Below are 72,089 nucleotides of genomic sequence, written 5' to 3'. Positions count from 1 at the left end.
GTATCTAGTGTATGTAGTTAATGTCAGATGAGTAAATGATAAGTCTAGAAGAAGTTATGGAAGTTTTTGTGATGTCTATTCTAAGATAGAGTTTATAGAGGTATGTTTTATTAAATTTGCTAGATCTCCTAGGATGTGGACAATGTGGAAAAGACATGTTGGTGGTGATGTGGCTAAGTTAGCTCATCATAATATTATGTGTACATAAAGGTATTGAAGCTGCAATGTAGAATATTAATGTTATTACTAAGTGTAACATGTTCTTAATGTGGTCCTATAATGATTAATTGACAAGGTCTAACAACCAACTTAGGGAATTATTTTCTAAACTTGGTATAAAGGAAGGAAATTTTCCTTTATCATGGAGAAGTGATACATGACATGAAGAAGTGATTGTAAGTAGTAGGGAGAGTGGAATGCAAGTTGAGTAGAGTAGAGTGGAAGTGAAGGAAAATTCATTTATGGGGTTTTGCAAAGTGACCTAAGGTTTGATATTTGGATCTAAGGTTTTTGACCTAGTCTACAAACTCTAATAGTGATTAGTTTGGTTGACATAACAAAGGAAAGAATAAAATAAGATTAAATTGCATGTTTGAGCAGTGAGCTCTTCTTGTATTTGAAATTTCATGTTTGGGCAATGGGCTCTTCTTGCATAAATTGTACCATAACTCCTAATAGGGTTGGCACAACTCCTAATAGGGTTGAAATCTCCTAACAGGGATTCAAAGTTTCCTATAGGGACTCATATGTACTAAATTTTGTAATAGACTCTGAATAGGGTCCATCCTTTAACAATGAATATACACCATCTTGCAGATATCATTCTCACTAGGATTTTCCTTCTAATCAAGAGTTTCCATAGTTAACATAACTGGTGTAATTGTCTATGTGCTTATTATTATGGTTTCTATTTACTTTGGTGTAATGATTAAGTTTTTTTAAAGAATATAAATGTTTTAATTGTTGGATAATTGATTCACCCCATCCCCTCTTTGTTATCTTGATTAGAGCATCAAGTCCTTGAAGATAAAGTTTAACAACTTTGGGAGATCCATGGAAAGCATGTTCAAGAAAGATAGTCCTACATCTAATAGAAGAAATTTTGACACCTAGATGATGAAAATTCTTGTTGAGCTATCAGATTTGTGTAAAGAACAAAGCATTAAGTTTTTAGATCCAAAATCCTTCTATTGTATACAAGGGAAAAATAGAACAAGTGAAGATAGATCTAGAATAGAAGAAGACATAGAGATAAGGGAAGGTATTGATCTACTTAAAAAGAGAGAACCAAAAGGTATGAAATATTTTGTTTATTGGAAATTTAAAGAATTTGGTCATTTTTTGAGTAGATGTCATAGGAGATTGAGAAAAACTATAAATAATCTACTTTCTGATAAAGTTGAAGAATTTAGAGAAATTATGGAAAGATCCTTCAATGACTATGTTAATGATCTAGATTGGTTAATGAAGAGCAAGTAATAGAGGAAATAGTTTTCGAGACTATTATGGAAAGTGCTAATGTGAGAATTGATGAGAAATTAAAGATACAAGAAAGAATAGTTGATTACAATTCAAATGATGTTGTTGTTACTAAGCCAAGGAATGATGTTGTATTTCTTGATACTAACAGTGATTTGCATAATGAAGGAGAGCCGAGGTATGAATAAAGCTTAGCACTTTTAGTAGAGCCAAGAATTAAGATAACAACTCCTACTCTAGGAAAGAATATGATAAAGAATCACCCATCCAAGAAGATCATTAGAAGCAAAGACAAAGGTGTGATGAAAAGAAGTAGAGTCAATGAAGAAGTATAATTGATATCTCAAGTTGATCCTAAAAATGGAGACAAAGCATGTGAATATGATTATTGGAAACAAGCTATGAAAGAGGAATTGAATTAGATAGTAAAGAATGAGACATGGAAATTGGTCCCTAGACTAGAAGACAAGAATGTGATAGGAACTAAATGTCTATTTAGGAACAAAATGAATGAAAAAGGTGAAGTTGTAAGGAACAAGAAAAGATTGGTGTGTAAAGGTTACTCACATCAAGAAGGAATAGACTATGATGAGACCTATGCTCTAGTGGCTAGAATAGAAGCAGTAAGATTATGTTTAGCCTATGCAGAAAAGAAGAAATTCAAATTGTATCAGATGGATGTCGAGTCGCCATTTTTGAATGTAGAAATTGAAAAAAAAGTGTACATTGAGTAGCCTAAAGGTTGTCCTTTGATAGCCGATAAGGACATAGTATGCAAATTGAAGAAAGCATTGTATGGCTTGAAGTAAGCACCCAAAACCTAGTATGCAAGGTTGGAAAAACATTTGACAAATCTTAGATATAGCAAAGGTATGATAGTAATCTCTATTAGAAAGAATTGATGATGGTTTGATAATTTTGGTAATATTTTTTGATGATATCATAATTGGAGGAAATGATGATGAAAGTGACAAATTTGTTGAAGAGATGAAGAAATAATTTGAAATGAGTATGATAGGAGAAATGAAATATTTTCTAGGATTATAGATTGTACATAATAAAAAAGGAATTTTTATTTCTTATACTAAGTATTTGAAGAATTTACTGAAAATGTTTGGCTTGGAAACATGCAAACCCATTGGAACATCTATGGTAACTACTAGAAGTTATCTACAAAGGATGACACATCTACTATTGAGTAGAAGAAGTACAAATCTACCATTGGAGGATTGTAATATCTGACTCACATAACTTCAGATATAGAAAATGTTGTTGGAATTTTTGCAAGATTTCAAGCTAATCCTAGAGAAGCACATTATTTAGCATTTCAAAGTATATTTAGATATCTAAAAGGAACATCAGAGTTTAGATTGTGGTATGATAGATCTAATGATTTTTCTCTAAGTACCTATACTTGTGCTGATTGGGAAAGTTGTATGGATGAAAAAAAGAGCACAAGTCTTGGAGCCTTCTTTCTCGGAGGAAAAAAAAAATTTTGGCTAAGAAAGAAGTGGAATTGTACATCACAAAGTATAGTGGAAGTAAAATATGTTGCCGTAGAAAATAATTGCAATCAATTTGTTTGGATGAATGAGATGCTAAAGGATACAAGGATAGAAATTAGTAAACCTATTTCATACATTGTGACAACACAAGCATGGTAAATATGTCTAATAATCTAGTGTTACAGTCAAAGACTAAGCACATCTCTATTAAGTATCACATTTTGAGAGAAAAAGTTGCAGCAAAGGAAATCAAGTTGGAGTATGTGAGCACTAAAGAGTAGATTGTAGATATATTAACTAATCCTCTTCCCAAAGAGATTTTGATTATTTGCAAGGTATGTTAGGGGTTATGCTCATTCCTACATCAAAGTAGATGATGCTAGAGTGCATCAATCCAGTGTAACAAAGCACCATTATTGTCTAGACTGAATGATGATGCTTTTTGTATGGAGGAGTATCTATGATGGATAAAATCATCTAGGACTCTTGTTGGATGTTGTTTCGAATAGAATCTTTGGAAACTTGAGCTAAGTAAGAATCAATGATTGTTGAGTTTGATGGTTGTTGAAACCTTTGAAATTAATGTTAATGGCAAAGAAGTTTGGCATGAAAAGAATCATGAGAAGATCATGAGGAAGAACATCATGAGGAGAAGATAGTAAGAAAAAATACAACATGGAATGAAATTTTGATAGAAATAACATTGAGATATATCAATAGGGGAGAATGATTGATGAAGAGGATTTGAAAAGTAAGATTAACAATCTTGTTGGTATTCTTGGAATTAGATGTTTTTGATCCATCTTTCCATCAATTCCAAAGGGGGAGATTGGTTGAAGAATGATTGCTAATGATATCCCTATGGGGGAGTATTGTAGATATGTTAGTATGATGATATGTTACATTCATGGCCAAGTTTGTCATTAATGCCAACATAGTGATCTTCTGTCGTATCTAACAAAAGAACAACAAAAAGATCAATTTGTTATGAATGGCTAGTTGATTATTCTCACTATTTGAGGTTATGGGAGATACTTATAAGTATCTAGTATATGAAGTTAATGTTAGATGAAGAAATGGTAAGTCTGGAAGAAGTTATGAAATTTTTCATGATGTTTGTTCTGAGATAGAGTTTATAGAGGCATGTTTGTGTAAACTTCTTATATCTCCTAGTAGAGGTTTTATTCTAAGAACCAAGGTTGAGGATTTCAAGAAGACATGTTGGTGATGACATGGCTAAGTTCACTCATCATACTATTATGCATAAAAAAAAATATTCAAGTTGTAAGATGAATATTAATGTTATCCTAAGTGTAATATGTTCTTAATGTTGTCCTCTAATGATTATTTGAGAAAGTCTAATAGCCAACTCAGGGAATTGTTTTATGGACTTAGAAGAAATAATATTTTCCTTTACCATGCAGAAGAGATACATGACATAAAGAAGTGATTATAAGCAATCGATAGAGAAAAATGTGAAGTTGAGCAAAGTAGAGCGAAAGTGAAGGAAACTTCATTGTTGAGGTTTTATTGAGTGATCTAAGATTTGATATTTAGATCTAAGGTTTGTGACCTAGTCTACAAGGTCTGACAATAATTGGTTTGGTTGGTAAAATAAAGAAAAGAATAATATAATAGTAAATTGCATGTTTGAGCAGTGAGCTCTTCTTGTAGTTGTAATTGCATGTTTGGGCAGTGGGCTCTTCTTGCATACATTGTACCACAACTCCTACTAGGGCTAGAATCTCTTAACAAGTATTCAAAATCTCCAAATAAGGACTCATATGTACTGAATGTTGTAATAGACTCCTAACTATTAAAAGCTATAATTGTCATTGCACCAAAAGATCAACTTATTAATGCCCAATACAACTACTATACTTATAGAACACAAGAGATAGTTAAGCCATGTCATGAATCCCATAGGGGAAGGCTGGTGGTTAGTCCAACAATTCCCCCCTTAGTATTACCCTAGGAGATTTGAACCTATGACCAAGCTTTGATACCACTTGTTACAAGCTAGAATTGTTGTTACACCAATAGGTTGACTTTTCAATTCCTGATACAACACCTAGACTTATAAAACATAGGAGGTAGTTAAGCCATGCCACAAATTCTAAAGTTGAAGGCTAGCAGTTAGTCCAACACTAATAGGTCCATCCCCTAAAAAAGAATAGTTATATTAGTACATCATCTTGTGGGCATCATTTTCGCTGGGGTTTTCCCTTTGATCAAGGGTTTCCCTAGTTAACATATCTAGTGTAATTGTCTATGTGCATCTTATTATGCTTGTTTTTTACTTTAGTTGAATGGTTAAGTTTGTTTAAATAAGATAAATGTTTTAACTATTGGATAATTGATTTATCCCCCCAGTTATAGTGGTGGAATATTATTTTAACAAATACATAGGAGTCCCTCTTAGAAGACTTTGATTTTGTATTAGGAGATTCAAACCTTATTAGGAGTTGTACCATCCCTTTTAGGAGTTGATAGGACGTCAACTCTACCCATTATCCTAATTTTCTTAAGACTAAATTCAATAAATAATCTTAGCCTAGATAACATATCCAAGTTATTGAAGTGACTAAATAGAAACTCCTTTGAAAATAATATCTCTATAAATCTCATAGTACAACCTCAAAATCAATCTCTTTTATGATATTTGCAAAATTCAAAATCAAGCTCACATAAATAATAAACATCCACACTCGATACTGAACCATAAGGAAAACATCTTTCCTTTATAAAAAGTCCTAGAATAAGTATTGACTTGACCTTGAGGATTTCTTAGTTTACAATGAATAATATAAGACCACATTAAGATATTAAATTTACACATAACATTATAAATAACACTTCTCATAATCATATTAAGACAGTTAACTACCTAGGAACAACATGCTAAATATAGTTCATAACTCATCACAAAATGAACATATGATTCTTCCACATTAACAATAGAATCCTCAAAAAGTCTGCTACCATCAGCCAATCCCCTTTAATTATCATTAGCTTCACTGGAAAGATACAATACAATTACTAGAAACATTTTACCAGAAACTTTCTCTGAGAATAATCTTCACAAAATCTTTTGTAACTCATGCTAAACTTCATATCTCTTTCCAAAAATATATATAGAACATTAGAAAACATTCTTGAATAATCCTCTAAATGTGGACAATATAAATTTCTGACCACAAACCTTGCCAATTGAATATTTTAGTATAATTGTGACTAAACTATCCAAAAAATTGATATGCTAAAATAAATGACAAACACTATCAAGAATGAAACAAATAAGAACTCAATAATTTCTCTTTCATGTAGACAATCTTCCCCATATAGTCATTCCTCCAAAAACATCAAACATTCATACTAATATATTATCATAGGTATATAAATAAGAGGATGAAACATAATTAGTGGTTTAGAAAATGTATTTTATTGTTTTAGAAAAATATTGGTAGTGTCAAATTTGGGCTTTGTAAATTCACATTGGATGTTTCACAATTGTTTCTTATTTTCAAAATGTACCAAATCAATATATTGTTCAAATTTTGAAACCTTATATTTTCACTAATAAGTTACCACAACTATAAAGGAATTGGTAGAAAAATCCTCAACTCGTTAAAGATCATACTATAAAAGGATTTATTATAGTTATATTATTTTCTTGACTAATTTTTATTCTCAACATATTATTAATTTTTATCATTTAGATATGACACTTTGGTCAATTTAAGTTCTAACTTGTTTCACTAATTTTACATATCTCATTCAAATAATTTTGGTGTTTATTGTTTAGCACCAACACTTTTCCCTATTTATTATTTAGTATCCATTATGCTTTACACCACTACTCCATTGGTAATCCTATCTAATAAATTTAAGTTTTTTATGGTATAAACCCACCATGAAAATATACATTGTTTGTTTACAATAAACATCATTTACCACATAAGAATTGTTGGTATCTCTAACCATATTTTTTTCTATTAGTGTCAACCACTTAGTCATTTACAAGCCAGAGTTAGATGGTAATCATTATGACTAATATACACTATATAAGTTGATTCATGTACATAAGTGAGTATGTACCAAGCTCTATAGGAGCTGAGTAAGTGTATGGCCACATGTTATTTTCTATACAAGCCGATCTCATCAGTGACCAAGAAAATTCCATATATACTAGTTTTGAGTTATATAGTGTGTGTCATGCATGACACGTGTCAAGCATCAAAAGGGTAATATAGGATGAGAAACAACATTGTTGTGCATAAATAAATAGTAAAGAACAAGCAATGCAAAGTTGACAAAAAAGTCAAGAATGAAATGTATTTTGAGGCAAAATGAATATCAAGCTGACCTGGAAGGAATATTTAAGTTTTGAAGAGGATGCTATAGAACATTTTCACAACATGGATCACATATCACTATGTTGTGTTTTCAACAATCAAGATAAAGAGGCAAAACATAAAATCATCTAGAGAACATCTTATGAAACACTTTAAATAGTGATGACCTTAAACTAGATCATAAGAATGTAAAGGAAGAGTAAAGGTAGAAATGTGTATGCATGCAGACAATAAAAAATGAGAACATGAGAAGTTAGTGAACTGATTTTTTATCATCTAATTGAGCAAGTGACCTAGTCATGGCAATGAAATGAAAGGGAAAGAAAATATTATCAGATCAGGGGAGAGGATCAATTATAAAGGAGAAGACTCAAAATCAGCTTTAGAGAAAACTAAGAGTTAGGTATTGAATTGGTTTTAACTAACTTGAATTGGGGTAAATCTCTTAACAAAGTAGTCTTAACATATCTTGGGAAATCTCCAAGCAAATTCCTTACTTTGTTGTAAGTGTTAAAACCTCTAACAAGATGAGACCTAAAAATTACTTGAGTTATTAACATAGTAGAATCCTCACAAGGTGGAACATATCTTAGGATCAAACATTGTAACCTTAATTTGTTAACTTTATTATTGAAGTAGTGAATATTTGTGGGTGTCATCCCCACCCCAATTTTACCTTCACCTAGGAAGGTTTTTCGGTAAAAAAATTGTGTTATGTGTTTTAGTTTCATGCATGTGATTGATCATATTTATATGTTACAATACATTTACATAACCAATTTTACATGCCCAAATTATTAATAGATATGAATGAATTTGTGAAAACTATAGTGTTACACATTTTGATTTACTCCCTTCTTAATATATTTTTTATCCTATTTATTCCTTCATCAATAAACTATTAGTATCAAAGCATTTCTTCTATAAGAGAAGCTTAATAGCTTGGAGATGAAGGTATTCAAACTAGATAAGGTTATTGACAATCAGGTGATTGACATCCAACTCATACTGCATAAAATTGAGAAGGAAAGAAAGACCTAAAGGACTTCCTAAAAAGGAGAAAGGAAATTGTCATCTACATAAAAAGAATATCTATGAAGAAGTTGAGGTTGAAGGGCTATTTGAATCAATTGACCCAAATGATAAAGAATTTACTAATCTTCTTAACAAGAAAAAATCCCTAAATGAATAAATAAGAGGACTAAAATGAGAACATGAAATCTAATTAGTAAGACTATGTGAGGTAATTGAAAAAATAAAGAAATCTAATGAAGACAAGACTATGGCTGAAGAAGACAAAAAGGTAATTGCTACCAGACTTAAAGAAAGGATTTCAAATGTGTAGAAGATCACTAATACTCAAGTGGACATCATGAATCAACTAATACTTTCATATTAGATATTAAATCAAAAGGATGTGGAAATTGCAAATCTGAAATCATAGGACATACTAAAGAATGAATTGAGAAGTTAGATGGAATCTATAAAGAGACTTAACAAACCAAATGAGGCAATGAAATACTTTGAAGACCTTATGAAAACATCAAATTGTTCTAATGGGTTAGGGCATTCATGCACTCAAAAAAGAGAATCATCTAGGAATGTAGAACTGGTGAATGAAAAATTGAAGGATAGACCAACACTCTATAACTATGGAAACAATGGTCTTACTACAAATATTCGTCGAAGCAAAAACGGTATGCAAAATTCTAAACCTAGGTTTACTAGTTACTATTTTTTCTGCAAGAAATAAGGACATCAAATACAAGAGTGTAGGTCAAAACTAAGAAATATATCTACTAAACTTAGATTTGAAGGATATTACTATAACTATCACAAATATTGGCATAGAGCATATGAATGTAGATCAGAAAAAAAAAACCTACTAGACAAATTAGAGAAAGAATTATTCACTAAACAATGCATGTTCCAAATGTCACATGTTTTGACATCAAAGAGAGAATTGCAGGACTCAAATACATTCAACAGATTAGACAAATGATAAAGGGAAAAACAAAGTGGACATTGAGAAAATTAGGAACCATAAATGGAAAAGGAAAATAGAAGATGGAAATAGTGGAGCTAATGAAGAAGATGTCACTTAATCCAATCGAGAAGGTGATAGTTTCATCTCAAACTAAGAAAGAGAGGTATGTATGGAACTATATACTTCATTGATATATCATAAATTAGTTCCTTACATGTAAATGTTCCAAAATATCATATCTACATATGTGAAGATGCATAAGAATAGATTTTTGAAAAGTTTGCTGAGTGTCAAGAAAATTGTCAATGTTGCTCGAGCATTGAAACATAGACTGAGAATTTCATATAAGTACTTAATATTAATGAAGACCCTAAGTTGATGAAAAGAAGGTCTATAAAAAATTTTGAAGACATTATTTAATACATTGCATTCATATTTTTGAGAGCATAGAGAGATTTGGCAATTTTAGCAACCAACAAATATTTCAAGAGTAATTTGGTCAATAAGCTTGAATGAGTGGAGAATCTAGACTATGCCAAGTATTTAGAGAAGGAAGTACTTCAAACCCTAGCTATGAACATGGTAGTTTCATCAACTATTGGAATAAACTAAGAGGTTAGTAGAATCCAATTGGTGAAGAGTGATACCTATCCTCCACCTAAGTTTTTTTCTATTCTAGAGATTACTATGAAAGGAATCTCAATAGGTGTGTTATCTTTGATACCACCTAAATTCATTACGATCCATGATGTCAGAAGCTATTCTATGTACAAAATTAGAAATTTAGGAGACTATGAAATTAGGGAAGCTAATGAGAAGTTGTGAAATGAAAGTATTTTGAAGGAAAAACTTCAAACTAGTGAGAGAAAAGGTTAACTCACACCCTAGGATTCCTAAGAACTTTGAAAATTGAGTGGATTAAATATTTTTTGAGTAGGGTTCATGACATGAAGTATTGGCTACAAAATGGATTATTGGAGATCAAAAAGACAATGATACATAGGGTTATGGGTTATCCAACCCTCGAAAAAAAAGAAAACCATGCAATGTTTGAGTTGTGAAGAAATTAAGGCAAACATAGGAGCTACGTGGAATAGATGTGGTTTGTCCATTACAAACATTTATGATCCACTAATTGAATTTTTATTTAGAGTAATTGTCTATAAATTATTTGAATTAAGCAGAATGAATAGTGTGACTTGTATGCCCTTTGATCAAGTGTGGAAGATTGTGATGAAAGATCATGAGTATGATCTTGCCTAGCTATAGAAGTTACAACTTGTAGAGAATTTGTCATCAATAGGAAAAGTGAAAAATTTAATGTGTAAGTTTGGATCCTTTATCATTTTTTATTTTCTTTTATATCTAAAAGTATTATCATGGTATTAGTAGTGTTTTATGGGAGGAAGACAAACTAGTGACAAGACAAGTCAATGAGTATATTTCTCAATTCAATTTTTTTTTGAAAATGTAATGAATGCTTACTTTGATGAATTTAAGAAAAGGGTGAAAAGGAGAATGAGGATTCCTGAAGAATTGTTCAAAAAATATTACAGTGACATATATTTTCTTTTTGATATGGAGAACACTTTTGTATAAACTATGAATCCAAGGAAGGCTTGGTTAATTTTTTTAAATATGAGATAGATAGTGATCTTTTGAGTGAAAACATTGATGCACTAATAAAGGAAGAGATAGAGGCTGAGTATAAACCTTTTGGTAGATATGTGGAAGATAAAGCAAGAATAATTGTGGACATCAAGATAGCTTACAAGGAGAATAAAATGAAGAAAATAATTGAAAACCAAGAAGCTAGACTAGGTACCCTAGACAAAGGGAAAAAACCATTATAGTTGACACAATGTTTTGGTGAGGATGAAGAACAAGATAGTGGTGATGAGGAAGAATAAGAAGGAGAAGGAGAAAGGGAAAAGCCTTATTTATTGTCATGTGAACAACAAAGAAGGTTCAAGAAACAAAGAAGAAGTTAATGGTGACACCTCCACCCCAAAAAAGCCAAGGAAAAGGATAACTACTAATGTTGAGCATTCTGCAAAGTAGAAAGTAGAAGAGACTACCTATCCCAGTGCCCCTAGAACCAAAAGAAGGAGATTGGTTAGAGGACCACTATGAGACAATCAAGGACTATTGAAGAAGTAAGAAAAAGCTTAAGAAGATCTATAGGTTTGTCTAGTTTCAAATTTGTCAAGTATGATACACTAGATAATGATGATAGAAATAAAGTTGAGGATTACAAATCAAAAACTAGCTCCTAGTAAAATAGACAAGAAGATACCCAAGGATCTATATGATTGACTAGAGATAAGATGAAAACAAGTTGAAGTAGCAAAGAAATAGATAAGAACTAATTCATTATTTAGAGTTATACTTGATGTGTCTTATGAGCAACAGGAAACATTTTTGAAGTAGTAATGGAGAAGAATTTTTTCCAAATATAGAATACTTTTGATATTACAAAATAAATAGGAAGTTGTACAACAAAAAAAAGATTTTGTATGGAAGAGCATTTTTGGGTTATCTATGAAGAAATAAAAGATATGAACTACTAACATTCAACATGAATACATTAGTGGAGAAATATCAGGTGTGCCCAGTCTACTAGGTAGCATGTTTGCAATACATGCTGACACTCCGAACACTCCAAAGGCTGAGTAGTAAAAGCTCACAAATATAGAGGCACATAGTGAAGATAAACAAACAAGTGTAAATGATAAGATTTTTTTGGCACCTCATATTGAGGAAGTCAAAGAATCAAATAAAGATGAACTAAACACTACTAATGTTGTCTCAAGCATAGATGCACAAGCATGACCGAATGATGACACTTGTTCACCAACTCACAAGGTAGTGCTAAGAAAAAACACTCCATCACCTCGCATAAAGAGGAAAGAAATAAAATATGTTTCACAAGTTATTGAGGGTATTCTACATGAAATCATTGAGAAGCAACAATTGGATCTCTCAAATCTTACCTTGGAGAAAACTATTTTTCTACAAGAAGTTTTGATGAAGAAGAAAAGAAAAGAAGATCTCAAGAAAGAGCATAGGAAGAACTAGGTAATACATGATGTAAAGCATATTTTTGTTGATTTTTTTGACATTCAAAATTTTGAAGAAGATGCAGTAGTCATACACTAGCTTGTTAAAATAGATGATCATGTGAATGCTAGAAATATGGAGTCAAATCAAAGCTAATGGAATGGTCTACTAGAAGATTTAAAACCAAGGCTATGGACAATTTTTCCATAACCATTGTAGAGAAGAAAGTGTTACTATAGGAAAGAGTATAGGTTATGATTGATTCATCTCAAAAGGTAAAACATGTGTACACAATGTTGTCAGATATGCCAAGCTTTACTAACAATATTTAGGCACAAATAAATAATATTTATGTTCAGATGAAGAGATCCAACATCACTAGTTTTGAGTTAGTAGGATTAAGTAGTGATCACTACAATAATTTACTAAATTATCAAGGAACATTTCCTAAGCTTCAGGTAGCTGACAACAATATGAGATCCGATTTGATCTCTATTTAAGTGATAATGATACCTCATTCCAAGGTGATGTAGAGATAATTGAAAACAACATAGGATCTTACAATAGAAGATCACTATTTATAAGTTTTTGATAGTGTAATTGATCTGGCTACAAGAATTTAGCTACAAAATCAAATTTTGGAGGTAGCAAGAACCACATAGGATCATGAATTCACCATGATTACTAGAGTTCATAAGGAATTTATTAAAAAATATGGATTACTTCCACCCATTCAACCCCAATAGTAGTGATATATAGTGCTAAAAAAAAAATAGAGAAATATATTTGAATAAAGGTGAAATAGATTTGTTATTCATTTTTCCATTGTTTATTCATTAGAATAAGTAATAAGAATTAGGGTAGAGTTAATATTATCACATTGTACTATATAGATGTAAATATGCAAAAATAGTGTAAATATGATGAACTCTTTTTTGCACTAATGTCAAAGGGGGTGATTTTTGGTATCTCTATCCATTGTTGTCTATTTGTGTCAACCACTTAGTCATTTACAAGGTAGAGTCAAAAAGTCATCATTGAGACCAAGATACTCTATATAGGTCAATTCATGTACATAAGAAAATAGGTCCCGAGCTCTATGGGAGTGGATTGAGTGTATGGTCATATAGTATTTCCTATGTAAGAGCTAAGCTCATCAACGATTAACAAAATTCAAAGTATAAAAGTTATGAATTATATAGTGTGTGTTGAGCATTAGAAGGGTAATATAGGCCAAGAAACAACAATGTCAAGCATCAATAAATATTAAAGACTGAGCAATGTAGAGTTTACATAAATGTTAGGAATTGAAAAGAGTTTGAGGCAAAATGAATATTAGGCCAACTTGGAAGGAATATTTAAGTTTTGAAGAGATTGTTGCAAAACATTGAATACTTATAGAGGTTGTTACATAATATTTACTCGACATGGATAAAAAATACTTATGGTGTGTGTTCAATGACCAAGATGAAGAGGAAAAGAATGGAATCATCTATAAAATGGCTTAAAATACACTTTAAATAGTGATGATCTTAACCTAGATCATAAGGATATGAAGGAAGAGAAAATGTAGAGAGTGTATGCATGTGAATAATAAAAATTGAGAAAATTAGAAGTCAATGAAGGGCTATGTTATCATCTAATAAAGCAAGTGACCTAGTCATAACAATGAAGTGAAAGGGAAAAAAAGATTATATAAATTAGAGGAGAGAATAAATTAGCAAGGAGAAGACTCAAAATTAACTTGTAGAGAAACCTAGGAGTCCTGTACAAAATCAATTTTAACCAACTTGAATAAGGGTAAATCTCTTAACAGAGTAGTCTTAACAGATATTTGTAAATCTCCTAGCATAGTCCTTTCTTTGTTGTAAGTGTTAAATCCTCTCAAATGGTGAGAACTAATAGTCTCTTGAGCCTTTAAGAACAAAGAATCCTCATATGGTAGATAATATCTTATGATTGAGTATTGTAACCTTAAATGTGTTAACAATATTATATTAGTAGTGAATATTTGTGGGTGTCATCCCCACTCCAATTTTAACTTCACCTTGGAGGGTTACTGGGTAACACATATTGTGTTACATATTTTAATTGCATGCATGTGATTGATCAAATTTATATGTTATAATATATTTACATTATTACTTGGACAAATTATTAATAGATGTGAATAAATTGGTAAAAGTATAAAGTGTTAAAGTTTCTAATTCACCCCCTTTCAGTATCTAGTTTATACTATTTATTCCTCCATCAATATATTGAAATTAAGTTATTATTGCCATTAGTGACAACACTTATCTATATTAGTATAGCTACCAAGCTCAACAATTAGTTTCCTACACTCACCGAGCATTCTAGTGTTAACCAAGCTTCGAAGAGTTCAGCAGTTTACACCAAGTAGAATAGTGGCTACCGAGTGAATTTAGGCAATGTGAAGCTTTGTAGTGTCTACTGAGCTTCATAGTATCTATCGAGTAGTAAGTTTGTGCAATAGAAATTTAGTGTAAATTGAGCATTGGAAGAAGTAGTGTTTATTGAGTGAAGCAAGGTAAACCAAGTATGTAGTATCTACCAAGTGACACTACATCTACCAAGTCACCAGTGGTCACCGAGTTTAGAACTAATTCGAGTGATTAGTATGGACCGAACCTTCACTTATATTGAGTGCATGATGATGTTGTGTAATGCAATGGACATTGAGTATCAGAAGGTCACTAAGTCAGTCTAGTGAACTTGAGTTATTTACTATTGCGCAGACTTTGTAATGTATTGTTCATTTGTATTTTGGCTGACCTTGCAGTTTTGTAAATTAGAAAGGTATATATGTAAGATGTATTGTAAGAAATCATTTTATTGAAGTGTCATTATGTAATTTTGAGAAGTGCATGTGAAGAATTATCAATAGCAGTTTAAGGAATGCAACAAGGTCAATATAGAAGCAAAAAATTCATATCTATCACATTAGGTGATCAATGCATAAAGTATCTTATCAAAAATCAGTTGTAAGTAGATCAACCACTTCATCTTCAAAGGTGAATCAATTTCTAAATCCTTTAACAAGGTAGACTTAATAGTCTTTTTATAAATCTCTTAACTGAGTGCATACTTCATTGTATGTTTGTAAATCCTCTAACAAGGTGGACCTAGTAGTCTTTTATACTCCTAACAGGGCAGATCACTAGAAGTGGTAAATGTAAGGTTTAACATGCCAACTTTGTGCTACAGTAGTGAAGTTTTGTGGGTATCATCCCCACCCCAGTTCTACTTTCTATTTGGAAGGTTTTTGGGTCACCAAAACATTGTGTTCTTTTGTGTGATGAATGTTTTATCTTTTAGTACTAATGTATGCAGTAGTTTAGATAGATTTATGGTTAATTTAAAAGAAGAATTTTAAAGTTACTCATTCACCCCTCCCCTCTCAGTAACTTATCATATCTTGAATATTTCCAACAATTGGATCAGAACATTTTGGTTCTCAAGATAAAGGTTTGATAGCTTGAGCAAAGATCTAATGACAAATGGAGATATTAAGACTTGACAAGGCAATTGAAATGAAAAACTACATCTAGAAATGGCCATAACTCAAATCAAAGAAGCAAAGGAGCATCTTTCCCAATAATTGAAAAGAAGGAAGGAACTTGCAAGACAAATGGATGACCATCAGTATGTTGAAAAAAAGATTGAAGACCTTTTCCCATCAAGCAATTCAGATGAAGCTAATGAAGCAATCAAAGAACTCCTAGCAAAGAATGGCTCTCTACAAGAATAAGTAAGGAAACTCAAAAGAGAACAAGAAATTCAATCAATCAAGCTATGTGAGATTTTGGAACAAAGGAATAAGGAAAATGAAGATTTGGAGGTAAGAAACAATGAAGAAAAAGATCAATCCAATCAGCATGAAGACCTCATTGATCAAATCACTAGAGTAAATGAAGAAATCAAGATTCTCAAAGCATAGAATGAAAGAATAAGAAGTGATCTAAATTATGAAAAGGAAATTAATTAAATAATAATGAGAGAACTGAGATGTGATAAGAAATTTTTTGAAAAATTGGAGAATGGCCTAAATGCTGAAAAAAATCAACGAGAGAATGTTGAAATCACAAGAAGAATGGAATCAATTGAATCAATAAAATGAGTAGAATCTTCATAGGAAAAAAGGTAAAGTAGGACTTGGATACCATGAAGAACAAGATGAATCTTCCAAGAAAGGTGCAAAAAGAAATAAAAAACCCTCATGTAATCATTGTGGGAAAATTGGTCATACATCAAACAAATGTTGGAGCAATGGAAAAGAAAAATTCAATGGAAAGTGCTACAACTATAATTAGCATGGTCACAAAGCCAATGAATGCAAGGAGAAACCAAAATTTGAAGGTAAATGTCACAAATGCAAAAAGCATGGTCACAAGGCATCTCAATGTAGATCCAAATTATTCAATCTAGCTGAACAACTTGTAAAAGCGATATTTTGATGGGACTACAATACCTGGTGTAGATGTCATTATTGTGGAGAATATGGACACACTGACATAAAATATGCAAGGCATCACCTAAGAAAGAAGGATACTACTATAAGGTGTTAGCTAAGAAAGAAGGATACTATATAGCTAAAAATTGCATGAATATAAGCAAAGTTGAAGATGAAAAGAAAGAAAGGGCTAACAACATAAAGAGACAAATGAGGTAGCAATGGATTCCTAAATCTACAGAGGATACAAGCTCAAATCATGGTAGTGAAGTCACTCAAGAAGTGGGTGACTCCATCCCCTCAAACTAAATTCCTAAGAATGTGTTGGAGCTATACTTAGCAAGAAAATCATAAGCAGTTCCAAGAAATATGAGAAATGCAAATGATCCAATCAGTATTCTAGATACACAAGGGTCACAGCAAGGTTATTTTTCATTGAGTTGCATCAAACTCCACCAAGGAAAGTTGGTTGATGACCCTACCGAGCAAGGTCAAGAGTAAGAGAAATTTCATTCATTCACTAAGTTGATATTCTTGCTAAGTTAGGTCACTGGATGACTGTCTATCATGCACTATGTCATAATGGTGCTGAGCATTTATGAAATTTTCTCAAAAAAAGGGATAATTTTGACTTCATTTTTCACCTCATTCTTAGTATTCAAAGAGCAGAGTGATTTGAAAGAACATTGTAGTGTTTTTGAGTGATTTAGCAGTGAGATCTTCATGAATTTTATCATCTACCAAGAAGCAATGGCATCTACCAGTGGAAGCAACACTAAACCAAAGAAGGGTTCCAAAATTCTAGTTAAGGGTGTCGAATGGAAATCACCAAACTTCAAAATTGTTCTGGCCGTTGCTGAATCACTTGATCATTACGGTGCTCAGTCGCAAATCCTGCCAAAGGTACTCCTAATTAATGACATAAGAACTCATTTTAAATGTATTATTCAAGAATTAGGGACATTAGAAATGGATAATGCCCTAGCTGAAATGTGTGTTGACAGAGTTTTGAAACCCAAGCATAAACATTTGGAAGCTAAAGGATTAACTCATATCCCTCAGATGCCTCAAAATTTCTATGTAAAATGGATAAGATATATATTGAGCTGGTTCCATAGTGGTCAATTATGGTTGGAGAAACCCTTTTTGATTACAAAGAAGATGATACAAAAGGTTATGGGTTTGCCAATACTAAGCAAAGCTAAGTCAACCAAAACCCTAGGTCAGGAGGAACTACAAAAGAAAACCCTAGCTGAGTGGGGTGGTAGAGGTTTGAAAATAAATAATGTCATTGACATAGAGCTTAGGTTTGGCATCCACATCATTGCACATAAGATCTATAGCTCAAGTTGGTTGAACAGTGTTCCTTGTGAGGTAGTTGACCTAGCATACAAGGTTATAAAGAACAATCTTGAATTTGATCTGTCAGATGTGTTACTAAAGCAATTGAACAAAAACATTGAAAGTGTGAAGACTTCCAAGAAAAATTCCTTCAAGTTTAGTTCATTTCTTGTTTGCTTATTCTTTTATGTTCAAAAATTCTTTCCATCTAAGTGCATAGTCATATGGAGGAAAGACATCCTTGTTCTTTATCAAATAAACAAATTTATTGAAGAAATGGGTGAAAACTTTGAAAGGGTGTTGGATAAATATTTTGAGGCATTAAAGGAGAAAATGAACAATAGATTTTGTATCCCATCCAAGCTTTTAGAAGACTACAAGGATCATATATGTTTCATGGTGGATTGTGACAAAGTATACATTCAAGAAGTCATATCAAGAGTGGCATGGGTAAAACCATTGCCTTATGAAATTAACATTGATGAAGCTAGAAACATCATTGAGGCATTAGTAAATGAGCTACTCAATCCTAATCTTCCTACATTTGGCACATTTGAGGAAGCCAAGAAGAGGATAGAGCTCAGTATCAAGATTCCTCAAGCTCTTAGCAGAGGCAAGAAGAGAATTTCCAAATTGAAGATAGTTGAACATCCTCTAATGCTTACAAAGGGCAAGGTTGAGGATGAAGAGGAGGAATATGAAGAAGAAGAAGAAGAATTAGATAAAGAGGAACCAATGAGGAAGAAAGGTAGAGTGATTATCACCAAACCTCAGAAGAAACCAACTACAGTGTTCTCCAGGAGAGCTAGAAAAGGTAAAACTAAAGCTATATTCATTCACTCTTTGCCTACATTTGAGGAAAGGATGAAACAGCTAAGAGTTGGAGCAAGAGTTTGTAACTTCAAAGTTCTCAGATATGAGACTCAAACTCTAGTTGAGAAATAAGAGATTGAGGACTTAGTCATGGAGAAGATGGGTATTTGGAAATACTCCCCTGCACAAATTCAACCTCAAATCCATGCAGATCTGCCAAAATCCAAGTCAGATGGGAGAACATGGTGCAAACTATAAAAGACATCTTTGAACAATAGTTAAGACAATTAGTACCGAATCTAATGAATGTAGAAGTAAAGAAGATAGTAAAAGAGCGTTAAGATAGAATGATTCTAAAGCTTAACACATGTTTCATATTAATGAATAACATAGAATTAGTGGTTAAGCATGCCTCAAACATTCGGAGAGATGTATATCATCTCAAAAAGCCATCAGATGAAACTATTGTAATTAAAGATGATGATAGTGATGATGATGATGATGACAACACTCCTTCCATCTCAGTTGCTATAAGAGAATTGCATGCTCTAATGGAGGAGAAGGAAGAAGAAGAGAAGGAAGAAGAAGGAAAGGAGGATGAAGCAAAAGAGGAAGAAAAGGATGAAGATGATCTAGTCAAAATTGCATTAGAAGCAATTACATCTCTTCCTCATACTCCACCACATACTATCACATCTATGGAGATAGATTCTATGAGTGATATTGTGAGCACAATAGCAACATCAATTTCTCAATCTTCACTAGCCACCTCCTAGCTCCAAGTGTCTACAATGGAAGTATCAAGCACTTCATCTACTGAGCTAATTGTTACTTCTTCAGCTATTGAGTTAGCTCCCTCTGCTACTACATCATTAGTAAGTGCAATAGTAAGTTTTACAATTTTTCTTTCATCAATTCCAGTAAGCTCTACAATTTTGTTTTCATTAGCATTTTCTATATCTACTTCAATTCCAATTAGTTCAGAAACTTCTATGGGTATTCTATCGAGTATGGCATGATTTTTGGGAAGTATTTTAGTTTTTGATCTGGTTAGTACTCCTATTGGCATTCAATCCTTAAGCCCTATTCAATTTTTCACTGCTAGCCCTTCTATCTCTACTATTGTGTTTGTCCAAAGGTCAAACTAGTAATCACTAAAGTAAAACAAAGGCAACCATTAAAACTTCTGATCACTGGAAAAGAAATTGAAGAAAACATTGACTTAGACATAGAGATAATAATACCTAAGATTGACTATGAGACTACTACTATTGAAGAAATAAGGTTAGCCAGTCAACTCATGGAGAAGAAAGCTATGCAGAAGTAGTTAAGGTTTGAAAGGGATAAGGAGTATAGAATAATTGAAAATGCCAAGAATATAATTACAGATGCTATAGGTGTTGAAGTGTATTCCACTCAACATATTTTGAGTCAGTTAGAAGAGGTTGTACAGAAATATGATGAGGACTCCTTTGGACAAGATAAACTAATTGAAAAGTCTGAAAGGAAGTTTGATAACAAGGTGCTAGAGCATATTGCTTAGTAGATAGCAATCAAACAAGTGGAGTTGTCCACATTTTTGGGTAATTTTGAAAATTCTTTTAATAATGCCAAATCACTTTTTGCCAAACTTTCTGATGTATCTAGTTTTACCAATGGAATAAAGGAGAAGCTAAATAATATTGATGTTGATATGCAATCAAGTTCATCAAAGTTGAAAACTAATCCCTCTTCCAACTCCTCTCATCACACCAAGGTGAAATATCTGGCAGACATGCAAGCAAAACTTCTAAGGGAAGAAGCAAGAATAAGAGAAAACTTGATCGATATTTAGAACATGGTCTTGCCAATAATGGATACAATGCAGAAACATATTTCTCATTGCAAGACATTGGTCCAGGATCAAAATTTCTTAGTGGCTAATCACATGATAATATTATCAGTAGAAGTTTAGATTTCTCTCTCCACCTACCAAATTTTGCAACAGAATTGGGATAACTCATTCACCCTCATCCTCAAGGTACATCAAGACTTTCTATCTTATTTTTGTGTAACTATATATAGATAGTATATGTAGCCCTTTGGCATTACTATCAAAAAGGGGGCATGATATGTAATATCAATATAATTGAAAGGGGGAGACAACAATCAATAGAGTCAGCATGTATATGTGTATAGCTATATACATAAGTATCTTTGTATATATATTATGTGTCATCAAAGAGATATATGTAAAAATGTATATGCAACAGCTTTACAAAGATAAATTTTGAAAAATCAAAATTCAGTGAGTCAGATTGTGTACATATGTTTTGGCTTATAAGTGTTTTGTCACTAATGCCAAAGGGGGAGATTGTTTCCATTAAGTTATTATTGCCATTAGTGACAACACTTATCTATATCAGTATAGCTACCAAGCTCAGTAATTAGTTTACTACACTCACCAAGCATTCCAGTGTTAAGCAAGCTTTGAAGAGTTTAGTAGTTTACACTGAGTAGAATAGTGGCTACTGAGTGAATCAACGCAATGTGAAGCTTCATGGTGTCTACTGAGCTTCATAGTATCTATTGAGTAGTAAGTTTGTACCATGGAAATTTAGTATAAATTGAGTGTTGGAAGAAGTAGTGTTTACCAAGTGAAGCAAGGTAAACCAAGTATGTAGTATCTACCAAGTGACACTACATCTACTAAGTCACCAGTGGTCATCATGTTTAGAACTAATTTGAGTGATTAGTATGGACTGAGCCTTCACTTCTATTGAGTTCATGACGATATCATGTAATACAGTGGATGTCAAGTATCAGAAGGTCACCAAGTCAATTCAGTGAACCCGAGTTATTTACTATTGGGCTGACTTTGTAATGTATTGTTCATTTGTATTTTGGCCAACCTTGAAATTTTGTAAATTGGAAATGTATATATGTAAGATGTATTGTAAGACATCATTGTATTGAAGTGTCATTATGTAATTTTGAGAAGTGCATGCAAAGAATTATCAACAACAGTTTAAGGAATGCAACAAGGTCAATACAAAAGCAAAAAATTCATATCTATCACATAAGGTGATCAATACATAAAGGATCTTATCAAGAACCAATTGTAAGTAGATACATTACTTCACCTTAATAGGTGAATTAGTTTCTAAATCCTTTAACAAGGTAGACTTAACAGTCTTTGTATAAATCTCTTAACTGAGTGCATACTTCATTGTACATTTGTAAATCCTCTAACAAGGTGGACCTAGTAGTCATTTGTGCTCCTAATAGGGAAGATCATCAAAAGTGATCAATATAAGCCTTAATAGTCCAACTTTGTGCTGCAGTAGTGAAGTTTTGTGGGCATCATCCCCACCCCAATTTTACTTTCTATTTGGAAGGTTTCTAGGTCACCAAAACATTGTGTTCTTTTGTGTGATGAATGTTTTATCTTTCAATACTAATGTAAGCAGTAGTTTAGATAGATTTATGGTGAATTTAAAAGAAGAATTTTAAAGTTGCTGATTTAGCCCTCCCCTCTCAGTAACTTATCATATCTTGAATATTTCCAACACAATCAACAATTTGTATCAAAGAATTGGTTCTCTAAGAGAATCTTAATAGTTTGGATATTAGATCTTGGAGATGGAGGCATTCAAAGTGGATAAGTTTATTGGCCTTCAAGTGATTGACATCCAACTCATAATGTAGAGACTTGAAAATGGAAGACAAGATTTGAAGGATTATTTATAAAGGAGAAATGAAATTTCCATCTAGGTAAAACAATTTTCCTATAAAGAAGTTGAGACTGAAGGACTATTTGTATAAATCAATCCAAATGGTAAAGCATCTACTAATTTGCTTGACAAGAACAAACTCCTGAATTAAGAAATAAGAGGATTGAAAAAAGAATATGAAATACAATCAGTAATACTATGTGAAGTCACTAAACAAAGAAAGAAAGATGAATAAGACATGACTATGGATAAAGATGAAGAAGGGTAATGGCTACTAGACTTGAGGAAAGGATATCAGATGTGAAAAATTTCACTAATACTCAATTGGACATGATGAATCAACTAATTATTGCAAATTAGCAATTGAATCACAAGGATGTTTAAATTGAAAATCTCAAATCAAATGACATATTAAAGAATTAATTGAAAAATGAGAAGGAATCTATGGAGGGATTAAACAAACCAAAGGAGGAAATTATATACTTTGAAGAGCTTATGAAGTCATCAATTTGTTATAATGGGTTAGGACATTCATGCACTAAGAAAGGAGAATCATCTAGAAATGAAGAACTAAGGAATGCAAAATACAAGGATAAACCAACATGCTATCACCATGGAAAACTTGGTCATATTGCACATATCTGCTGAAGAAAAAATGGTATACAAAATTCTAAACCTAAGTTTACTGGTTACTACTTTTTCTGCAAGAAATTAGGACATTAAATACATGAGTGTAGGTCAACATTGAGGAATACATATGCTACACCTTGATTTAATGGATATTTATATAACTATAAAAAATATGAGCATAGAGCATATGAATGCAGATTATAGACAAAACCCTACTAGGTAAATTAGAGAAAGAAATATGTGTCTAACAATGCATGTTCCAAATTTCACAAGTTTGGACATCAAATAAATAATTATAGCACTCAAGTACATTCAAAAAATCAAATAAAGTACAAAGGAAAAGGAAAAGTGAACATTGAGATAATTAGGAACCAAAAATTGAAAAGGAAAGAAGAAGATGGAAATAATGGAGCTAATAGAGAAGAGGTCACCCAATACAATGGAGAAGATGATCATGTCATCTCAAACTAAGAAAGAGAGGTATGTATTAACTATATACTTAATTGATATATTATACATTAGTTCCTTACATGTAAATGTGCCAAAAGTTCATATCAATGTATGTAAAGATGCATAAGAAAAAAATTGTGAAAAGGTTATTAAGTGTCAATAAAATTGTCTATGTTGACCAAGCATTGGAACATAGACCTATAATTTAGAAATGATATGACAAAGACCATGTGGCATGGAAGAGACTAAGTACTTAAAAAGCATCAATATTGATTGAGACAACTAGCTTCCACTCACCTAAGTACTTAACATTAATGGAGAGCCTAAATCAATCAAAAGAAGATATGTAATGAATTTTGAAGATATTATTTCATACCTTGTATTAAGATTTTTGATACTATAGAGCAATTTGGTGATTTTAGCAACTGGCAAAGATTTCAAGTGAATTTTGGTTAAGAAGCTTGAATAGGTGGAGAATCTAGACTGTGTTGAGTATCTAGACAAGGAAGTACTTAAAACTCTACCTATGAACATGGCAACTTCATCAACCACTAGAATTAGCCAAGAGGTTAGTAGAATCCAATTGGTGAACAGTGAAGCCTATCCTCCACCTAAGTTTTCTTTGATTCTAGAGATTACTATGAAAGGAGACTCAATGGGTGCATTATCTTCAATACAACCTAAATTCATTATGATCAATGATGTAAAATGATATTATATATAAAAAAATAGAGAAGTGGAAAATTATGAAATCAGGGAAGCTTATGAGAGTTGTGTGATGAAGATATTTTGAAGGACAAAATTAAAATTGGTAAGAAAAAAGGGTTATCTTGTACCCTAAAATTCTTGAGAAATTTCAAAATTAAGTGGATTAAAGTTGTTTTGAGTAGAGTTCATGACATGGAGTATTGGATGGAAAATGGACTACTACAGATCACAAAGAAAATGATACACATGGTTATGGGTGTATGCGTGAATATGTAGCCTCTGCTAACACACACACTTCAACACGATCATTGTATGCGGATTCATCCTGAAATAAACATTGAATTGTTCATCCAAAAATTAGTCAGCAAAGTGACCTGTTTCCTTCTATCTAAAGGGAATTGCTTATCAGATATCCTCAGATTTGAGGTGTTTAAGCAACCACACCCTGCAAGAATGAAGGATTTGAAATGAAATTAATCTATATGATTATGCAGATTAATCTAAAATGGAGTATGCACGTTTAATCTAAGAACATGTAAAAGAAATTATACTAAATGTATACATATTAAATCTAGAAAATGAATATGAAAGTAGTGAGATCAAATGAATGCACAATCCAACAGCAATTCGATGCAAATTCTCATTCAACCTCCTCCAAAATGAAGAGATGAGGGTCTCTTAAATAGACTTTCTTGGAATCCATCAACGGTTGAGATCGAATTCAATCAACAGTCAGGATTAAAGTTGAAGTTCAGTCATAAAGGGAGATTCCAAAATTAAAGGGAGTTAATAGATTTAATTTGAGTAAAATAAGGAGTTAACTGATTCAATTTGAGTAGAAAAAGTAGTTAACTGATTTAACTCATTTTTGATCAATAGTGAACTGGAAATTTCCCTTTTTTGAACTGAAGAGAGATTTTGGTGAAATATTTAATTTAATAAAATGAGATATGCTCTCATAATTACCTTTTCTATTTAATTAAATAATCTCTTAATTAATTAGAGATACTTTTCTTATTTAATTAAATAACTTCATTTAATTAATTAGGAATGGCTTCCCATTTAATTAAATATTTTTTTTTAATTAATTAGAAATACCTTTCCCATTTAATTAAATAATTACATTTAATTAATCAAGATAGGCATATTTATTAAATTAAATAAATTTAATTCCATATTACATTAGCCTTAGGATATAATTTAATTTAATTAAAGTATAAATACTTAATAATTAAATTATAATTAAATCAAGTAGGTTTAATGCGACTAATATGAGTACGTACTATAGGAATTAAATAAGAAATATGATGAATGTAGATTAGGGTTTTTTGCATTTAACAATTAAGTCAAGTAGCGAATAGCAGAATGAGAATTGCCTATTAGAATAGGACTTAGAAATTATCAGAAATAGACCAGAATTGGTATTGGAAATAAAACCATGCAATGTTTGAGCTATGAAGAAATTGAGGTAAACACAACAGCAGATTGGAATGGATGTGATCTATCCATTGAAAACATTTATAATCCGCTAATTGAAATGTAAGTGAGAGATTGCTCATGAATTCTATCAATCAAGCATAATGAATAGTCCTCCTTGTATGGTTGTTGATCAAGTGTGGAAGATTATGATGAAATATCATGAGTATGATCTTGCTAAGCTAGAGAAGATACAACTTGTAGAGAATCTACCATCAATAAGAAAAGTAATGAATTCAATGAATATGTTTGAATCCCTCATTTTTTTTTTTTTCTTTTATATCCAAAAGTATTTTCCTAGTATTGGTAATGTTTTATGGGAGCAAGATAAACTAGTGACAAGATATGTCAATGATTATATTGCTCAATTGGAAGAAAGATTTGAAAATGTAATGAATGCTTACTTTGATAAATTTAGGCAAAGGATGAAAAGGAGAATGCAAATTCTTCAAGAATTGGTCACAAAATATTACAATGACACATTTTTTCTTGTTGATACACAACACTTTTGTATAGGCAGGTAAGCTACGGAAGGCTTGGATGCATTTTTTTAAAATTTGGGATAGATAGTGATATTGTCAGTGCAAACATTGATGCATAACTAAATGAAGAGATAGATGCTAAGGCTGAAACTTTAGGTAGATATGAAGAAGCTAAATAAAGAATAATTGTAGAGATCAAGATAGCTTCCAAGGATAGGAAAAGGAAGAAAAGTTATTGAAAATGTGGAAGATAGATTGAGAACCATAGGTAAATTAAAAGAACCTTTACAATTGGCATATGGTCTTGGTGAGGATGAAAATCAAGATAGTGATGTTGAGGAAGAAGAAGAAGAAGGTGACAAGGGAAAATCCCTAGCTATTTTCATGCCACCAAGAAAGAAGGATCAAAAAAAGAAGAAGAAACTAACAGTGACATGTCCACCACAAAACAAGCTAAGGATAGGGGCACCTACTAGTGTTGAGAAGTCTGTAAACAAGAAAGTAGCAGGATACTAAGCCCAATGTCCTCAGAATCAAAAGAAGGAGATTGGTTAGAGGACCTCCTATGAGACAATCAAGGACTATTGAAGAGGTATGTGAAAGATTTTAAGAAGATTTATAGGTTTATCTAATTTCAGATTTGTCATGTATGATACACTAGACAATGACAATAGAAATGAAGTTGAGGAGGCTATGGTAGAAATTATTACAAATAAAAGACTAGCTCCTATTGAAAAGGAGAATAATATTCCCAAGGATCTATATGATAGACTAGAGATAATATGTCAATAGTTTTAAGTAGTTGAGAACTAGATAAGAACTGACACATTAGTCAAAGTTATACATGATCTATCCCATGAGTAATAGGACACATTTTTGGAGCAATATAGGACCAAATTTGGTCCAAAATATAGAACATTTTTTATATTACAAAATAAACAAGAAATTATACAACAACAAAGTGAGTTTCTATGGAATAGTAGTTTTAGATTATTGACAAAGAAAGCACAGATAGACACTATAAATATCAAAGATGGTTACAAAAATAGAGAAAGTTCAGCTATGCCAAGTCCACAAGGCAACATGTTTCAAGTACATTCCAATAGCTCTGATACTCCAGAGGTTGAACAAGCAAGGATCATAAATATAAAGGTAGATGGTGAAGGTAAAAGAATAAATGTAAATGATAAGATTTTTTAAGCACCTGATATTGAGGAATTTAAATAATTAAATAAAGATAAACTAGGTGCTACTATTGTTTTCTTGAGCACATATGCACAAGCATGACCTAGTGGTGACACCCCTTCACCAACTTACAAGAAAGTGTCAAGAAACATCACTCCACCTAGCAAAAAGAGGAAAGCATTAAAAGATGTTTGACTAGATATTGAGGTTAGCCTAGATGAAATCATTATGATACCACAATTAGATGTGGCAAATCACACTTGGATTAAATGATTTTTCTACAGGGAGTTTTGATGAAGAATACAAGGCAAGAAGATCTCAAGAGAGATCACAAGAAGAAATAGGTACTACATTATGTAAATAATATTTTTGTTGATGCTTTTGACATTCATAATTTTGAAGAAGATGCACCAATCATTCACCAACTTGTAAAAATAGATGACCAAGTAAATGCTAGAAATATGGAGTCAAATGAGAGGCTAATGAAATGGTTTGCTAGAAGATGTGAAACCAAGGTTATGGACAAAGTCTCAATAAGTCAAGAAGAAAGTGGTACTACAAGAAAGAGTATAGGTTATGCTCGAGTTAATCTGAAAGGTACAATATTTTTATGCAATTTTGTCAGATATACCAAGGTTTACTAACAATGTTTAGGTACAAATAAATAATATTTGGGATGAGATGAAGAGATTCAACATCATTATTTTAGAGTTAGTAGGATCAAGTATTGATTATTACAAAAATATATTTAAGTCTCAAGGCAAATTGACTAATCTTTAGGTAGGTGACAACAATATGAGATCCCATTTGATCTCTATTCAGAAAATAATAATACTTCATTTCGAGGTCATGCAAAGATAAGTGAAACAACCTAGGACCTTATCATAGAATATCACAATTTATTAGTTGTTGATAGTTGAATTGATTTGGCTACAAGACTTTAGTTTCATAATCAAATTTTGAAGGAAAGAAGAAGCACATGCCATCATGCATTGGCCATTATCACATGAGTTCATAATGAATTCATTGAAAAATATGGATTACTTCCACTCATTCAACCCCAATAGCAGTGATAGATAGTGTTCACAAAAAGGGGAAAAAGTGTTTTGAAGGGGGAAATAGATTTTAATAAAGGTGAAATGGATTTTTTGTTCTTTTTTACATTGTTTATTCATTAGAATAAGTCATAAGACTTAGAGGAAGATCTTATTTTATTAGATTGTACTGTATAGATGTAAATATGCCAAAGTTGTGTAAATATGACAGTATTTTTTACCACTAATGTCAAATGGGGAGATTGTTGGTATCTATAACCATTATTGTCTATTAGTGTCAACCACTTAGTCATTTACAAGGAAGATTCATATGGTCATCAATATAACCAGGATGCTCTATATTGGTCAAGTCATGTACATAAGCGAGTATGTACCAATCTCTATAAGAGACAAATAATTGTATGATCACATAGTATTTTCTATATGAGTCAAGATCATCAGCAACCATGAAAATTCTAAGTATACTAGTGTCAAGTTATATAGTGTGTTTTGTGCACAACACTTGTTAAGCATCAGAAGGGCAATAGAGGCTAAGCAAAAACAATGTTGAGCATCAGTAAATAGTAAAGACTACGCAATGTAGAGTTTACATAAAAGTAAGGAATGGAATAGAGTTTGAGGGAAAATGAATATCAGGCCAAATTAGAAGGAGTATTAAATTTTTGAATAATTTTTTACAGAACATTTAATACTAATAGAAGTTGTTACAAACCATCTACATAGCATGGATAATAGAACCTTATGTTGTCTATTCAATCAGCTAGAAAATGGCTTGTGAAACACTTTAAATAGAAATTATATTAACCTATATCATAAGCATGTGAAGGAGGAGAAAATTTAGAAAGGTGTATGCATGTTAAAAAGAAAAATTGAGAAGATCATAAATCAGTAAAGGGTTCTATAATCATCGAATAGAGCAAGTGATGTATTCATGGTAGTAAAGTGAAAGGAAAAGGATAAGATTATCAGATTAGAGGAGAGGATCAATTAACAAGGAGAAGACTCAAAATCATCTTGAAGAGAAAACTAAGAGTAAGGTACTGAGTCATTTCTAATCGACTTGAATCATGGTAAATCTCTTAATAGAGTGACCTTATCTTTTAAATCTCCTAATAGAGTGCTTACTTTTTGTAAGTGTTAAATCCTCTAACAAGGTGAGACCTAATAGTCTTTTGAGACTTTAACATGTTAGACTTCTCATAGGGTAGATTGTATCTTATGATCAAACATTGTAACCTTAACTAGTTAAGTTTATTACTACAATAGTGAAGATTTGTGGGTTACATCACCACCCTAGTTTTACCTTCACCTTGGAGGGTTTTTGGGTAAAAAATATTGTGTTATGTGTTTTAGTTTCATGTATGTGATTGATTAGATTTATATGTTACGACATATTTACATTAGCAATTTTATATGCACAAATTATTGATAGATGTGAATGAATTCATGAAAAGTATAAAGTGTTAAAGATTCTGATTCACCCCCTCATCTCAGTATCTTGTTTATCCTATTTATTTAGATCCATAAATCAACAAGAATGCACACACCCATTAATCATTTGATTTATTGAAAACCATAGTTTTTGGCTACAACATCATTGCATGACCCTTTTACATTATTTTTTTTTCCAACCTAAGATATAATGAATTATCTAAATAATTTGGCTAGAGTCCCCATAGAAATAAACCTATCAACTTAAATATTTAGTATTATATAAAGTAATTTTTGAATAGTGTCTTTTTGAAGAAGAAGAAAATAAAATGGTGGATGTGAAGTTTTTCTATTAATTTCTTCATCTTTGACTATTCATTTTATTTTACTTTTGTTTATCTTTTCACATTTTGGGGGGATAATATATAATTTAAGGATAATTTTTAGATGTAATTAATGTGTAATAATTGAAAAAATATATTATTTGGTCTTTGGTGGATGTAGCTAAAATTGGAAAACCATATTTAGTATATGTCTCTATTTGCATATGGTTTGTGGATCTCAAATTGTCTATCAATTTAACAATTGGTAGAAGTAAAATTGAGATCAAGGGAGAAAAGGGAAGACAAAATTAGGAACAAGGTAAGACTAATCTTGTTTAAAATATTTTTTAGAGGGAAGAACAATAATAGGGTGATGTTCTTTAGAAGATGAAACTATTTTCCAAGTTTATGACATATAAACCTATCGAAATACATAACATATTGTTCTTAGTAGATGACTAGAAAGAAACAAAGTTTTGGGTGATTGGACAATTTTTTAATCATGGTGGAAGATGATTCTATCTCACTACCCTTATATCTTTTGAATCATTTGGTTTCCCATAAACAATTTAAGTGATTTTCCATGTAATGGAGGTGGGCTTTCATGGTGTAGAAGGGTTCTCTTTTGAATTGATATTTCTATTGTGTAAAAGATGCTTGAGAACATGACATATGTAATACTTGAATCTCCTTTTCACTAATCATATTGATAATGTGTGGTTTCCTCAATTATTTCATTATGAACCATATATATCAACAACTTCCTCTAAACTAGGCTTGTAAAAGTATTTACATTTGGAACTAATTGTGTTGTAGTTTGTTTAAAGAAATATTTTAATTTATTATAGATGGGAGCATATTGAACTAAGGGTTTTTAAACCTTTCTTTCATAAGTTCAAAGTAGGTGATGAAGAAATTTTCTAATTTAAATCATAATCATTGAAAGACACCAAAATATAAATGATAAATATGTAATGAAAAATAGGTAACTAGAGGTGGGGGTTGGGGGGAGGGGGGTAAATTAGGAACCACTTAAACTTTTCACACTTAGAATAATTTTTCTTTACTTTATTAGATTATCTAAGCTAGTTTCATGCATGCACATAAATAAATAATGAAATAAACACCATAAAACTTTGACACAACATTCAGTAACCCATAAACCCTCCAATGAGAAGGTAAAACTAGGGTGAGGATGACACCCACAATGTTTCACTACTACAATAATAAAGTTGGCCTATTTGGGATTACAATTGATCAACTCTTGTGATCTACTCTATTAAGAGTATAAAGGACTATTAGGTCCAACTTGTGAAATGATTTTACAATACAATGAAGTATGTACTTTTTTAAGAGTTTTACAAAGTACTATTAGGTCCACCTTGTTAGAGGATTTAACTAATGCAACTATTAGGATGCAATCAGTAGAGTGATCCTTATCTACAACTTATTTTATGATATATATCCTTTGAAGATTTCAATCACTTGACTATGATAGACATGTCTATGCTCTTCCCTTTATATTTCTTGGTAGCCTACTTACTCAATCTTCTCTTTCTTCTTCTTTTTATCCCATATTTACTTGATATGTTACACATTAGACAAATCAATTTTCCTTCCTTATATATCCATCAAAAAATATTTTCATTTTGAGTTGGTTCAAACAAGAGAGAATATTAAAATAATCAAATTATACCTTCAAGTTAGCTGAATGATGATTCTCAAGCCATACTATGCACTTTGGAGTTATGCTGATGTTTGGGCAATATAGTGATATCAGGTTATACTCTAGCACTTGAGTAACACTAGATGCTCGAGCAACACTCCAAAACTCATGTGATAATGAAACATGTCTGACTTGAAATTGATGCTCATTTTACGTTAAAAAATCAATGAATACTATGAACTTAGTTCACATTTTTATCTTGGTTAACATGGGTTATTCTCAATTTTATCTAGCTACACTAGAACATGTTGACTAAAGGAAAGTTTGGTTGTAGAATTAATTGACCTTCTTGGATGTCTTAAATGATTTGTCACTAATTGAAAATTTGTATTTCCTTAGGGTCAACCATCTAACCCTTTGGTATTAGTGACAACAATACTTGTCGTGTAGTTATACTAGCAATCCAAAAACTCTTAATCAAAATTTTCTATCAAACTTCCCCTTTCCATATACATGGATCTACAACTCAATTTGACTTGAAAATTGGGGCTCAGTCACAACTAAATAAATTTTGGGTTTTTCAAAAAAAAAATTGTCCATCTATAAATCTACCTTATATACATATATGCATATATGTTTCCTACTTATACATATTCCACTACATATCCCCATTGTATATTTTCTTCTATATTTCCCCCTTGTTCTTGTCACAAATGCCATAAACATATCTTTATAATGTTATACAAAAATGATTGAGGAAATCATGTTCCATTTTGAAAATTAGAGACATATTTTTGTTCCAATTTTATTTTAAGACCTTCAAAATGTGCAGTTCAATCTCAAGTTAGCTAATAACTCCATCATGAGATCTACAAATGAGAAATTTGTGTCATGAACTAGTGTCTTTGCATGTGCACAATGTTTTTGTATCACATCCATGTGAGGATGTATCATACCTTGAATATTTGATACTGATTCCCTAATTTTGGCTTCCTCTCTCAATAATTTAGCCTATAGATCTATCAAAAATATGACATTCACAAAATGATTGAAGCTAGAACTTAGGTCAAGTGCTATCTGACTTGCACTATTTTTCAATTCTTCACCAATCTTGGTCGGTTTACCCTTTATTTCATTGGTGAACATTGAAGTATCACATAGTTTTGTAAATAAAAGGAAAACATTATTTAGAACTCCATCTAATGTACCAATAAGAGTGGAAAATTCCACTTAATTGATGGCAATTTTCTATTCTACATTCTCCAAAAAAAAAAATTCAAATTTTCTTTTTGCCCTTTGTAGAATATTATCTTGACCATTAGTATCCTTATTGAATTTATGTGCAATATCAATTAATTTCTCAATGATAGGGGCCTTATTATTTACCTCAGCTTCCATTACATCCAAAAATATGTCCTTGATGTCTTCAAAAACTTTTCCTATGTCCCTTTTTGTGTATAGTTTCCTCTATTCATCCTTTTTTCTCCATAGATTGCTCAAAATGTCCATCATCTTAGTAGAGAGATCGGATTGATCCTAATTTGGAATCACAATCTCTATATCAAGATCAATCTCATCCAAAACATTTTCTTTAACTTTTCCCTTGGCATTTGAAGAAATTATGATTTTTTTCCTATATCTTCATCCTTATTCTCTTCTCCACCTGGTTGATTCTTATTTTCTTCTTTTCTTTCTTTGTCAACCATGTTCTCACCCTTTTCTAATTTTTTCTTTGCTATGCTTGGCCTAGAGTTAGTTAGAGTCTACTACTCAGTTTCTACTTGGGTGGATGGAAGAATTTTTTTCCTTTTCTTTACTCTTTATCTTCTTTGTACTTGATGAAGAAAAGGCTTGGCTTAGAGTAGTGGGTAGAGAAGCAATTATAGTATCTACTATCATTTATGTATATGATTTCTCTATAGTTTATACATCTAATTCTTCATCTTTATCTACCTTATTTTTTTCCTTAAAAATGGTTTGCCAAAACATTTTTTCTGTACTTAAAAATCTCTTCAATATTATTGGACAAAATTTGAAATGATTTGAATCTAGGAGTTTAGCTATTTTCATGCTTGGACATGGACTCCTTGATTTATTCATTGGTGAAGTTTCACATGATGCTCTTTAATGTTTTTTTTTATCTAATGTCCCTCTTTATTTTTACAGTATTGGTCCATCATTGTGTTACTACCTTAAGTAGAACTTTTGGTGCTAGGCTGTTCAACTCATTTGGATCATACTTCCATCTAGCCATCCTTTTAGCCAAAGAATCTTTTGTCTACTACTCATCTTTCTTTATTAAGGATTCATATTTGATATATTTGAAACCATCCATCCCACTTCCTTATATATCTTCAATTTATTCTCAAAGGATAGTGAGGGCTTCTTCATTTAGATAATAGGAGTGTTTTATTCTTCCTATTCATCATCACCTTGAAGTTTCAATTTTCTTCTTGACTTCCATGCAATGGTGATCATAGGGGTAGCTACCTTCTTTGGTGTACCTTTCTAAGGTGTAAAATTGATCATTTTACACTTCTTCTTAGGAAGTTCTTCTTCATCTTGTTCTTCCTATTCTTCCTCTTCTTTTTCTTCTTCTTCATCTTCCCGTTTCCCTCAATGAGCATAAGAGGTTCATCCTTCTTGTCTAAATTCTTCTTAATGTTTTCCATTCTCTTCTTTCCTCTCTTCAGAATTTGATGAATCTCTATTTGTATAGATATCCTTGTGTTAGCCTCCTCATAGGTACCAAAATATGCAACCTTATGGTCAGCTGGTTTATTTAGTAAACCTTCAATGATATCCTTACTATCATCGATATTCACTTCATATCCTATAGGTTTTACCCATGCTATCCTAGGTATGTCTTCTTTAATAAGAGTTTTATCATACTCAACTAGGAATAAAATGTCTTATTCATACTACTCAACTAGCTATTGAGGAATCATGAACCTATTCTACATCTTTTACTTCAAATTTTAAAAAGCGTGCATCCATGATGCCACCAAAATTCTCTCCTAAATCATTGATGGAGTCATTGATTTGGTATATAACCGGTTATTCCTACTCCATACCACATTACCCTTAGATGGAAATAAATTTTGCACATAGAAAAATAAACATACAAGAAGAGAGTAAAACTTATAGACATTGTTCTTCCATGCCCAAATTATTTTTAAATTCTTGCCTAGTTGGCTTAGATATGACTCAGTAAGGTTAAATGATAAGTTGTTCTTTACAACCTTGTAGGCTAGGTCAATTATCTCAGAAGGTAGACTATTCAACCTACTAGAACTATAGATTTTGTGTGTAATTACATGAATTTAAAATTTTATTTCTATGTCTTAGACATTGTTGAGCTTCATACCCCTGCCACCACACTTTGTTAGGGTTTTCTTTGCAAGCTCACAATGAGCTAGGGTTTTAATTGTCTTAGGTCTATCTATAATTGAATAACCCATAACTTAGGTGAGTCATCTTCTTAGTGATCTTCACAATTTTCTCAAGCTAGAAGGATATATCATGAACCCTACTTAGAAAATATCTGATCCATTTCACTTGAAAATTATGTGGCATATATAAGGAATGAGACAAACCCTTAACTTCCAAATGTTTGGGGTCAAGTTTTAGCACTCCATTCTTATATATTGCATTGTATATCTCATTCAACTTGAAAGAACATAATTTTTGAATCATGTAGTGATAAAATGACCTAATGTCATTGATTAATAGTACCTTTGGAGGAATGACTAAGTGATCTCCCATGGGTTCCTTCTAGTCAATAATCATAAGATAAAGCTTGAATGACAATAATAGCAAGGGTCTGATGCTAGTGTTAGACAAAAGAGATGTTGACATTTCAAAATTGTATTCTTCAAAAAATCTTGGAATACTTCTTTGCATTTGCAATGGAACTAGGTGCCATTTTGATTGGTGAATGAATAAATTCACTAATAGATGACCTTCCTAAATGTACTTCTCCAAATTCACTCCAACAAAAATTTTCTCTTGATTGCCTAGGGTTCAAAAATTGCTTTGTTGAAATTGGTTTCTGAAATCATGATGAGAAAATGAGCTTTCAATTCTATATTTTATACAAAAAAAATTACCTTTTATGGCCTAATTAATTCTCTGTATATAATAGGTCAAAAAATTCTACAATGTCTTCAGACTTGAGCTTGAAATACACTAAACATTAGGAACCTCAATTAGAGCTAGCTTCTAACTTAACTTAGCTTGGAGACAATTGATAGCCTTGTTACAATTGGGTTGTAACTTAGTTAAAATGTAGTTCCCTTTCTTGACCTTGTGAATTTGAATATGCATGTTTGGACTATTCTTTCTTGCATATCTGGAATTGATGTAGAATCTTCCTTCATTCCTTAGTTGGATGTGGATGCTTCACCCACCTTATTATTTTGAATGATGATAAATTCATTGTCTTGCCTTATCTTTTTCTCTAATTTCCTTACCCATTTATGATTCATCTGAGTTTTAATATGACTAACCTTTATTTTTCCTTTGCTTTCTTCACCAAAATTTACTAAATCTTGTTTCATACTATTTCTGGCCACATGACCTATCTTTTAGCATACATAACACCTCACATTAGTATGTATTTTCCTAATTTGATTTCTTACAAAATTTACTCCAATGTGACCATATTCTCCACATAGATGACATCTTCCCCATGTGTTGTAATCCAAAGCAATAAATTCTCTTTTATTGGCTTCATTATGCTAATAATTTGGATTCCATTGATTTGATCCTCACCATGAATATTTTAATCATGCTTGTGACATGTGAAATAATTTCCTTCAAATTTTTATTTGGTTCTACATTCATTAGACTTGTGTCCATACTTGTTACAATTAAAACTATGACCTTTGAACATGGGTTACATAAGTTATTATTGCAACAAATGTTTGATGTATGACCCACCTTTCCATGATTGTTATGTGTATGCCTTTTTTTTATTTTGTGCTCCTTATTGTGATGATTCTCCTTGATTAGTATACCCTAAGCTAGTAGTGGCTTTAGATATATTTAGATTTTTCTCATACAATTGATTCACACTTTCTTCTAACATAAACCTTCTTTCATTGAGTTCCTTTTTGGCTCTTAGTTGATTCTAGATTCTATCATTCTCTACTCTTAGTTCATTCATCCTCTTGCTAGTTTTCCATGTTTGTTTAATGTTGTGATAACTATTGGACTTCATTAGTCTTTTCTTCTAATCACTTTGCAAGTAATAATTTATCTTCATCTTCCATTTCTTTGTCATTTACTACTTTATGCTTTTGTTCAATGACTTCATGTATGCTAACCATGTGACTTTCCTATTCTCTTTTCAATTTATTTTTTCTTCTTGTAGATTAGCATTCCATATTAGTAGATTTTTTATGGTTGCATCCATTTCTTCTAAACTTATTTCTCTATAGAGGTGTTCTATTCTTTCTTCTATGGATATATTGTAATTCATTTGTATAGCCAATTACTTTCTTCTATTGAAATATTGAGTGAGTTTCTCCTTGATTTTCTTGACTTGATGTAGATCAAGTTTATCATTCTCAATAAATTTCTCTAACTTATTCACTTCCATTTTGTCAGATCTTTACTCTCAAGTTGTTAATATTATGATAGGATAATCTTCTCTGATACCAATTGTTGGAAATATAATGACAAATAGGTGATTGAGAGGGGGGATGGTGGTGAATCAAGAAACACTTAAATGTTTCATACTTAGAATAAATTTTCTCTACTTTATTAGATTATCTAATCTATTGTCATACATGAACATAAAGAAATCAAGAAATTAACACCATAATGCTTTGACACATTATGTGGTAACCCATAAACCCTCTAATGAGAAGGTAAAACTAGGGTGAGGATGACACCCACAATGCTTCACTATTGTAGTAATAAAGGTGGCCTATTAGGGCCTACAAATGATGACTTCTAGTGATGTACTCTTTTAGAAGTATGAAGGACTATTAGGTCTACCTTTTGAAAGGATTTCATAATATAATGAAGTATATACATTGTTAAAAGTTTTACAAAGTATTGTAAGGTCCACCTTGTTAGAGGATTTAACTAATACAACTATTAGGATGTAATCAATAGGGTGATCCTTGTTTGCAATTGATTTGATGATATAGATTCTTTTAAGATTTCAATCACTTGACTATGATATATATGTCTCTACTCTACCCTTTATACTACTTGGTAGCCTACTTACTCAATCTTATCTCTTCTTCTTTTATCCCATATTCACTTCATATGTTACACTTTAACCAAATTAATTTTCCTTCTTTACATATCAATTAAAAAAAAAATATCATTCTGAGTCTGCTCAAAAAGGAGATGACATTATAATAATTAAATTATACCTTCAATTTGGCCAAATGATGATGCTTGGGCCCCACTATACACTTTGGTGTTATGTTAATGCTTAGACAATACAGTAAGCTCAAGTGATACTCTAGTACTCTAGTAACACTAAATGCTTGGGAAACACTCTGGTACTTAGGTGATACTGAAGAATGTCTAACATGAACTAGATGCTTGGTTCACATTGAGAAATTAGTGAATAATATGAACTTGGTTGACATTGCTAGCTTGGTACACACTAATAACTCAGTTTATATGGTGAAATCAGTTCACACTACTAGCTTGTTAAACAAAGGATATTCTCAATCTTCTCAGGCTACAATGGAACATGTTGACTAAAGGAAATCTCAATTGCACTATTAACAAACCTTCTTGGATGACTTATGTGTTTCTTCATTAATTGGTAATATGTCTTTCTATAAGGTCAACATAATATTGATCTTGGCATTGGTTTTCCTATAGAAGAATGTGAAGAGTCTATAACAAGGATGGATATCAATGGGAATAAATTAACAAAACCATGTATATATTGTAATACCCCAAAATTGGCACATTGCCATGTTAACCAATTTTGGTCTATTTGATCACTCCTACATCCTATTTTACTAGGCAATTTTGATTTTGATTATTGCTACTTGACCTAAGTGTCAGATGCAAAAACCCTAATTTTCATTAATCACACTCTTTATTTAATTCCTAACTATTGACTCAAGTTAGCTACATTAAACCTATGGACTAAATTAAATTTAATTATAAGTTTTCACACTTTAATTTAATTTAATTAACTTCTTTAGCTAATGTGTAAGGGAATTAAATATATTTAGCTTAATAATGTCCTTATTTTACTTATTGGAATTAATTAAAGTTTATGCATATATGAGGTCATATTTCACTTTATTAAATTAAATAATCTCTCCAAATCTTCTCTTCATTTCAGAAATGGAAATTCTGAGTAATCTAGAACTCGAATTGGAATTAACATAGTTAACTCATTCTCACACTCAGGTGAAACTTAGTTAACTCTCCATCACACTCAGATCTAAAACAATTAACTTCACCAGCACAAGGAAGTTTCCATTTCAACTGAGTCTCATCTTAAATCTTGAGAATTCATTTCAATTGATCTCGATCGTTGATCAATTTGGAACTCTATTTAAAAGACCTTCAATTCCTAATTACAGAGGTTGCAAGTTGAAAGTATTGAATTTATGCTAGAGTATGTATTCATTTTCTCATAGTATTCACATCTTGTTATTTTCATTGCATTGTGATATCATTCTAGCATTAAAATGCATTCATTTAGAATAACTTGTTCTTTCATTTCTTAGCTTGAATACATGCAATTTATATAGAACCATTTCATTCTAATATAGTTCTTATTAAAATGCTTCATACTTAGAGGTCTAGTTTTTTTCTTCTCATTCTAAGAGCAAAGGAAAAATCCTTCTAGTTAGAAGGTAATAGGTCACACTATTAGATTATTCGTATAAAAAATTCAATGTTTATTCTAGTGTGTATGAGGATAAAAGGCCCACAATTCACATATACATTTCTAGTGCCTACCATGGGGTAGAGAAATCAATTTTTCTAACCTCATTTACTCTATTTTTTGCATTTTTTATGATGTTGTTACGTTCATCTGTACAAGTTTCTAGATTGTTGGATGAGAAATCTCATTTTTGCATGAAGAACTAATGATTTTACCTCTTCCTCTACACTTCCTCAAGCAACAAAAAGTGCATAAGAACATGGTTTCTCATGTGGTGCAATCATTTCTTTGCGTAGGCCTATCCAAGATTTGACATGAAATTTTTTAACAGAAATCCAAAATATAGTTTTCCAAATTTTAGTTATCATTATTGTTTGACTAACAGTATTCTTTGAAGCATTTTCTTTCAGATTTCTATTTTTCTGTAGCATAATAGTGGTTTGCAGGATGCTTGACAAAGACACCTTTTATCTAAACACTTCAAACATATATTGATTGTGTGATTGTAGGACTCTTGTCAAAGATATGCATGTCGATGGCTTATTTCAAACTCACTCAAAAGCTCATGTCTTATTTTTGCTTTTCACACATAGTATCATTAGGGATTATGAAATTTGTAGGGTGCAAGATAGGGGAATAGGGGAGTATGCTCTTTACTACTTGGAAGTGATGCCCAATAGTAAATTAGAAACCTAAAAGACTTTGAAAGAGGGTACCCAAGGGAGGCAAGCAAGTTAGTGGCTATCCTATAGGAGTCCTTTTCTATGAAGGGATGATGGTTTCCTTTTAGGGAATCAAAATCTTGAGGAAGGATGAATTGGGATTGATTAAGCTAACTCATTGATTAACATGTCTTGTTTTTTTGGGCAAGGTGATAAGGTAGAGGAGTATGCTCTTTCCCCTTGAGGGAAATCAGTAACTTGGATGCTTGGATCCAAAGCACCAATCTGAGTCAACCATTAAAGGGCCTGCCAGAGCAATCCAACCTTGGAGAATGACCCAAGTGTGCACACTCCTTTTTTCAGAGATTCCAACTCAATATAATAAAGAATCTTTGTAGAGTTAAAGACTCCAAATCTATATTAATTTCCTCTTCTTCATTCTAATATCACATATCAAGAAGAGGCTTTTTATGTTGCACTAGCCAATGCTAGCCCCAATCTTGATAGTCATGTGTGTGCATTTGTAGATGTTGGTGTGGGATGCTAGCCTCAACTTTACTTGTGAAGCCACCAGGGTTAATATAAATGGAAGCCAAGTAAAAACTTCTTAGTTAGTTGCTACCCAGTTCACCTCCAAAAGGGAGCATAATCTTTGTGCAAGGAGGGGGAATAATCTCTCTTATAAAACTCACCATAGGCATGTACCTAGGAGTTGGAAGGTGGTATATGCACTTGAACCTACCACAAGGGTGTTCATTTAGTGTATATGTTATTGATCCCTTAGAATACACCAAAAACATGGGCACCCTCTAGTGGGGTGCAATGGTTGTGTGAGGTGCACGCATGCACATAAGTTGTGGGACAAAGGTTTTTCCTTCTCTACTATTTTTGGTTATAGGGATAAAGTGTGTTTGTTATTTAGTCTTTAAACATTTTCCAAACCTATTAAAAAAACTAAAGGTCAAGACTCCCCTATCCCTCTAAGTTGCTTTTCCCTCGGTCAGATTGTTTGTGACTACTGCATGCTTCCTATGTTTATTTGAAAACAAACTGTCTTGTTCAAAACCAATTTTTTTTCCAAAACTTGAAAATAGTCTTTCTACCTATCTAAAATTTGTCAAAACAACCAAAAATCTATCCAGAACTATCTGAAACTTGTAAAATCTCTTCAAAATTCTGTCACATTTGTCAATTTGGTCCCTATTTTTGCCCCCAATTTTGCAAAATTTTGTTCAAGAACCTTTTAGTTGTCATTTCTTCCTATGGCCCTATCTAGGTCTTCATGTAGTCCTATGAAAATATTCGCATGAGATATTTTAGATGTTTTCCTTTTATATAATAATCCTATCTTTTTGTCAGTATAGCATATCCTTGCATGGCTCTACACAAGTCCTCACCTAAGAAAACTTTACAAAATTTTCTATTTTGAATCTTAGCCTAGCTCATTGTTTCTTTTTGTGCAGTTCCTTGGGAATCCTCATGCAAAATATTATCTTCAAACTATCAACCTATTCTATCAGAGCTATCTATGCTCTAAATCTAGTATGTTATCTGCACATTTTACCTACTTATGATTTCTTTCTTAGCTAATAACTTGTGACCTCCACACAAACTAGTCTCATGTCTTGTCTATCTTGTCATTATTCTTTTGTGCTTGTCATACTTCATGTCACTATAGTGATAATCTTTGGCTATTCTAGCCATTACTCAAATGACTCGTACCTTAATATACAACATTCTTATCTTTCTTTTTGAGACTATGTTCTAGCATGGTCCTTGTCTAGGCTTTCATTTTTTGTCCTTGTCTATGACTGTGGCAACAAGAAACAAAAATGTGTTTTATCCCCTTAGACTTAGACAACATAGAGCTAGGGTTCATAATTATAGAAGAGCTCACTTTTTAGTTCACACATGGTCTATCTCTAGTTCATCTAGTGAGGAATCTTCATGATCTCCTTCACCTGTTAGATCACCTCATGTTCAAAGAATGTTCTCCATAAACTTACAAAAAACCAAGAACCCCTTGAATCAAGAGGATCCTAAAACTATCAAAGATCATACATCTACAAACAATACAACTAAATCTTATTTAGACAACATTTTCAACTAAAATACATTGAAACTCGTCACATTCCTACAATGGTTGATCAAGAACTTGAATATGGAAAACATAGTAGAGACTAGGATCAACATAGGAATGAAAGATATAATGAACCTCTCTTTATTGATGAGAATGAAGAAGAGGTATAAGTACTCTCTAAACATGTTGAAAAATTTCATAAGCACAAAAACTTCCAAAAGGTCATGGAAATCTTTCTTAACAAAGAGAAAGAGAAATACTTTCTCAAACTTGCCCAAGAGGGAGGAAAGCTACCTCATCACTTTAATGTTCACACTATCATTATACCTAAAGAGGAAATTGAAACTTTAAAATTGCAAAAAAAACTAAAGATCATGCAAGAACAGTTAGCCCAAATGATGTGTGATAAAGAAAAACCCACAAAAACATACACCTTAGATACTCTTTGTCCATTTTCTTTTGACAAGAGTATAGACATGCCTCCTTTTTTGAGAGGAGTTGAGTAACCTAAGTATGATAAATACTTTTGAACTACCAATCCCAAAGATTATTTGTGGGAATTTGATGCCTTGTCTATGGAATTTATGCATAACCAGACATATCTAATCATGCATCTATTCCCAAGAAGTATAGGTGTTTAGGATATGGAGTGGTTTTCACACTTTCCTACTGGTATCAAAACATTTGATGAGATTTCTAACTTGTTTTTCCAATAGTACTCTCACAATATATAACACCCAGTTAACATTTGAGACTCGTTCAACCTTAGATAGAAACGTGGGAAACCTTTCCTCACATTTCTTTAGAGGTGGAGACAACTTTATAACAAATACTCATGTAAAATCTTGGAAACAAAAAAAATTGATATCTTTATGGATAATCTTCTGCCTTATTTCACGTGTAGAGTTCAATTTCAAGGTCCACATACCTTCAAAGACATTGTCACACAAACTATCTAAATAGGGGAATTCATGGTAAAAAAGGGTGAGCTAACCCTTTAGAAGGACACTAAACAAGGGTCAACCTCTAATAAGGACAAGTTCAAATTTGTGAACAAAAATCAAGAGGTTGTGTATGATAGAGTTGTTGACAACATTACTCCTAAACCTGCTAAGGTAGCTTTCAATCTTATAGATAATCTCAGAGCATCCAAGAATGTTAAAGAACCTCCTTTTGACAATAAGGCATCTAGAAACAAACTAAGAATTCATCTTGGGCTACACACCCTAAATGTGACTTTACACCTCTTGGTGAACCTTTGGATGTGATTTACAAGACCTTGTTACAAAAAATCTCATTGCTCCATTGGATAATTATGATCCTTATGGTCCACAACCATGACAACCATGGTGGAACAAAAATTCATTTTGTGAATACCACCAAAATAAAGGTCACAAAACTAGTAACTGTATCAACTTGCATCATAAAATCCAAGACCTAATTGATGATGGTGACATCGTTGTGGATGGACATAACAAGAACTCAGATCATAAGGCTTTCAAGGGGTCATTCCATTACTACTGAAAAGGAGAAAACTCGAAACAAAAACCTAACAATAGGGTCAACTATATTTATTCTAATGATGACAACATGATCAATGTGGTTGAACCTATGGATTTTGAGTATTGCAATGTTATCATCATCAAGGTAAAAGAATAAAAAACCAACCTAAGACACCATTTGTCTGAAGGGGTCCTACTTCTAACACATCTGACAATGAGTCATCAAAAATTTGTGCCAACATTGGTACATGTTCTTGCACTAGGTTAGTACTCAAAGGCCCTGTGCCTTCTACTCTTGAGTTAGAAAAATGCAAAGAAAAACCTCTTGCTAGTCATCTAGAAAGGTAACAAAACTTCCAACAACTTCTACGTCTACTAGATATAGTATCTTTGATCATTTATAATGAACAAATGCTCAAATCACAATCTTTGAAGTACTCAAAATATTGTTTGCTTATAGGTAGGTTCTTGACAAAGCCCTTGCTGAGGAAAATGTCCCTCAAGATCTTGATCTTGAGAGGTTATAATCTATGGTAGGTCATCTAAGATCACCTTACTATATGTCCTTCTCTAAGGAGGAAAAAAATTCACTAAGACATCTGCATAATCAACCTCTACACATTAAGGTCACGATACACCAGAAACATGTTTGATGAGTTCTTATTGATAATGGAGTTGGTTTGAATATTGTCTCTGCTACTCTTGTTATACAATTTGAATGTTCTAAAGAGTCCATTTACCCTCACCACAAGATAACTATTAAATCGTATTATGAAGTTAAGCACATATCCTTGGGTCTTGTTGTGTTACCCCTGTGAGTTGGTCCTATCAAAAGGGATGCCACATGTCAAGTCTTGGACATTCTGTTAGCTTAAAGTATTCTACTAGGAAGACCATGGGTACATGAGATGTGAGCTATGCCTTCCATTTATCATCAATGCATAAAGTTCCCATTTCACAGCTCTAAAGTCACCATACCTGCAAGCACTAGCTATACCTATAACATGCTAAAATATTTTGAAAACTTTGTACCTACTAATAAAGAGTCTATAGACTATCATGATAACAAGCTAAAGAAAATTGAGCAATCACTCAAGCGAAAACAAACTAGAATGGGTGAATATCACATAGAACTTGGTCTGCCACTGAATCTCTTCCTAAATCCCCCTATCATTATGGGAGACCATCTAAAGCAAAGAGACCTTTTGTGTTGACACCTCAAACCAAGCATAATGGTACATTTGTTAAAGCTATTATCCCTCTCGAGGAGAAAAGTGAAAAAAGAGCTATTGTTGCATGAATTTACAAAGAAGAAACTCTAGTTGACCTCACATAACAGTCTGATGAAATTACTCTTGAAAAGTATGGTCTAGGTCATAAACTCATGAAATGCTTTGGCTACAATGGAACTAGTCCTATTGGATGCAACAAAAAATTCTAATTCATCCTGTCAAAGTGATAGCTAGGAGGAATTGAGATACATTTGGTCTAGGCTTCAAGAAGGTTCCCTTCCATCTAGAGATCAACAAATTTGTACCAAAACCTAAAAATTCATCTAAAAATGAGTCACAAGTTGAGTCTGATGACCATGAAGAAAATGTTGATGATGGGGATCCTTTTCCTTAGCACATTCCTAATGATCTTGCTAAATTCTTTTCTGAACTTTATGATTTCCTACCACATATTAGCACTATGGATGGTGGTAGTGTTTCTTCTGATGATACTGTTGGTTCACAACATATTGAACAAGAAAAAGGAGAGTCTAGTCATGCTTTACACATCAAATATCTATGTAAAAATCCAAATGATGAAGGAGATTTTGTCCCTATCACTATTGGGGAATTCTATAGTTTGTCACCATGTAGCACAAACTCTTGGGAATATGAATTTGACTCTCTCTTAGAAGAAACTATAGAAAAAGACATAGATCAAGTTCATGTCTATGAAAATATCCTCAAAGTAGCTAAAGCATCTAGGGTGAGGTCGGTTGAGTCATATCCAACTAGTGTCATCAAATCATTGATTAATGACTTTAGAACTCAGATACATTCAAACACATTTGTAGACAAAGCCACTCCAAGTGTTCAATTTATTTTCCAAGAATTTGATGATTATACTATGAATGCTATTGAACCTATGACTTCTCTTTCACTCACCTATCTTGAGATCATAGATTGGAATGCTAGTGCATCTAGTGAATTCCCTACATTCTAGAATGACTATGCTCTTGCCTATTACTTAAACATTGTCAAACTTGTAATGTCTTCCACTAGTGAACAAAGTGTTAACATAACTAAAGATGACATCAAGTATCATAGTCATAAAAACAAAAAGAAAAGAAATAAAAGGTTTGACGGTGAAAACCACATTGTGGTAGTGTCAAAACCTTAAAAAGTGAAAATAAAAGACATATCCAAGGGTGAAAACCTCTTTGAGGTACCTGCAGATGAGATATTTGATGTACTTCCTAGTCATTTTTTGGAAAGATCATCAGTTTTGATAGAGCCAACAAAGTCAATCAACTTGGGAATAGAACAACATCCTCACATGATACATCTTGCATAGTCACTATCTCCATAAGAAAAAGAGGAATTCATTACTTTCTTCCAAGAGAAAAAGATAAACCTTAATTGGACATACTCAAACATGGTAGGATTAGATCTTGATCTCATAATGCATCACTTTTATATTGCAGCAAGAGTTAAACTAGTCAAACAAAAGCTTAGAAAAATACATCCTCATGTTGCATTGCTTGTCAAAGATGAATAGGAAAACCTCTTAAAAGCTAGTTTTATCCTAGCTATTGATTACGTTAAATGGATATCAAACATCGTTCTAGTTTCCAAGCACAAAAAATCTATTAGAATTTGTACATATTTTTTAGATCTAAACTTATCATGTCCAAAGGATGATTTTACACTCCCTAACATTGATATGATAGTGGACATGATGATTGGATATGAAATGTAATCACTCATGGATTAATTTTTTGGATATAATCAAATCAAAATCACACTAGAAGATCAGGAAAAGATTTTTTTCACTTGTGCATGGGGAACTTTTTGTTGGAATGTGATGTCATTTGGCTTCAAAAATGTTGGTGCTACATATGAGAGGGAATTTACTAAAAAATTTCATGACATGATGCATAAGACAATGATCGACTATATTGATGATACCCCAGTTAAGAGCACAAAATGCAATACTCACCTTCAACATTTGGAACCTATCCTAGACCACGTGGATAAATTCATTCTGAGACTTAATTCTAAGAAATGTTAATGTCTAGGAAACTACTTGGCTACATTGTGTCTGCAAAAGGAATCAAGGTGGATCCAAAGAAAGTTCAAGCAATCATAAACATGCCTTCACCTCATAATATTAGTCAAATGAGAGGCCTACAAGGAAGACTTCAATCCATTCACAGATTGATCTCACAGATGGTAGATAGGTCACAACCTTGTACCAAGATCTTGTATAATGGCATGAATTATAATTGAAGCCAAGAATGTGAGAAGAGCTTACTACAAATAAAGAAATACCTTACTAATCCACTGATCTTGATGCCTCTTATTCATGGGAAGCCTCTTCTCTTGTACAACTCAGCAATAGAGACATATCTTAGCATTATACTAGCTTAAGAAGACAATGATAACAAGGAAAGAGTTATCTAGTACTTGAGTCACACTCTGATTTCTTATGAAATGAATTATAGCATCATTGAAAAATATTTTTTGGTAGTTGTCTTCACTTCTCAAAAGTTGAGACACTATATGCTTACTCATACTATGTGACTGGTTACTAAAATTGATCCACTGAAGTACTTACTTAGCAAAGCATCTCTAACAAGAAGGTTGGCTAAGTGGGTCATGATGCTAAGTGAATTTCACAATTAGTATGTTGCATGAAAGGCTATCAAAGGACAAGTGATTTCTAATCAGTTAGTAGAAGCACCAATACATAGTCTCCTTCCACTGAACATTGATTTCCATGATGAATCAATTCTAATGATTACACATCAAACTTGAGTGATATTCTTTGATGATTCCTTCATACAATAGGGGTTAGCTACTTGACTCTTGTTCATCACACCACAGAGGTATCCACTATCCAAGGCATACAAGATTTTGTTTCCTTATATAAACAATATTGTAGAGTATTAGGCTCTCATTAATGGCATGAAAATTGCAATTGAATGGAGAGTGGATCAATTGAACATCTTTGGTGATTCACAACTTATAATCATCCAGGTCATTGATGTCTATTAGAAAAAGGATGAGAAATTGATCCCTTATAAATGCATGGTGGATGAATTAAAGAAATACTTTGTTTATATCACTTTTCAAAAGGTTCCTCATGAAGACAAAAAAATGGTTGATGCCATGACTATTCTTGCTTCCATGTTACAGATGCTAGAGAATGATCTTCAACATGAGTTTCTATTGGAAATGTTATTCTACCCTACCTATAATTCCCCAAAATCTTGAACGATCTATTCTATTGTAGGACATGACTCATCCCTCTAGCACCATATATATATATATATATATATATGTATGTATGTATGTATGTATGTATTCTTACTTGTGTGACCAAACAATTTTGGACAATCTAACCCAGAATGAAAATGTCACCTTATCTATAATGCTTCACGATATTTTATTATTGCTAACAAATTGTTTAGGAGAGGTCTCAATGGAACACTTGTTATACATGCCATAAAATTATCTTTGACACGAATTTTGAGTGGAAACATTTCTCTACCCTACCTATGACTCTCCCAAATCTAGGATGATATGTTGTATTGTAGGACATAAGTCATCCCACTACCACCATATATACTCTTACTTGTGCGACCAAACCATCCTAGACAATCTAACTCAGTCACCTTATCCATAATGTGTCATGGTATGTTATTATTGCTAATGAATTTTTTATGAGAGGTCTCAATGGAACACTCTTTAGGTGTCTAAAACCTGATGAGTCCAAGCATGCATTAATAGATGTACACAAGGGCATTTTCACATGTCACTTTAATAGCTTGGCACTAGCTCATAAAATTATCAGAGCTAGTTAGTATTGGCTAAATATGGAGAAAGAGGCAATCAAATGTGCCAAGTCATGAAAATAATGCTAGCTCCATGAGAATATGATCCATGCTCTAGCTAAAGATCTAATTCCATATGTTACACTAGGGCCATTCCAATAATGTTCCTTCAATCTCGTGGGTTAGATTCACCCATCCTCTTCAAATGGACATAAGTTTATGATTACCACTACAAACTACTTCACTATGTGGGTAGAGGTAGTCCCTCTCTCCATAGAAAATGTCAAAGTTATAGCTTTTTTCATCAAGAATTACATAATATGTAGGTATGGTGCACCTTCCTCCATTATTACTAACAATGGAGGGTAGTTTAAAAACAAGGATCTTAAGGAGTTGTGTAAAAAGTTTGGAATTATGCAACATTGGTCTTCTATTTATTAACCCTAGGGTAATGGTCAAGCGAAAGCATCCAACAAGGAAATCCTTAAGATTTTGCATCACACAATTAGCAAATTTGGAAGGGACTAACACCTTTAGATTAATCCAGCTTTATGGTATACATAAAAAGTATTAGAACTCCAACAGGTACAATGTCCTTTTCTTTAGTATATGGAGAAGATGTTGTACTTCCCATTGAGGTTGAGATTCCTACTTTGAGAATCTCCATGAAGGGCCTCATTACTGATGATGACTATATAATATCTTAGTTTCAAGAGCTGGAATTGTTAGATAAATGTCATACTGTGGAATGTGATCATCTTAGAGCTTATTAGCAGTGTATTTCTAGAAGCTACAATAAGAAAGTTAAGCCACATGACTCCCACCTGGGTGATATCATTCTAAGAGAAAACCCTCAAAATCAGCAACAATGAGTGCAAAAAGGGAAGTTTAAACCCAACTGGCTTGGTCCATACATAATCAATGTAGTGTTTGGATCTACTACTTACCAACTTTCTATAACTAAGGGAGAGGTGCTCAAGGAACCCATCAACACTCTCCACCTAAACTAGCTCTATAGTTGATCAATGTTGGAATTAGAAATAGGGAAGGTGAACTTCTAAAGGGGTTAGGGAATCAATAGTTCAAACTTATAAAACTTTCACCATTCATTCATCACATGCATTAACAAGTAAGATGAAATAACATGCATCTAAAACATGTAATCATTTACACACATAACCCCAGATATGATTATCCAAAAATCCTCCAAGTGAGAAGGTAAAAATAGAGTTGGAATGACATCCACACATCTTCACTACTATAGCAATAAAGTGTACCCAATTAGGGTTACAATGGTTTGACAATGAATCATATTTTATCCTATGAAAGGCATGCCCTGTTAAAGGCTTACAAAGATTGTTAGGTCTCAACTTGTTATAGGATTTCAACACCCTATTAGAAGTGTGCCTATTTAGAGGACTTCAACTCACAATTATGTAAGCACCCTATTAAAGGATTGCATACATCCTATTAGGACTACTCTATTAAGATATTTAACTAAAATTACCTATTAGAATGTCTCAACATAGATCCTATGGATGACACTTGCTTTGTTGATAATAGATCACCTTTGCACAATGTCCAATTTATCCTTCATGATCTGATGTATCAATGCTATGTCCTTCTCTATCCTTTGTTCTTCTCTAATTGATTATGAAATTCACTCTTACTTCTAAGTCACCTTGAATGCTCTACAAACTATCTTATTCACTTCTTCAAATTTTGTCATTCACCCCTTGTTACACAATAAAAAGCTTAGGGCTTCATCCTCAAGAATATTTAGGTGGCTTAGGGTTAGGTGTGAATCTATGACTGATATTCATCCATTTTGTCACTTAAACATTCCCATTTTCTAATTAGATGCATGTAATTGCATAGGGAATTTGCATATATATTCATCATTATCTTTAAATGATCGTAATCTATCCTTAATTTGGCATAAAAATGGTTTACATAGTTTTTCTGTGCCATTACAAAAAAATATTTCAAATATGTGTCACTTGACATATGAAGTTACTAATGCTTGGCATGCACTGTATCTTTATTTTTGTCTTGGTACCTACACTACTCAACATCCATTGTTTACCTGGCTCCTAAATTACTTAGCATGGTTTATCTTCTTGGAACCTAAGTGACTCAACACATGAGTGACTCGACACTCAGTGTAACTTGGCATTGTCTAATATTTACATGTTATGCTCAACATGTATTACAAGTTAGACATGAACTAAGTAAATGGTTTAAGTGTGTTGTCACTCACTTGTCAAAACCAATTTGAGATCAACAATCTCCCCCTTTGACATGAGTGTCAAAAACATGTTAATATCATTATCAATCTTAATCTTCTTCACCATAACATATCCATGACTCGACTTATATGCAAAACTTAAAACTTTTAAAATTTTGCAATAACCTATATAAATTAAAGTTGTTAACTCCTCCTAAGTTAATATATCTATTATGTATCCAAAATATGTTCTCCTTTCTAACTAATTATGTCTCTATTGATACTCTTTGACTTCATATGCACTAAATCTGATACACTTTCATCTGATATGCTCTATCTTGGCTGATGTATCAGTAACTCTATTCTTTCTTTATTCTCCCTTTGTATTGCTCCCCCTTTTTTTTATCTCTCCCACTTTTACTCATCTCTCTTTTTCTCTCTCCCCCTTTGTTTACTCTCCCCCTATTTGACACTTATGGAAAATGGGCTATACATGTATAGTGTGTTTGTCCAAAAATAATTTGTGGAATTCTAGTATTATTTTGAGATTTGCATCCTAGTTGTCAAATGCAACATCCGATGACTTGATTTGGATTACAAGCTCAGCTGTATGATGCACTAGACCATCTAAAGTAGAAAGATTGGTGTCTTTCTTTAGTAAAGTCTTAGCATATCCTATATCCTTGTGTAGTATCTTCATATTGGGGGAAAGGGATGCCTATATACATGTCAATTTGGCTCTTTTTCTAGCCTCTTCTATTGTTAATATAGCTAATTAAATTTGTGATTGAAGCAATCTATTGAAATGCTTCTCACTCTAAGCTGGGTTTTGAGGTAGCTGAGTACCTAATATATTGTGATTTTTGTCCAGGCTTAGAGTATGATGTCTAGTTTCTTGGGTGAAGAGTGTAGGGTCACACAATTTGGTGTACAATGAGAATATATTCTCAAGTGCCTTATTTACCTCTTCAACCTTTATTTCTAGTGCATTTTGAGTGAGTGCTATATCACCAGATATCTTTTCATTTACCTTTCCTTGGAATTTCTTTTCAGACCACTCTAAAAGTTTAGAATTAGTATCAATGTCTTCATCATTGACCATTTCCACTATATCTAATAGTTTTTCTAGTAGTGGCTTGGTTTCTTAAGGAGTTGGTAGGCTGAATGCACCTAAAAAGATGTATTTTATGTCTTGAAGTGCTTGTTTCTACATGTGTTATCTCCTGAGAATTTCTTGATGCTTTTTCTTCCCTAATTCTTGATAGAATATGTTTATTTTCTCTATTGTCATTGTATCATAATCATATTTGTGTATAATAATCTCTTCATTAAGAGTGATATCTCCATAATGAATTACCTTTTTAATTTTTGTAAATTTAGAACCAAGCATTAGGATTTGCAATGGTATAGCTTATGTGCTTGACTTCCAAAGAGTCTATCTAGAAGGAGTGCCACTTGTTGGTAGAGTTACTAGTTCTTGGATGGCTTATTGTTCCTTCACTTTTGGTGTTTCCTCACTCTCTTTAGGTTTTCTCTTCTCTATCACAATGACATGACTAGCACCTTGTCCTTGTGCTTTAGGTACAAATGAATCTATCTATCATGTTTGTCTTCTTGCTGTCCCTATTTCTTCTTCTACAATCTACTTGTACTCAACTATGTCAATTTTGTTACTTCTATCAACCTTAGAAGATGTATCTACTATTGTTTGAGTCAAAGGTTGTGTTGGATACAATTGTCTAATTGTCTATTGTCTTTGATGTTACAAAAATGTTATATCAGTTGTCAGTCTGTGCTTACTAAGCTCACTTGGTCAGCAAGATAGTTTCTCTTGTCTATCAAGCATTCCTGGAGATTACTGTACAAAGACTATGTCTACCAAGTTCACTCAGGCATTGAAAGAAGATTATGGCAAAAAGTATTGTTAACCAAGTTCTCATGGTTAATGAAGGAAAGTTGGTCAGATTCAGTGTTCACCAAGTTCACTCCATTGCCAAAGGATTTTGCAAGTTTGCAATGGTAACCAAGCATCTATTGGTCAACACGAGAAATCATTTTAGGATCAGTGTTTACCGAGTTAGGTCAGCTATCAAAGGATTTTGTTGATTTGGGATATGAAGTTTAATTATTTCAAGTATTGATTCTAGCCAACTATGGTAATAATTATTGATCACTGTAATTTATAATTAAGTTGACTTGATAATCTAGATGGTATATATGAAAGGTCAAGAGGAGATTCTAAAGTGTGTGTGAGTATGCAAGTGTATTGATTGAAAAGGAAATCGTGTGAGAAAATTTGAAGGATGGTTATATATCCTTGCAAAGTACCAAAGTAATATTCAATCAAGAAGGATCAAGATTTTGTGAATAGAACATAGATCTAGATTTAGCAATTCAGTTGCATCTCAAACAAGTCATTTCATTGTTACTTTCTTACCATTGTAGCGATGATCCAAAATCTCTTAACAGAGTTGGTTTAACAACCACTTGTAAATCCTCTAACAAGGTGACAATTCCATTGAATTTTTTTAAGACCTCTTGTAAGGCCACTCCTAAAAGGGTGATTAAATCCTCTAACAAGGTCACACCTAACAGTATGTTTTGTAACCTTTAACCAAGTTGGCTCATAACAGGGCTCACTTTAGAAGAGTGAAAATCAGCAACTAGTTACATTGGTGGTTTTTCCCATATTTGGTTTCCACATTAAATCTAGTGTCTCTTGTGTTCATTTCTTTTCTCTCATGTTTGAAATTCATTACTATTGATGTTAGATCTACTAAAGTTAAATATACTCTGCATTTATCGAGTTACAACATTTTTATTATCTTTACCAAGTGATAGAAGTAAGTAGTTTTTTTGACATCTAAGGGATCTAAGGAAATATTTTGTGGTAACTGATTCACACCCCCTCTCAGTTACTCCACCTATTTTCCAAAAATTGATATCAGAGCTTTAGATGCTTATACAAAAGGTTTCAAGGACCTAAGCTAAAGATTAGGATGTCTTACAAGAGAGAAATTCCAAATCTTAACAGAGAAAACTTTTTAGCATGGCAGGGACTTATGAGACTTCATCTGGCTTCCATTGGTGATTCAGGATGCAAATATCTTGATGAAGAATACACAACTCCTACTGGTACATTATCAACAACCACAAAACCACTTTTGAAATTGGAATAAGCTAAAGGAAATCTATAGTGGTGATGACAATGTGAGGAGAGCCAAAGCTGAAAGCCTTAGATGATAGTTTGATTAGATGAGAATGAGAGAAGATGAAAATGTTGCCAAATATGTGCAAAGAATCAAAGCCATTGTTAGTGTAATCAAAGCATCTGGAGGAAAAATCAAGGAAGAAACTATTATAAGTCAAGTTCTTGCAACATTGCTTCCTATCTATGCAATTAGAGTATCTACTATTCAAGAGAGGAGATGTGAGACAAATCATACGATAACTTTAGATACCTTAGTGGGAAGATTGATAGAATTTGAGCTAGAAAACTATGAAAATTATGTTTCAAGTTCCAAGAATATTGAATTTGCATTTGAGGCCAAAATTTCACTTAAAGAGAAAGGCAAGAGAATAAAGGACATTCAGTTAGAAAGTAAAGAAGAATCAGAGGAAATTTTTGATGGTAACCTTGAATTTTTTGAAGCTCTACTTTCAAGGAAATATTCTAGAGGTAGAGGAAAATACAAAGGTAAAGTTCCCTTAATCTATTTTTTATGTGAAGAGGTTGGTCATATTGCTGCCAGGTGCCCAAAAAAAGATAAGGATCAAAAGAAGAGTCACAAGTACAATGGCAAGAAGGATTTCAAAGGTCATAAATTATTCAAGGACAAAGGTAAGAAAACCTATTTTATGGCTAAGGATTTTGATAATAGTGAAGATGAAATAGTTGACATTGCTGTGAAAGATGAATCTGATGATGAAGAAGATAAGATGACACTTATCTCTCATGTGAGGAAAAATGATACATGGATAATAGATAGTGGATGTTCACATCATATGACTAGTGATGAAAATAAAGTTTGAACATTTTGAAGACTATGATGGTGGTAGTGTAAGGTTTGGAAACAATGAACCTTGTTGTATAAAAGGGAGAGGCTAAATCTCATTAACCAAAGAACTTGTATATGAAAATGTGTATTGGGTTGAAGGGTTAAAACATAATTTACTGAGTGTTTCATAGCTAAACAACATTGGATTCAAGGTGGAATTCATGCATGGCAAGGCAAGACTACCGAATGAAAAAGGAAAATTGATTGGATTAGGCAAACAAACAAAAGGTAACCTATTTTATCTTAATCTTGGTTATTGGTCATGTTTTATTACTCAAGTTGAAGAAAGCTAGTTATGGCACAGAAGGTTATGTCATGTGAATTTTGATAACATGGTGAAAATAAGAAAATTTAGGAAAGTAAGAGGCATTCCTAGTTTGAAGAAACCAGATGTTGGTTTATGTAAGAATTGTCAGATTGGCAAAATGGGAAAGACTTGTTTTAAAAGAAAAAACAATCAAGCTAAAGATATCTTAGAAATTGTGCATACTAATTTGTGTGGACCTATTGGAATAGAAAGCTATACTAGAGAAAAATTATTTATTCCTTTTGTTGATGACTATTCAAGAATGATGACTATTATGTATCTCAGAGAAAAGTCAGAAGCATTTGAGAAATTCAAATGGTATTTGGCAAGAGTAGAGAAAGAAACAGGGAAAAAAATGAAATGCTTAAGATTAGAAAGAGCTGGTGAATTCATCTCCAATGAATTCAATAAATTTTGCATTGAAAGAGGAATCAAAAGACAAGTATTAGCTCCTAAAACTCCTAAGAAGAATGGAATAGCTAAAAGGAGAAATAGATCCATCATGGATTATGTAAGAACTTTGATGATTGAAAAGAACATTGCTATCAAATACTGGAAGGAAGCTATTAGCACTACAGTTCATAACTTAAACTGAGTATAGTTGAAGAAAGACTCATATAAAACTCTCTATGAATTATGGTATGGCTACAAACCCAATGTAAGTTACCTGAAAGTATTTGGAAGTAAATGTTACATCTTGAAAGAATCTAGAAAAGGAAAATTTGATGTGAAAGGTGATGAAGGTATATTCTTAGGATATTCTTCAAGAAGTAAGGCATATAGGTGTTTGTATTTGTCTACTCATAAAATCATAGAAAGTGCACATGTGAGAAGTGATGAGTTTTTAGAAAGGACCAAAGAAGAAAGCAAAAAGAAACCAAAAGACTACAAGAGATTTTTTTACATTGAACCTGATACATTTCTAGACACATCTATCAATGAGGATACTTCTACTCTTGAGTCTTCCTTAGTTACTAAGTTGGAAGAACTTCAAACTGAGTCACAAGGACTCGAGTCACAATTTGAAGCTACCAAGCCAATGCCTACCAAGTTTGAAGGACCCAAGCTACAAACAGAACAAGCAGAGCTAGAAGTTAAAATTCAAAATGAAGATAATAGAATTCATTCAAAAGGAAAGAACCTATATTAGCCAAGTATGTTAGGAGGCATCATGCACTAGACTAGATTATTGGAGATAAATCAAAAGGTACTATGACATGAAGTAAGATAAAAGGTACATGTTTACTTGCTAATATTAAACCTAGAAATGTTAAAGATGCATTGGATAATGAAAGTTAGATTGAGGCTATGAATGAAGAAATAGAGCAAATAGAGAAGAACAAAACATGGACTCTTGTACCTAGGCCTAAAGATAAAAATGCGATTGGAAAAAAAAGGGTATTTAGGAATAAGTTGAACGAAGATGGTAAGGTATCGAGAAATAAAGCTAGATTGGTATGTAAAGGCTACTATCAAGAAGAAAGCATTGATTATGGTGAGACTTTTGCTCTTGTTGCAAGATTGGAAGGTGTCAGGACCTTAATTGCATATGCAACACATAAAAGATTTAAAGTATATCAGATGGATGTTAAATCTACATTTCTCAATGGTATTCTTGATGAAGAATCCTACATTGAACAAACATAAGGTTTTGATGATCCAAACTAAAGGGACATGGTCTGCAAATTACACAAAGCATTGTATGGTCTGAAACAAGCTCTTAAAGCATGGTATGAGAGGTTGCACAATGACCTTATAGAGATTGGTTTCCAGAGAACTAATGATAATAGTAGTTTGTACATCAAGGAAGGACCAAATAACAAGATTGTATTGGAATAAATATTTTTGAATGATACTTTATTTATAGGAAATGATGATCTATGCAAAGAATTTTCAAAGAAAATGAACAAATTTTTTGAAATGTCTATGTTTGGTGAGATTAAATTCTTTGTTGGACTTCAGATATAGAAAAGCAAGAATGGTAGCTACATCACTCAATCTAAGTATATCAAGGAGATACTAAAGAAGTTTGGTATGGAAGATTCAAAACTAGTTGGAACCCCTATGTGTACTAGATTAAAGCTTACAAAAGATGATGATTCAAAAGAGGTAGATTAGACCTTATATAGATCAATGATTAGAAAATTACAGTATGTGGTTCATACAAGACTTAACATTGCTCTTGCAGTTGGTATAGTGGCAATATTCTTAGCTAAACCCAGAGAAAATCATATGATGACAATCAAAAAATTTTGAGATATTTGAAAGGTATTGAAGACTATGGTCTATGGTATAAACTTGGAGGAAATTAGGACCTAAAAGTGTGTACTAATGTTGATTGGGCTAGAAATATGGATGAGAGAAAGAATAAAAGTGGTGGAGCATTATTTCTTGGTAAAAGGTTGGTATCTTGGACAAGCTAAAAGCAAAATTGTATATCCCAATCCACAAAAGAAGCAGAATATGTTGCAGCAACAGTGAATTGTTCTAATATTTTTTGGTTTAAATAGTTGTTGGAAGGCATGAAGACTGAGATCAAAGAACCAATTGTCATGTTTTGTGATAATACAAGTGCAATTAACATATCTAAGAATCCAGTGATGCATTCCAAAACCAAGAATATTGCTATAAAATATCATTTTGTCAGAGAATTGGTGTAGGAAAAAGAAATCATATTGGAGTATGTGCATACAAAAGAACAGATTGTAGAAGGATGCATTTTTGTATCTAAGAGGTAAGTTAGGGGTCATTCACCTATCTGAAGCTCACTAAATAAAGTTTTAGTGATGCATCAATAGGAACTAAGTTAAAAATCAATCACTTGATGCTACATAATCAAGAGAACATTGCATATGAATTAGTACTCAAGGTACATTGATACTCATTTGGTATGTGTTTTCTTTAATATGTGTTGTCAAAGACGAAGAGTTTACTGTCATATCTTTCTGAAATTTGTTTGAAGAAAGAAGCTATGAAATTCCTTCACAGAGGGAGATTATTGTATGAAATAAGAAGAAGCTTTTTTTAAAAACTCAGAGGGGGAAACTTTCTATCAAAGAGAATCTTGTTTTCAAATTTCATTGTCCTATGACATGTTGTGTTGCCATAAATGCCAAAGAGGGAGATTTTTGGATACAATTATCTAATTGTGTGTTGTATTTGATGTTACACAAATGTCATATCAATTATCAATCTATGCTTACTAAGCTTACTTGGTAAGCAAGACAGTTTCTCTTGTCTATCGAGCATTCTTGGAGATTACTTTGCAAAGACTGTGTCTATTGAGTTCACTCAGCTGTTGAAAGAAGATTATGGCACAAAGTAGTGTTAATCGAGTGCTCATGGTTAACAAAGGAAAGTTGATTAGATTCAATGTTCACTAAGTTCACTCAGTTGCCAAAGGATTTTGCAAGTTCACAATGTTAAACAAGCATTTTTTGGTCAACATAGGAAGTCATTTCAGGATCAGCGTTTACTGAGATGGGTTTGCTATCAAAGGATTTTGTTAATTTGGGATATGAAGTTTAATTATTTCAACTATTGATTCCAACCAACTATGGTAATGATTATTGATCATTGTAATTTTTAATTAGTCCAACTTGATAATTTGGATGGTATATATGAAAGGTCAAGAGGAGATTCTAAAGTGTGTGTGAGAATGCAAGTGTACTGTATTGGTCTAATTTTTCACAAGTGTAGAGGAGTTCAAATTTTTTTGGTGAAAATATTTTAAATCATGGTATCCTATAGATTAGAGTTTCTTTCCTTACAATTTTTCAAATATTTTTTTACCCTACTCATGTCCCGGTAGCTATGTTGCTTGAATTTTATTAAATTCTCAAGGTTTGTCATCAACACAGTCATTAAAATACCCTAATTATGTAAAAAACCTAGGTCATTTTTCAAATTTTCAAAAGGGTTTGTAAAATACCAAAGTTCCTCTCCTTACGGTCTTATGGTGTTTGAGTTTCCTTTAAGAATGAAAGGCTTTCTTACTCATGCTTCACCAAGCTGTGTAAAGGTGTAAGGGAATTCATGCTTTATAGGGATATGGTTGTGTATTACATATTAGTAGAGTGGTCCACTTTTCCATCCTCTGGTCTTATGATTGATCCTTGGGTGAAGAGGCATAAAGAGTTTTGTTGTTATGAAGATGGTCTTATGGTTCTACAGTCATAAGTTGAGCGGGTGAACAAAAGGAGTTCATTTAAGTATTTTCAATCATACATTGTTCTATTAAGTGTATGAACATAATAGGTTTAAGAGTGGCCATGTCATATGGTTTTATGAGAATATGAGTAAAGTGTTGAGGAGATGGGCAGAAAGGTATTGTGGTTTGATCTACGCACTCACATTTTGATTGTATACCATAAGAGTGTAAAGGCTCAGGATGGCATACATGATGGCTCATGAGAAGACATAAAGTGGTTTTATGGTTCTACATGTAAGAGGGACTCATAAGAGCGAAGTAAAGTTTAATTTTCTTTACGTGACTTTTCTACTTTGACTCATGAGTAACCGTAAATCAATTTTATAAAGAGAAGCATGTTGTGTGGGGCTTGTTGATTTGTTACATAGGCACTGATGAGAAAAAATCAAACGGTGACACTTAACACATGTTAGATGGGCCTAGCCCACATGGTAGATGGCATAATTTTTTCATTTTGCATGTGCCTAAAATCAATGTCAATGTTCTTCTTTTATTTCCCTGAGATCTAATCTGGGTCGTTGATAAGTGAAAAGAAAAATTCTCATTACATCCTTATGATTGAAGGGTCACCCTATGAACGAAGAGTTGTTTCATCCTTTTCTCCATGGTTACAATCTAAGTCTAAGAATATAAGAATAAAAGAGAGATAGGGGAATAAAAAGAAGGCTTTACGCTGGTATGAGAAGGGAGAAAAGTAAGAATAGGATGCAAATAAAGAAAAGATGAAAGGCATTACGATGCCATGGGTAAAGCCCTAATCGTATGACCAAAGGATGGATGTGTAAAGTGTTATGATGCTCTAAGTAATGAAGTAAGAATAATAGCATTAAAAAAAAAAAATTAAAGGTTTCAATGATACATGTGTGTAAGAGCATAAAGGGTAAAGTGAAAGGTGTAATCAATGCTTTATGCTAGCATGGGCAATGTGTTGAAGCATAAACATGTAAGGATATGCTAAGGAGGTTTGAGATTCTATAGTATAATGGGCCATGTAAGAACACAAAAGGGATTTCAATGTATGTTTAAGGAGCCCTAATGCTTCTACACTTGGATTATTCTAAACCATCACCAAACAGACCTAAAGGCTAGCTAGTTGTATCTCCAGGGTTATGAATATTGAAGAGCTTTGACTCGGTGTACAAACAAAAGACAAAAAATGGAAAAGAGAATGGCTAAGGTGTCATGCCAAGTAAGAAGAAAGGAAAAATTCACCATAGCCAAGTAAAATAAATCACTAAGAAGTACACTAGGATCAAATTATGTAGTTGATATACTTTGCTAACACCCTGCATGAATGGTTTTAAAGCTCGTGCATGCAGAATTTATTTTAAAAATTGTAGATTGCATGATTAAACCATAAAGATTTGAGTGAACATCAAATTCTTTTCCATTTCAAAGAGCTCATATTTTCTATTCTAAAATTCTCAATGCATTCATAGCTTTCTAATTTCTATGTTACAGTTGTGAGAGTTTGAGATATAATTTGCAAAGAAAATGGCCAACATGGAAGTTGAAGAGGTTCCTATGGAAGAAGTAGAGGTTGAAGATGAGGGGGATGATGTCTTATAAGTTATAGCTAAAGGAAAAAAGAAGAAGGGTGCTATAAAAATAGAGAATAAATCAAGGGTTAGGAAGCCAAACAAGCATGTAGAAGACAGGTTAAAAATTCTTCCAAGCTCATCCAACGCAATTTCAGTGAATGACAATATTTTCAAAGACCCTTACTTCCTAGTCAATGATGAAAAATGCCCTAAGATTGATGGTTTTAATCTATTTTTGTATTTCTACCAAAATAGAACTAAAATTGTACCAGTCTGCAACCCATGGAATAGGAACATGGAAAAATTAATATTCCCAGAGGTAATTGTTGATGTGGACTTGTTAAAGGCACTGATAAATTCTTACAATCTAGTCACCAGGACATTCCATAGGCATAATGAGAGTTTTTTGTGCATGCTTGATAGGACTTCTTTCATAGAAGCTTTTGGTTTGGAGGGACAAATGGATGTGCCCATAGACATTATAGATTTACAAGGAAAATTTGGGAGGAATAAGACCTATTTTATGAACAATGTGATGCTGCCCCACATCCCTTACAATGTTAAAAAGGTAGGGCTGATTCCAAAGAAGGTAGAGGATCACTTGCCATTGATTAGATTCAAAAATTATTTCAAGAATATAGTATATGTGCTACACAAATTTCTAGGAAGTGATGGTGCAAAGGATTATATCCATGGTTCCTTATTTTTGATGGAATGTGACATAAAAGACCCTCTCCACAACAAAGAATATGGTTATGTGGCATTCATCATGGACAAAATGCACCATCAGATTGTGAATACTAAGAAGGGAGAGATGAAGGACTTCAAATTCCACCATTATTCGTCACTGATGCACCTAATCCTATACAAGAACATTGGTAACATTAGCCAAGACTTCATCGATCAAACTTCTGATGAATTTGGTGTGTTACCTATGCAACTATGGGCTCACATTAGGGATAAGAACTTTCATTATTCAAATGCAAATGTATTTTTCAATTTTTTTAGTTCTGTGATTATGAGGATGGTGGACCATACTTTCTTTAGGGCCCAAAATGTTTTGAAGACATTTCTAAGACCTTCTTTTTTGGATGGAAAAACTAAATTACATCACAACTTGGGGGACATATTTTTCTTCAAGGAGTGCACATTGATGAAAGTATATGCATGCCATAGCCTCCTCACATATTGCCCAAATATATACCCACTAGGTTGGCTATTATTAAATTCTTTTACCAATTTATGTTAATAAACAAAGAGATGATCCCTCCTTCTCTGCACAAACCCACATTTTTTTGTAGAAGTTTCAAGGTAGGAGATTTTGCAATTGGGAAAAATACATATGAAGAGTTGAGTGAGTACCTAGGTCAATACAAGTTTTCTACTAGGCCTTATAGAATGTATGACCAAGAGAATTACATAACAAATGAGGATAAAGCCATCAGGGGTTACATTCTACCTCCTAGCAAGACAATCCCTATAGAAGATTTGATCGCTAACATAGTAGCAATAGGGAAAGCTGATGAGTTGCTAGGAAAAAATTGTGAAATAAAGAAGGTGGAGGAGGCCTTAAAAAGGACAAACCCTGATTTCAAAGGTTTCTATACAAACATTCCATACCCTAGTAACTTGAGAAAGATGGTACAAAACTTTGATTATATCATGTCTCAAATGTCAAATGAGCCAGAGGGAGAGGAGGCCATTGTGAATAGAGAATGCCTTGAGCCAAATCTACAATTGGAGGTTGATGTTAAGGAGGAGCAACCATCATCTTCAACTTGGGTGCCAAAAGGAAATAAGAGGAAAAAAATAATGCATATCCCAAAGAGGGTGGTGAGAAAGGCTCTGCAAGTAATGCTAGGAAATGACCAATATTTTGCTGACATTAGGCAACATTACTTGCATCAAAGGGCAACAGAGGTAGGAAGAGCCTCTAATGATTTACAAATTGCAGCTTCTAGGTTGGATGATAGACTCATCCAATTTGAAAAATTTATGGAGGATGATGATTCATTAAATCATAAAAATTTAAAAGTTTTCTATATAAAATAAAGCAAAATGAGCTCACAATGAGCCTCTTGCTATGAGAAGATCCTTACAAGAATAAAGAATTGGGTGATAAGTTGCTAGCTTATGATCTAGATAGTGAAACAATGAACCCTACAAAAGCTAGGGAGTTGGTGCACAGGAGTGGTATAACTCTTGTACCAACTGGGACATTGAGAGAGCTTTTGTTCTTGATCAAATGAGGACACAAGAAAAAGAAATTAGCTATGAAGCCAACAGCAAAAAAGGATTGAAGAGGGGGTCAGGATTCAATATAAACACAAAGACCCTAGTAGTATGGAGTGTTGCCCCAAACACCAAAAAATCTAAAATGGTGGACATATAGGACACTGCACAGGGCGACATGATTGTGTGGACACTAGAAAATACCACTAGAAAAGAGATCTCTAGCCTAGTCAAACACTTTGAACTCATGAATGAGGCAAAGGTAGATCAAATCAAGGATAGTCAAGCTTCTAAATATAATGAATGTTTAGATGTTAGAAAACTATATGAGGAAGAGCTCAAGATGAGCTATGTGCAAAAGAAAAGGATAGAGGAGTTCGAAGGGAAAATTCTGAGCTTAGAAGTAGATGTTTCACCCCTAAGAGACCAACTCAAGATTGTAGTGGAGGTAGAACATGCACCTAGACATGTGGAAGAGGTGAAGCACATTGTGGAAGTAGAAGCCCAAATAGAAGATATACCTATAGGGGTGATAGTGCTAGTGCATGTGGTTAATGTGGAAGTAGAGGTTCCCCAATCTAACAATGCAACAAAGAAGAGTGTTATGGAAAATGTGCTAAGTCATAGGATAAGCATCTTGAAGAGAATCTATCAAGATGCATATAATGCATTCATCAACTTACAATTTGTAGAATGGATGTACAAAGAAGCAATAGGACAGCTTGATCCAATTTTCCAATAATGGGGACCTTACATGCAGTTCTTTGATAGGTTAATACTATTTCTAGCTAAGAAGCCAAACCTTCCTAAAAAGGTTATTTCTATAAAAGAGGGCACAGAAAAAGTAAAGAATTTACTATAGTTCTTCATAGGGAAATTGAAAAAAAATCAAAACAAGATTAAAGTGCTGACTAATGGTTTTTATTCTTTAATTTGTTTTGTTCTTTATTTTGACAACAATGTAAAGGATTTAAATGAATGGCCTAATTCTTTTGACCATATTGTAGACTTACCATAGGTGGCATCCATTTTTGAAGGTAATATGGATGAGTTTTCTTTTAATGAGCTCATTGATACTTTATTCAAAATTGAATCTGAGATGAATATATTTATCATGGAGGGGAAAGTGATTATAGATGCAAGGTGGAAAAAGTCTATTGGTGAATTAACAATAGCCAAAGCATGCGAGTGGCCAACCAAGAGAGAGGTTATTGTATGGGAAGAAATCACAAAAATAAAGGCTTTACCAATAGGGGAAGTTAAAAAAAAAAAGACAAAATTAAAGATTTGATGCTCCAACTAACATCTACAATTGTTTTTGTTGTTTCTTTTTGAATTAAGGTGTCATTGATATTTTGAAAAGTATTGTTGTATTTCTTGTTATAAAAGGACACCTGTCCATCACATTTTCCCTTTTCTTGTTGCAACTCATGCTTATATAAATGAGTTTTCAAGGCATTGTGATGGTCTGAATGCTTGTATATTTTTCCACTGTCAAGGAAAATATAGTTGGTCTAGTCATATGTAGTTATCTTGAGTTTCTTTCAATATTGTACTCTCTGATGATATAAAGAAATGATAGAATCAACAAGATATTTTGGGCTTTTCATTGAGTTTATATTGGTTATTGTATTAGTTATCTAAAAGGATAATGCAAAAGGGTATTTACACTTGATTTGTATCACCAATTTTGGTCTCCATTTCATGAGTTTGTTAATTTTGAGATTATTTGAATTTAAGGTTCAATTGATTTAATGCAGTCTGGATGGCTTGTATATTGGTTTTATTGTTGATTTTAATTCAAGGGATTATGTAAATGCTTCAGTAAATTAGTAGAGTTCATGAGTTTATGAAAAGGATATTTCATAAGAATAGAAATGGGTGATTATAGTTGATAAATTCATTTACAAGTTATTTGAACTAGATCTCCTGCCAATAGTTGACTCTTTGCCCCCATGGATAAGGCACTAATCACATTAATAAGAAATGATTGAGAATAAATTCTACCTCTACATGTCAAATCAATTATAATTTCAAAATCATTTTCATTCCATTTTGTTCAAGGTTGTAATGCTGGTCAGCACTCATTTATATCTTATTTCTGAGTCTTAGGTAGCTCTTAAGGAGAATTGTGACCAAATATACTTATGAGGGATGTGTATAAATCAAAGAATATCAAGAAATGGATAAATTGTGTATATGTCTAGGATAGGAAATGAGAATCAGAATGAAACTAAATTAATTCTCATACAAAAATATCCTTGTGAATCATCTGCTAGGTACACCCACCTTGGTCTTGTATTAACTAAAGAGTAGAAAACCATTCTTGGTTTGGTTGAAGTTGGGTCCAAGTGGTTTTTACATGTAATTGTTGATTGGAAGTAGCTAATCCTTAGATTATGTGAGTATTATTATTCAAGTATTGGGCATTTTGTCATATAGTAGTTTGAAACACCAACAAAATGGTGACTCTGTTGGGGACAACACTTTATGTTGCCATGGACCAGTGTGTCATTTAAGATCTATGGTTCCCTTGGGTAGAGTTTGAGGTAGGTTTTTCATGTGAATTTTTCCTCGGATTTAAGGGTTATTTACATTTTTGTTTGAGATTATTAGTGAAGTAATTGTGATCTATTCAACAATTATTCCCATTCTGATAGGGTGGGTGGCAACTCAGAAGGTTTTAACCAATGTTAATATTTGAAAATTGTTGTTCCAAATTATGGAAAATAAAAGGAACACATGGGGAAATGTGAAGAAAAACCTAGGAATTAAATTATAGACCAATCTCCCTCCTAGGGGAAGACATAATTGGGCTATGAAAAGATCTTAGATGCATAGAGAAGACCATCCTCAAGAGCAAGTAGTAAGGGGAGTGAATGTTCATTTTTCTACTGCGGAAAGGGAATCATCTTGCCAAAGTTCTAGACCCCATCCTAGACTATCTGGTGATGACTTTTTTAGTACTCCTAAAGTAATATGTCAAGAAACTATAAGGTTACACAATACACCTAGTTTAGACAAGAGAAATAGCAATAATCTTTTTCAACAAAGTATGAACCCTTTCCTATCTAATTATTCTCAACAAGAAGTAGGACCAAAACACTTAGATCCTGAGAGTTTTAATGATGAAAAAATTGCTAGTTCTGAGTTTACTATCCCTGATCCTGATGAGATTGAGGTCCTGAGAATGTAGCTTGCTGAGTAAGAAGCCATAAATAAGAAATTTCAAAAGGAGAGGGAAGAAAATATTATGAAAGCTTTTGAAGAAAAGCAAACATTACTTAGGAGAATTGCTTCCCTAAAGAATGAAAATAAAATAGCAACTAATGCTTGGCAACCAAAAATTATAGGTCAAGTTGAAAAGCTTAAGATACAAGAAAAAAAGTTGTTGGAAACTTAGAATATGAACCTAGAAGGACCTATAATAAAATAGATTAAGAATTACAATGCTCTAGAAGGTAAGACCAATAGATCAAAAGATGTAGGGCATGTTGTTGATGCTAAGGATAAAGGAAAATAGAAGGAGATTGATGTTGAGATTAAGGAACCAACAAAGATTGTTCAGATCCATGACTCCATGTTAGCTTCTAATATTGAGTTGGAAAAGAAAAGGAAAGAAAAGGATTCTTTCATTAAGAAGTTGGAAATTGTAGAAAATGAAGTAGCCATAGCTGAGATAAGCAACAAGATTAGGTTCTTTTAAAATACTAGGAACTAGTTTGTAGTTATCCCTAAAGATGATCGTGGATCTAATGATGCAAATCAAAATACTACTAAGGTACTTCTTATATTCATTTTCATAGAAACTAGATCCGAACAAATCTGTTGGTGATGCTAGCACTAGTAATATTGTGGATAACACTAAGAAAGATATTGACCATCATCCTAAGATTGATTTACAAAGGAAACCTATCTAGTTAGAGGGTTATAGACAAATATGTTTTGATGGAATCCTTGATTACCCCAACCCCATCCCACAAGAAATAAGGAAAAGGTTTCCTAAATTTTTTGGGAACAATGCTATCACTTGTGAGGACCATTTGAGGAGTTTTCTTGATATGATGAGTGATTATGACGTTGAGGCTGAAGATGTTATTATGAAGTTGTTTGTTCAGTCATTAACTGAAGATGCTAGAGAATGGTTCAAGAGACTTTCTAAATTATCTATTGTTGATTGGAAAGATATTGAATATTATTTTAAAGAGCAATATGGTGACAAGTTGAATCAGAGCTATCTCTTAAGTGAATTTAGTAATATTAAGAGGCTACCTAATGAGTTTGTCACTAAATTCAATAATAGGTTTTGAAAAAGGATGTATAAGCTCATGCAAGCCATGCAAGTTGATGAAAAGATCTATTTGATTACCTACTTGAATGCCTTTGATGGAAAAATGACACACTAGCTTAGAGACAAAGAACCTAGGACTTTAAGAGATGCTTTTAGAATTTCTATAAATATAAAGAATAACTTGAGAATTTAGGGAGATTGGAAATTAAAAGAGATGATCATAGGTTGTTTGGAGATAAGGGAAATAGAAAGGAATATCACAAAACTGGAGGTGGAAAAAAGCAAGACCCTAGTGAGATAAGTCAAGTTCTAAATGCTATAAAGAATCTAAATCTCCCTAAGGTAAAAAATGATAGGAATCCCACTGAAAATAGGGTCCCATACCAATCAAATTTCAATAGATAAGATAGGTTGTAAAATTTCCCCTATAATACCACCTAGAAAGATGGTTAGCCTAATGTTCCTTCCCCAAAGAATACCAACAACAAGGTCACCCCTGATCCCTTATCCAAAAACTTTGTAAATTTAGTAGATGAGCCTAAATTCACTGCTGAACCTACATGGCGCTTTGTATGTCAGTTACCCCATGCCCCTGAATCTTGTGCAATAGCCTTGTCCTTCCCTGGAAATCAAACTATAGTAGAAAAATGTCAAGAGCATGAAGAAAAAAATGATGATGTAGGATGTAACATGTTTGAGTCACATTATGATTATTCTAATTGTGAATATTATGATAGAGATGTAAATGAGCAAAGGCAATTTTAGAATAAAGTACAACAACAAGTCTTTTATGATGAGAGTGATATTGAAGACAATATTTGTGACATGGTAAATTCCAAAGAAGAAGTAACATTAAGGAAGCCCTCAAGGAAAGAGATTGATCAAATTACTGCCAACATGGTAGCTCAAGTGCAAACTAGAAACATGGCTCAAAAGGAAGGTAATGACAAGGTGGCTAGTATGTTTATAAAGGGAATTAATTTTTTAAAAGGGGAACCTATGAAGCCTAAAGAAATCCCTAATGAGAAGGTTAAAATTACCAATAAAACATGGGAACTAAAGAAGATGGATAATCCAAAGGTTTGTGAGTCCCCAAATAATGCTCCAAAGAAGTTAGATGAGAAGATACCAAAAGCAATCACTATAAGTAACAAAAATTACCAAGATGTTGTAAAAATTTTGGATAAACATCATGAGAAAAGGAATATGGTTATTGATGGCTCATCCGATCCTTCTGTAGATATAACTATTGTGTTATCACATATGACTATCAAAGTCCCTTTGTCTAAATTATTAAGAATCCCTGAGCATAGAAATAAAGCTTTAGTATGGTTAGGAGATACTGATATAAAAATGAGACATGAGTGTAATGAAAATAAAAATCCCAAGGAATGCACTACAGAAAAGGTGAAGGACAAAGAAGCTGAAGTAGTTGTGTCTCAAATTCCTCAGATGTTTTTGGATAACTCTATGAATCAATGTTTGAGAAATGTTGAGCCATTTTTTTTGAGTATTTTAGTAAATGGTAAAACATTAAAACATTGCATGATTGACTCTAGTGCTTCCAATAATGTGATGCTTTTTGAAATAATGAAGGAATTATGCTTGAAGGTAGATACTACTCAAGGAAGATGTTGTGCTATGGATAAAACAGAAGTGACAGTCATAGTACTATTAATTCTTTACCATATAGACTAACAGCCTGTCCTGACAAAGAACTTAATATGAGTGTGTTAGTTGTTGATATTCCACCTCACAATGGCATGCTGTTATCTAGAAAATGGAGTGCTACCATGGGAGGGAGTTTACAGTGTGATTTATCATTTGCAACTTTCAACATTGAGGGTAATTTGATAAAAGTAAATAGGGAGCCTAAATGTGTATGCATGATAGAAGAAGACATACAGGATGATATGAAAATTTTTGTGGATACAGATATTAATGTATTTGGAGCTGAGGTTTTGACTTTGAAGAAATCCAAGAATAAATCTCATATGGAAGTAGAAGCTAACACAAAGATAGATAAAGGTGATCTATGGACTATTTTTTTGATGGTGCATGTTGCAAGGATGGATCTAGTGCAAATATTTTGTTGATATCTCTAGTAGGGGTAACATACAAATTCTCTTTTACATTGAGTTTCCCTTGTACCAAAAATATAGAAAAATATGAGGCTTTGCTATTAGGCCTTAGATTAGCTCATATGCATGGGATAAAAAAATTTCTTGTTATAGGAGATTTTGAATTGGTTTTATCCCAAGTAAGAAAGGCCTATGTGTCAAAAAAACAAAAGATTAAAACAATATAGGAATGCTATATGGAATATGATTGAATACTTTGATGCATTTGGGATAACTTGGAGAGATAGGACTAATAATAAGATGGAAAACTTACTAGAAAATATGGCAATAAAACTTGATGATATTATATTTGCTGGTGTGTCTAAAATTGAGACTCAAACTAGACCCTTTGTTCCTAATAATATCCAAAATTGGCAAGTATTTGAAGATCACAAGGATATTTTGAGATATTTGAACTATGAAAATATGCTATCAAGATAAGAAATTGATAGTGTAGCCTACATAGAAAATATAAATGGAAAAGATACTATATTTGGGTAGAAAGTTGTGCAATTAAAGACAAACAAAATCCCAAAGGGTTTAGTCATTTTAGAAACTATTTTTGACAACCAAGATAGGTCACAAGTTGATGCTAATAAGTATGATGCTAAATACCTAGAGGAGGTAAATTTGGAAATTGAGGAAACACCTAAGAAGGTATACATTGGTAAGAAATTGCCTCCTAAAAGTAGGCAAGACTTGTTAAATTTGTTAAGGAAATATAGACATTTGTTTCCATGGTCATATGATGACCTTAAAGCTTATAGAGGAGATATTTTTCAGCATGAAATCCCTTTGAAACTAGATGCTAAACCTTTTGGGCAGAAACAAAGGCTAATAAATCAAGCTCTGGCTCCCAAAATGCAAGAGGAATCAATCATGTTAAGGCATGCAGCAATCATAAAGCCTATTAGACACTCGTCTTGGGAATCCAATTTAGTTCCTATTAGGAAGAAAAATGGAGATATAAGATTATGTGTTGACTTCAAGAATCTTAATATATGCTCATTAAAGGATAATTATGGATTGCCAAATATGGAAGCTATGTTGCAAAGGGTCACTGGTTTTGAACTCATGTCCATGATGGATGGATTTTCAGGGTATAATCAAGTGGTTGTCAAGGAATTAGAATAGTTTAAGACTACTTTTAGTAATTCATGGGGCACTTACGTATATGTAAGTATGCCTTTTGGGCTTACTAATGCTGGGGCTGCTTTTCAAAGGGCTATGGATGTGGCTTTTGTTGATAATATTGATAAAATTTTGGTTGTATATTAGGATGATCTAACTACTTATTCCAAGGATGAGAATGACTATTGCATGCATCTAGAGAAGATATTTATTAGGGCCCTTAAGTATGGTATCTATTTGAATCCAAGGAAATGTAATTTTGGTGTTACTAAAGGAAAGTTGTTAGGGCATCTAGTTGGTAAGAATGGAGTGAGGATTGACACTAAAAGGGTAGAAGCAATAGAAAAAATTTAGAAACCCAAAAGTGTTAAAGGGATTTAGTCATCTTTTGGACAAATTAACTTTCTCAAAAGATTTGTGACTAATTTTTCAAAAATTAGTAGGCCTATATCAAGGATTTTCAAGAAAGGGTCTAAGATAAAATGGAATAGTGAGCCTAGTATTGCATTTCAGAAAATCAAGCAAGACATTAAGGATGCTCCTATACTTAGGGCACCTAGTTATGAAAAGCCAATACATATATTTTCTTTTGCTTTATTTCACATTGTTGCTGCAGTGCTATTATAGAAAAATGAGGAAGGTTATAAGCAACCCATTTCATTTTTTAGTAAA

This window comes from Cupressus sempervirens, chromosome 4 (assembly GCF_028749045.1).
Source record: "Cupressus sempervirens isolate cs-2001-9-10 chromosome 4, ASM2874904v1, whole genome shotgun sequence".
NCBI lineage: Eukaryota > Viridiplantae > Streptophyta > Pinopsida > Cupressales > Cupressaceae > Cupressus > Cupressus sempervirens.
The sequence above is the reverse complement of the archived record's forward strand: the minus strand, read 5'-3'. Positions refer to the sequence as shown.